The sequence below is a fragment of the Vidua chalybeata genome, chromosome 21, assembly GCF_026979565.1.
Source record: "Vidua chalybeata isolate OUT-0048 chromosome 21, bVidCha1 merged haplotype, whole genome shotgun sequence".
Lineage (NCBI taxonomy): Eukaryota > Metazoa > Chordata > Aves > Passeriformes > Viduidae > Vidua > Vidua chalybeata.
The window spans coordinates 2,781,649-2,832,472 of record NC_071550.1 but is presented as its reverse complement, the minus strand read 5'-3'; the positions used below and the strand labels follow the sequence as shown (position 1 = coordinate 2,832,472).

Below are 50,824 nucleotides of genomic sequence, written 5' to 3'. Positions count from 1 at the left end.
TGGCCCTGAACTATGAGGTGGAAGAGCGGGAAGCTCAAGGGCTCTGCAGGCAGTGCTGGGGTTAAAGGCAAAGGGTGGTGGCTGTGGCTGGGAGCCCTGCGGTGCTGGCTCTGGAAGGGGAGCTTCTCTCATTGGGATTTCCATCATGTGCCAACCGTGGGCGCTTCCCAGCCAAGGAGGAAAGGGAGCTTGCAAAGGAGCTCAGAGAAGGGGGTTGAGCAAGCAGATCCCTGCACTGGCTTAGATTATGGAGTTATTCTTCATCAGGTCGTGCTCTGGGAGGCACAGCCCAGGGGATTCCTCCCTCACCAGTGCCCATGGACAGCCCCTGCCAGCCCCCAGCCGCTCCACACGAGGGCCAGGGCACGGCTTGCACCCTGGGCATTTGGCTCCCAAAGTCAGGCTTGGCCAAGGAGACATTCCTTGGAGCAGGCATGGGGCTCAGCTGGCCTCAGAAGAGACAGAGATGCACAGGTGGGATGAGCAGTTCTGGACACAGTTTTTAAGTCAACATTCATCTTCCAGGAGCTCCCTGTGTATCAGTTTCAGTGAGGAGAGAGGCTGCAGTTTGGAGGGTTGATGTGCAGAAGGTTTTCAAGAAGGCAGTGGCTCTGTGAGCAAAGGAAACCCCCCCCTCACCTCCTCTGTCCCATGCTTCACCTGGGACACCCCTGCTCACTGCAGCATCTCCCAGTGTGTGAATCAACAAAGGGCTCTCCCTCCTCAACACAATTTCTCCCTGGAGAAAGGGTAATAAGAAAAACAAGGAGGAATCACAAAGAGAGCATGGGAGGGACAGGGCATGGTGGCTTCAATGACGATGCACTTGTGAAAAGGCACCAGCAGCACAAGCAACTGACTGGGAAAGCTCTGGGGGAGAAGTCAGATTGGATTTGTCATGACTAATTGACTCCCTCCAGCACTGTAGTCCAGCCTTCACGCATGGCATGAGCAGGGTCCCAAGCATCCAGGAACTAATGAGGGTCTGACCCTGTCTGCTCAGCCACTTGAGTTTTGCCAGTGCAGACAGCTGGCTTAAGAGGCCCTTTTATCCTTTACAGATCAGATCAATTTGGATAGTTATAATCTAGTCCTGGTGAAAGCTCAGAGCAGACTTTATTGCCCAACCAGCTCAAGGAGAAAAAAAGCAAGCAAGAGGGAGAGGTCATGCTGAACTATTGATTGTGCTGCTTCCAGATTGGCCTCAGCAGAGAGCTCACCTGGGACAGTTTGCCTCTATCTCCTGCTAATGCCGCTCCATTGATCTTCTGTGACAGGCGGCAACTACAAGATTTTTTTGAGGTCAGAGTCATTAAGAGGCATTAATCAATAACAGAGGAAACAGAGAGAGAGCAACTGTTTGTTTCATGCAGACATATTCCCCGTGTGGATTTTAGCCCACTGAGGTGTGCATGGCTTATTTCCAGGGAGGAAAAGAATTCACTTTGTGGTGACTCTGGCACCTGGAGGAGCCAGTTGCAACACAGTGGTAGCTCCAGCAGGGCTCTGCAATGAGAGGGCAGCACCTGGGGAGTTTGTGGCATCCAATTCCAGGTACCTTACCAAACTACCCAGCAATTGCCCAGACACTCTGTTCCCACACAGGCACCCCTGGAAGAGATGGGTACTGATTTCACACGCCCAAAGACCTGGGTGCTGGTTTCACATTGTGCTTCTACTAAACAAAGCTGCTGCCTGGCCGTGGTGCAGCCAATCCCAGCAGCCTGTTTCGGGATCCAGCCCTGTGTGAGCTCAGCCCCAGCCCAGATTCATTCCTGTGGCAAGACTGGAGTTGTTCACAAGAAAAACGGTCTTTGTGCTGAAAGCACCCCGGGCTGCTCCGCTCCCTCCCACCCTGCCCAATGGTGTCAGTACATTTCCACTGCTCCATGGTGGTAACACACCTTTTTCCTTCTCCAGCAACTCCTGTGCTCAGCCCCAGCAAGTGTCTGTGCAGGTGCTGGAGCCCATTTTCCCTTGGAGAAGCAGAGAAGGGGGCAGGAGACCTGCTCAGAGGAGCAAGGAGGATGGGATCATCTTCAAAGGTGGTGGTTCTGGCACCAGCAGAGCAACCAGCAGCCTCGGGGTGATCTGGGGCTGGGGAGGTGCTGCTGCTGCCCATGGCTGAGCTCAGCTCCAGAAACAGCCCCGTGACGCACACCAGTGGCACACCTGGACTTCACCCAAAGGCCCTTTAGTCCTGCTGGGTGCCACAGAGCTGGCACACCATGCGGCACAGTGCTGCCAGGTCTGGCAACCCAGGAACGCCACACTCAGCCTGGGGAGAGAGCATGGCTCAGCAAACAGGGCCTGCACCCAGAAGGTGCCGTGGGATGCTGCAGAGTAAGGGAAATGTCCTTTGGCAGGCAGGGATGGAGATCAGCGTCCCTCTCTGGGCACACCTTGCCTCGACTCCCAGAGCCCCAGTGTCCCACTTTGCAGTGGTCAGTACTGCAGATCCCCAGGGAAACAGGATCTTCCTCGTTCCTGTAATTACAGCCACACAGCCGCAGCACTGGGATCAAGGGCTGCAGGAGAGGAGGGGATGAGATTGCTGGCTCCGGTTGCACAGGTGGGGCACACACAGCCCATAAACACCTGGCAGTCCAACCCTGGAGACACACCCAGAGCTCAGCACCACCAGCTGAATCCAGACCAGGTGTGCCTTGTTATGGGAATCCAGGCCAGGTGGACTCTTTATGGGAATCCAACCCACTGGACTCCTCATAGGACTCCAGCCTAGGTGGACTCCTCATGGGAATCCAACTCAGGTGTGCCTCGTTATGGGAATCCAGACCAGGTGGGACACATTATGCTGATGATGAGCAGGGGCTCCCTGATCTGAGAACCTCTGACATGAGAGATGCAACAAACCTCTCTCCAGTCCCAGGTTGTACACCAAGAGAAGCCCTTGGCTCGCAGCTCTGCCTTCCCTGCTCAGTCCATCCGTCTCCAGGTCAACCACCCAGTCCCTTCCACCAGCACAAAATCCATCAGAAACAATTTAATTTCCTTTATTTACACATGACATTTGGGAGAAAGCCTAATCGTATTGCAACTTAGAAAAAAAAAAAAAAGTGATTCCAATTTTACATCCTTGTGCCTGAAAGAGCTCGAGAGCCAGACAAAATGTCCTGTACTGGGCACACCCTCATTTACGAGCATAGTGCAGAGACCATGAGGTGCAGGGGGATTTCCAGCCTGTGGTTTCAAATGTAAATGCAACAGTAAGATCTGGAAGTCGTGTGCTTTTGCTACCTCCTGTTTTTGGCAAAGTCTACCAGGAGCAAAAGAATAAAAGCCAGTGCTGGGGGGCTTGGTGGTGCTGCAATCCTTGCCTGATGCGCACTGGCTCTGCAAACACCAATCTTCAGCCTCAATGATAGCCCTGGCACCCTGTGGGGTGCTGGTGTGGCATTCCTCTGTGGATCAGCATCCTGCCTTGTGTCTTGCATGGATTTAAATCCACACCTGGCTGGTGTGAACATCCCAGCAGATTATGTCTTACTTTTCCAATAGAGTTACTCGTAGGTGAGTAAAGGTTACAGGAAGGAAGGAAGGTTCAGATTATTTAATAGCCTTTAAAACACATTTCTCTCTCAATTGCATGTTCCCAGAGTCAAAGTCCTTTGGGCTCTTTGCCTTTCCAGAGGCCAGTGGAGGCTGTGCCTGCCGGGCCGTTTAACAATCTCATGCTTCTGGTTCTTGTGCGAGGCTCTGTTGTGAGCAGGGAACTGCAGCGCTCACGTTGAAACCACGCTGAGTCACCAGCCGGTTCCTCCCCAGTGTTTACTCTGTTGTCACCAGAGCGCTGACGTGTGATTACCGAGGAGCCCAGCAACCACAGGGAGTGTGGCCATGGAGCAACAGGAGCCAGCGTGGAGGCTGAGGGTCAGGCTGAAGCTCTGCCCCTGCGACTGTGGGCTCACCGTGAGCTTCCCTGGTGCCCACACAAGAAGCAGCAGGAAAATTTCACCTCCCGTGTGCCCTTTTAGGTGACAGGGAAATGAGATTCACCCACATGCTTTGCAAAAACTGCTCTTAGCACCGTCCTCACCAAGCAGACTCTGGTGTTCCCAACCAGGGTAAACCTCTTCTGTGTCTTTGCCAGGGCAACACTTCCAGGAAAATTGATGCCAGCCAGTGATGTCAGCCCTTGGGGCAACCTTGCTTATGGATGCAAACAAGGTCCAGGTTCCCAGCCTGCAGCCCTGCCCGTGTGGGAGTGTTACACAGGGTAAACACATCAGTGCTGTGATGCTGGACTGTCCTGTGTACCCTGAGCTACACAGAGGTGACACACAGTGACACCAGGCTCTGACACATCTCCCAAAGTCAGACGCTAATTCAGACAGGTGAAGAGGGAAGAGGATAGATCAGTGCACGCATGGATGGACAGGCTGAGAGAGGTCTGGAAGGAGTTCTGGCAGATGTGCGGATCACCTCACTGTCCCCAACCCCCTGGCAATGGAGGCTGCTGTGCAGCACCCAGCACGAGGTGCCAAGGACTTTGCACAGCCCATGGCTTCGTGCTGTCAGCCCTTCCTGTGAGGGCTCCCAGCCTCACACATGCGTGCCACGAAAAGGCCACGAATGAGGATGTTTGGCTGGTTGCTGCCTCCTCCCCCCCACTTTAATGTCACCAAACCCAGCTGCTGCTTTCAACACACGGCCCTTGGCAGGAGGCAAAGGGAAGCAGGCCGATGGGTAGAGCTGCCAGAGGCGCTGTGGGAAGCCAAGAGCAGAGGCAGGGCGAGGCAGCATGAGTGAGATTCTCCACAAATCCAGCCTTCCTTCGGCACAGCCGGCATCTCCAGAGGGTCCTGCCGAGCACCCACCCAGCCCCAAGCCTCCTGCTGCTCTACAACCTGCTCAGCCAGGAGATGGACACATCCCTCCTTCCTTCCTACTCCTCCAAGTGCTTTCCCTCTCTTCCCTTCTCCGTATGTGGGAGATGTTCTCCCTGGCTCTGTTTCTTTTCCAGTCAGAAGCTAGTCATCCACAGGGAGGTCACATGTTGTTGCCAAGGGAAGCAATAAATTTAGGCAAATAAAAGATAAAAGAACACAGCCAGATTATTGTAAGACAAGGGTAATGCTTTGAGCTTCATGGCTCTTCATGGACCCAGGCACATGGACATCACTGCTGGTGGACCCTTCTGCTTGGCACGTGATGTGTTCTTGCTCCTGCCAAGGATTCTGGGCTCTGCTCAGCTACACTACCTGCAGGGTACCCTTCTACCACATTTAAATAATCCAGTCAGTAGTTTAAATACGCAAAACACACTACACAATCTAGCAAACCGAGATTTTTTGAGAATTTGGAACTGCTTCATCCTGGCTGCTGCAGCTTGGGAGGACAGGGATGGGGTCACCCTTGCCTCTACCCCAAAATGGCCATGTCTCAGGGTGATGAGGTGATCCTTGTGTTGCACAGCAGGCCGCGGCTCTCAGGCCTTTTCCATCAGGCAGTTTGTTATGAAAATGTTAACGCACAGGCTGTCGTCATCTGGCAGCACCACCGCCTGCCTTATGAAATAACTCAGTGTGACAGTTCTGCTTGCTCGCAGGCAGGCCCATGTCTGGCTTCTAATCTGGCATCAGAAAGCGCTCCCCTTCCTTGAGCTGCAGACTAATACTAAATGTTTCATTTGCATTACTCCAGATAACGCGCTGGAGAGCGTGGGGAGAAGGGGATGGCAGCCAAGCTCCTCCAGGAACCCACACGTGGAGCATTGCAGCAACCCCGCCACACCGGATCTGTTCACTGCGCTTGCCGCCGGCACCGCGGCCCTGCCGGAATTTAGATTTCATTCCCAACGTCAGCCAGCGTTTATGAGCTCCGCGGATCGGCCTGCACGACGCCCCAGTGACAGATCACCAGGGACTTTCTTCCCGTGGCATCAAAAGCAAAAAGTCACGAGGATAACACAGAATTGCTCCGGGCCCAGCATCTGCTCAGCTGCAAAGGTCTTGGTGACTTCCCAGGCATATGTTGGCTGGCATGGAACTGGAGCAAGGCTCCCTGAACAGCCCACAGGACGCAGGCAGCAGGGATTAAGCTAATGCTGTGTGGAGATGCTAATACAATAAGGGTTCTTTGATGCATTAGCTGGAATCATGAGACCAGCTCTGAGATGTCATTGCCTGGCAGCCGTAGGGAGTGCCAGCCGGGAGCTCTCGGTAGAGAAGGAGCCTGTCTCCTGCTGCCAGCCCCAAAGCTGCTGTGGGGTAGGGAAAGTGCAGTGAGCCCTCCCTATTCTGGTGAGAGCTTGTTTGGGAACAGCACGCAACCTCTGTTGGTGAATCCAAGGACAGCTGAGGGAACAACGGTTATTTTAACAGGGCTAACACTTCTCCTTGATTTTTCCAGAAGCTGCAAAGCTGTGGATGCCAAGGGGATGCTCAGAACCACAGGGTCACATCTTACCCCAGTGGAGTCTCCGTGGAGACTTGTAGGACTTGGGTTTTGCTATAAAAAGTGTTGCAAAACCAGATGAGGTCAATGACAACGGTTTGTGTCGGTTCCAGCAGACACTTTCATCTCCCGTATCAGCTTTGTACCCACAGAGCTGCAGGGCCTGATCCTATCCTAACCCCAGCGCCAGCAGGGAAAGCTCCATCCTGCTCAGCACATTTGTGTCACTGAAAAACCAGCATCAAGCACCAGCGGAAGAGGTGGGCGAGGGTCCATGAGTGTTCCCAAACCTCACACAGTGCCCTGAGGGACACAAACTCCCTCACAGCATGGAGGAGGACCCCAAAGCCTTTCCATGGCACCTCACAGGCAGGGAAAACCCCCCACATGGCACCATGAGGGTCCCAAAGGCCCACAGGGCTCCATGGGGGGATCAAACGTCCACAGGGCTTCATGAGGGGACAAAATGTCCCCAGGAATCCATGGCGGTCTCAAAACTCCACATGGTTCCATGAAGGTCCCAAACTTCCACAAGCCTCGATGCAAGGACCAAACCCCCACCAGGGCTCCATGAGGGGACCAAACCCCCCACCAGGGCTTCATAAGGGGACAAAACGCCCCCAGGAATCCATGGTGGGGATGGGGGGGGGTCTCAAAACTCCACATGGTTCCACGAGGGTCCCAAACTTCCACAGCCCTCGATGCGGGGACCAAACCCCCAAACTGCTCCGTGAGGGGACCAAAGCCCCACAGTGCTCCGTGACGGGACCAAATCCCCATAAGGGGTCCGTGAGGGGACCAAACCCCCACAGTACTCTGTGAGGGGACCAAACCCCCACACTGCTCTGTGAGGGGACCAAAGCCCCATAAGGGGTCCGTGAGGGGACCAAAACCCACAGTGCTCCATGAAGGGACAAAATCCCCATAAGGGTCCGTGAGGGGACCAAAGCCCCACGCTGCTCCATGAGGGGACCAAAGCCCCATAAGGGTCCCAAAGCCCCACAGGGTTCCGTGAGGAAACCAACCGCCCTCCTCCCCTCGCCATGGCCACCGCGGCCCGCCCAGCAGCCTGAGGAATGCCCGCTCCACAGCGAACATTCCCCGCTCGCCCGTCCCGCCCCGCCGAGGGAGCGGCGGGGCGGGCCGGGCCGCCCACATAAGGCGGGCTCAGCACGGCCTGCCCGGGGAGGAGGTAGCGGTGGCGGCTGATCCGGGTGGAGCCGTCATGGAGATGGGGTGGCTGCTATGGGGCACGGCCGTGCTGCTGCTGCTCCACGTCCTCATGGAGCTCAGCCCCACCGTCAACTTCGCGCTGCGCATCGGCTTCTACTGCGTGCTGTGCCTGGTGGTCTCGGCGCTGGCGGCCGTAGCCTGCCTGCTGGTCAACGGCGGCCGCACCGTCAAGAACATGAGGTGAGGGGGGAACGGGCGCTGGGGACAGCGGTGTCACCCCCCCGCCGCTGCCCGGAGCCCCTGGGGTGGTGGCGGCCTCTGTCACATCGGTGTCAGCGCAGCCCCGGAGGTCCCCTCTTGGCTCAGAGGTGGCTGTCCTGGCAGAGCCCTCGGCAAGGCACGTCTGGGGATGAAGCGCCTGGAAGGTGGCGGTGGTGGCTCTTTTAGGGAAAGCTGCATGAGAGCAGTGTTTGTTGAGAGTTGGCAGGGCACTGGAGCAGGCTGTCCGGGGAGCGTGAGGAATCTACCTGTCTGGAGACATTCCAAACACACCCGTGTCACTGGGTGACCCTGCCGTGGCAGATGGAGCTGATCTCTAGAAGGTTCCTTTTGCTTCTAATAGTTGGGTGGTTGTGTTTGGGGTGTTTCCTACCCCAGGAGCAGAGGCTGGCAGGCTGTGTGCCATGTGCTGCCAGGGCACAGCTCTCCTGCAGCTGCTGTCCTGCCCTGTGTCCCCTGACAGGACACCTGTGGCAAGGGCTGCTGTCATCCAGCACCTCCTCTCCATGCCAAGGTACATTCTAAGGGCAGAGCTGGCACTTCTGCTGGCAGCACAGGACAGCTCATTTCCTGGTTTTGCTCTCCCCTAGGCAGCTTTTTACCTCTGCTGAGCATGTCATATGGATGCAAGGGAAAGCGGAGCCTTAACATCCTTTAGGGTTAAAGGTTGGCAGCATCTGAGCAGGTGGAGCTGGACTTTGCTTTGCAGTGTGGCTTTCACACGTAGCACTCAGGGCGGAGGGAGCAGGCACAGGGCACTGATGTGCTGCCTTGAGGGCTGTGCCCTGCTGGTCCCAGCTGGTGCCGTGGCCCCAGGCAGTCTGCTCTGCCACTTCCAGCCTGGCTCTCTCTCCAGCTTTGGTCGCCTTTGCTCACTCAGGAGCAGCTTTCCAATGCTCAGCCAGCTCTGCAGCTGGGAGAATTTATTATGTCAGTGATGGAGACACTATCCTTTTATTTCCCCCCAAAATAAACCCTCTAAATTTTCTGTAAACTTCAAGGAATTATTTGGGAACAAGAACTTACATTGGATAACTCCTCATGCTGAAACCCAGGGCTGAATTTTGGCCAGAACCACCCTTTTCCTGTAACTTAAGCCTGTTGTTTTCTTGTAGTGGCACTGGCTGAAGATCCTGGTGATGTATCCCAGCCCCTGGGAGGTCCATGGCTGAGGTGGTCCAGTGAATTCCTTATTTCTCCAACATCCCAGGCTGCTTATTCCAGCTTGGGAAAGGGGGCTGGAGCAGAGCATGTGCTGGTGGACAGACAGAGATAATGGTGTTGTTGCCTGGTGCAGAACACCCCGTTCTTGCAGTGCTGCTGGCTCCAGTGTCAAGCTGGTGTGATTTGGAAGAGGTTACCCGGGCTGTCTGATAGAGATAGAACTGTTTATCTGTGGTAAAACATCTTGCACGAGCTTCCAATCTGGTAAGCAGATTTCAGTAGTCCTTGAAAATCAGAGTATCCTAAACAAGCCTCTGTGACTGGCTGTGGAGCAGAGCACGTGAATCTGGGGGCTGCTGGCTTTCATACTCAGACTGTTAGGGATCCACTGAAAAGTCCTATTCCCTGTCATTTTTGTGCTCCTTGTGTCTGGCAATAAGTGCTCTGGTTTTAGAGCTCTCTGCAGCTGTGGCTGCACCACGTCTGGGTCGTTGATTCTGGCAGAGAAGCCGCTTGTGTGGTCGGAGGGGACTCAGATCCATCCTTTAACCCTGTGCGTGACGTGGCCAGCCCAGCAGGTCACCCCTGCTCTTTGCCTGCTCTGAGCTCTGCCCCTTTGCCTCTTTCAGTGGCTCACGCCACATCTTGTGCAAGGAAAGTCTGTCCCCGGGCTGGCAGGAGGAAGCTGGATGGTTGCTCTTGAGTAATGTGTAACCAGCCTCTCCCAGCAGCCACTGAGCTCTGTGACTTCCAGAGCGGTGACCTCTTTTTCGGTTGGCAGTCAGAAGGGAGGAGAAGTGTGATTTAGGTCACCCTGGTGGCCTGGCATCTCCCATGACCTCTCTGGTTCGTGTCACCCTGCCTCTTCTCACCTGTAACCCCATCTCTTCACCTGGACTGCACCCCTGTAACCTTGGAGTGGGCTGTGGAGCTCGGGAGCTCTGTATTCCTGTGTCCTTTCCCTGGCTGTGGCTCTTTGCAGCAAGTTGAAATGAGGACTGATAGCAGTGTCACCTCGGGCCATTGGCCTGGCCTGAACTCCAGTGTCACAGCCAGCTCGGGTGGTCTGCATGGGAGGATACCCCACAGAGATGTGAACACTGCTGTGGGTAGGAGCAAGCTGAGGGAAGTACTGTGGCTCAAGAGTTTATGGAGACTTTTGGAGAGCAGCAGCTGGGAGCTGCTGCCAAGCCAGGATGAGATGCTGTCCAGGTGCTCACCTCCCACCTGAGTGACAAGGATGCTTCCCAGCAGGATGATGCTGCACAGTTCCCAAGCTGGACCCTGTGGTGGGGACAAAGCTGGCTGTCCCTCAATCTCCTGCTGCAGGAAGGAAAGCTCCATCCCCTGGCTGCCTGGCCCTGAGGCAGGACATCCAGGTGCTTGCTGGAGGTCAGGTCAGCTTGAATCAGCTCTAGGGGAGAGCAGAGCCACGCTGGTGGCTGTTCCTGGGAGCCTTGTTCACGTGCAGGCTCCTCTGCCACCTGTCCTGGTAAATGGCTGTTCCCTTGCCCAAAATAGCCCCTGTGTTCTGCCAACTTCTGCCCATGTCCTTTGGCCTAGCTGGAAAGTCCCCAAGTCCCCAGGTCAGGGGGTGGCATAGATGGGCCCTGCTTCCGTGGGCTGACAAGGGCATGGAAATGTGCTCCAGTGCTGGCATGGCTGAGTGGAGCTGCTGGAGTGTCCCAGCTGGGAAAAGCTGGGAGCTCTGTCAGACCTGTAGATCCACTGGGGAAGGGCAAAAGCTTGAGCATGGGCTTGCTTGGGGGCACCCATCCTCTGCCAAGCCACGTGGGGAGCATCCTGTATGCTGCCTGCATCCTTGCCTTGTGCAGGGAAGTGTTTCTCACCTTCATTCCCCTCCTTCCTTGGGCACCCCAGGTTTGTTCATGTCACTGAGCACCATCTTCCAGCACTGCAAGGAGCAGACCTGGCAGAGCCTTCCTTGGGTGTCGGGTGTGCTGGGGAGTGGCAGCTCCTGGGAGAATTGTTTGAACAACTTGTGGGGCCCTGCTGCTTGCAGGAGGAAGAGCCTGGTAGCACCAGGGCAGCCATGGCACTGAACAGAGCATGTGGGACCATGCAGGGCAGACACCTAGGTGGACCACAGCACAAATAAGACTGGAGGTTCTCTGTCCTACAGCTCTTCTTGTCTCCTTCCACCCCCACTGGGTACAGCAGCCCCTGCCCTCTCTGCTCTGCTGCTGACTGCATTTTTTCTTCTGCAGAATCATCAAAGCTTTTGTCAGGACCTTCAAGTATTTCTTCGGCCTGAGGTTTGAGGTGAAAGGACTGGAGAACTTCAAGGTGGAGGGCCCTGCTCTCATTGTGTCCAACCATCAGAGCGTCCTCGACATGATGGGTGAGGAGCTGGTGGAAGGGAGGAGAACATTTCTCCTGCTCTCCATTGGGAGGAGTCCTGCTTCTACCTCCTGGACAAGCAGCCCCGGTGCTGGCTGTGGGAAGGGTCTCCTGTCACTCTGAGCAATCCCACACCTGTGCAGCACCCCAGGTTCTGCTGTCCTTGAGGTGCTGGCCCAGCACATGTGCCAGTGGCCCTGCTGGACTCCCTGGGGCTGGGGAATCAGCTGCCTCTGGGGGTGTCCTGCTGTCACCTGCAGCCACCCTGCCCTACTAATTCTGCTGTGTGCCAAGCCTCCTGCTCTCAGAAGCCAGGAGAGAAGCCAGGCACCAGCCCCTGGTGCCCCTGTCCTTGTCCTGTCCTTGTCCCAGGGGTGACTGCTGGGTCTTGCCCTCTGCCATCCCATTAGGGCTGATGGAGGTCCTGCCCGACAACTGTGTCCAGGTGGGCAAGAAGGAGCTGATGTACATGGGCAGCGTGGGGCTCATCATGTACCTTGGTGGCGTCATCTTCATCAACAGGAAGAGCACCAGCAGTGCCAAGATGGTGATGTCAGAGGTGGCCAAGACTATGGTGGCTGAGAATGTGAGTGTCACTGTGGAGCTGGGTGGGGTGGCATGGGGGCATTGTGGCACTCCTGGTGCTGGCTCAGCTTGGCAGAGCTGGCTGGTGTCTCCCACCACTGCAAGTGGATTTCTGGAGCAGAGCCTTGTCTCTCCATGTGCAGATGAAGGTGTGGATATATCCAGAGGGCACAAGGAACTGCACTGGGGATTTGCTGCCATTCAAGAAAGGAGCATTTCACCTCGCTGTCCAGGCACAGGTAACAGTGCTTTGCCCTTGCATGGGAACCCTGAGTGCTTTTGCAGTGGCACTGCACACTGATCATGCAGTATGTGGTTCGTTTGCTCTCAGATGAGCTGTGTTCCCAGGTAACACCTACTCAGGTAAACCACTGGTGTCAGAAGTGCTGCCCTGCAGCAGCCAAGAGCCTTTTCCATCCCCTCTGGGAATGAGCTGACCCTGGGCATGAGTGGCTGTAGACAGTGGAGAATTGCCCTGTCCTCTCTCCTGCCTGCCTCAGTCCTGCTGTCCCCTCTGGAAGGAGGAGTGTGAGGGACAGGCACCCTTGATCCCTATCTCCAGGCTTTCCTGGCAGCATGGCAGGGCAATGCCTGTGCCCAAGGGTTTCTGGGGTCATGGCTGCAGCCCAGAGCTCGCTCCTGGCAGGGAGCCCAGTGAGTCCTTTCCTGGGGAAGCCCAAAGCTGTTGATTCAGTTCTCAATCCCCCAGGTTGCAATAGTGTAGAGATGATTCAGGATTGTTAATTCTTGTGCTTTAGAGCAACATCTGGGCTTGCTCTGTGTGAAAATAGCTGCTGCCTCCCTGGCAGCCATATGGCAGTTCTTGGTATGTCTTTTCTCTCCAAAATGACAGCATCCACGAGCAGTTAGTGGGGGAGCAGGCAAACAGCTTCAGCCAGCCAGAGCTGTCTCAGGAGCAGGGTGTTTGCCTGGGCACAGTGCTGGGGCAGTGTGCCAGAGACTGGGATGACTCGAAGCCTCAGGGGAAACTCGTTTCCCCAGGAGAGGTGTTACAGCAGGGATTTTGGGAAAGATATGCCAGCTCTCTCACTGGGTTCATTTGGCCAAGCCCAGGGCGTAGGCTCTGTGATACCATCCTCATTCCTGCCTGGATGATGCAGCCAAGGCAGAGCCTGGCAGCTGCTGGGAGGAAAGGATGACAAGGAACTGGTCCCTGCCTCTGCTACACCCCCCTGAGTCACCGACTGTAGATCCTGGCTGTATTATCAGCACTGGAACAACAGCTCTGCCTGCCCTCCTGGCCCTGTGTCTGTCTGAAGCTGCCCCGGGAGCAATTGATGATTGGTGACTCCTTTTCTTAGAAACTGAAAGCAGAGCAGCCACCCTGCCCCAGACACGTGCCTGTACAGCAGGCAAGGCCTTTCAGAACAGCTAGCCTGCAGTGTTTGATTGCAGGACAGAAAATACCTGGGGTTTGAAGCCTCACTTGGGTCGAGGAGCCCTAAAAGCCGGTGCAGAGCAGAGGCTGGAGTGGAACTTGGCCCTGGTTTCTTGAGTATCCCTGTGCCTTGAGTTTTTGGGGAGTGGTTTTGATTCCATTTGACTGCTGATTGTTCCAGCCTTTGGAAGTGGGTGTTGTTTGTGGGGCTGTGTGTGCCCTGTGTGTCTGAGAGCCAGGCCAGGTCAGCTTTGCTGTGTGGGATTTGCTGCCTGTCTCCGGCCTGCCCTGAGCTGCTGAAGTGCCAGTAACTCCTCTTTTTCTTCCCTTCCCCTAGGTCCCAGTGATCCCTGTGGTGTATTCCTCCTTCACCTCCTTCTATAACCCAAAGACAAAGCTGTTTACATCAGGTAACAAAGAGTCACTTGGAGACAGGGTTGCTGTTGTCCCGTGTGGAGATCTGGCTCACAAGGGTGTGGGAGGGAAGCAGAGCTGGGGTGAACAGGAGGAGCCCTGCTGGGAGATGTTTGGAGGCAGTTCAAAGCACTTGGCACCAGAGCCTGGGCTGGGTTAGCTCAGGAAGGGCTTTAATTAAATACATTGAGGGATGTTTTCATTAAAAATTGGTTACCACCTCCTGCTCTGGGCAGGCTCTGGCTGGGATGGCAGTTTGGGTCACAGGGGGATTATTCTGGGTGGCACAGCTGTTGGAGCTGGGATCTAACTCTGCCTGTGCTCCAGGGGTGGATGCCTGAAGCCCTGGAAGAGGTTGAGGGCTGTGCTGGGGCTGTCCAAGGTGGGGAACAGGGTAGGGAACAGAGCCCCTGTGGTGTGTGGGTTTCTCACAGGCTCCTCTCTCGTCCCCAGGTAAAATCAAGGTTGAGGTTCTGCCTCCAATAGAGACCAAAGGGCTGACGTCAGACGATGTCACCGACCTCTCTGACAGATGCTTCAGCACCATGAGGGAGACCCTCTTCAGGCTGTCAGGCCATCCAGGCCAGGCAAAGGACTCATCCTAGAGGCTTCTCCAGTGGTGTCACCGTGTGGTGGTGGCTGAAGGGACCTGTCTGTTCTTGCCAAATACTGAAGGATTTTCTTCTCCTCTGCAGTGATTTCTAACTCTTGGGAGCACCACAGACTGGCACACACAGGGTGTCAAGCCAGCACTAAGGTTCCCCTCTGAGTGGATTTCTCTTATGGGTTCATTTTCTCACTTTGAAATATCTCCTTTTTCTGAATTTCTCAGGCATCAAACTTGTGCTACCAAAGGGCTCAATGACTAGAGAGGGGAGTTCCCCGAGCTCTTGCAGCTAGCTTGGGGTGACAGCAAAAACCTGCCTGGAGCCTGAGCTCTGCCTCATGTGACTGTCCCTGCACCTGTGCTCCTGCAGGCTCAGCTCGCGAGGTGGCCCTGTGATGTCCCAGGTGGAAACCACCAGGCAGCAGTTTGTATCAGCACAACCTTGATGCTCAAACAGGGCTGAGAACTGGCTGAAAATCCAGATTTTGGCTTTTCAGCAGTGCCAGGAGTGTGGTGTCCTCCCTGGACAGCCCAGAGCACTCCCACCCACCAGTGGGACACACAGGCCTGTCCCCTTGAGATGCCCTTGTGTCACAACAGCATCACGTTGGGAAACTGCTGCCAGCTCCCCGCCGTGGTGGTGGCTCAGCCTGGTCACATCCCGGTGCCTGCAATGCCCCTTATGGAGGCAAAGGGCTCTGTCGTGCTCGTTTTGTCACTTGTCATGGTCAGCACTGGCCGAAAGATGGTGCCTGTCCCGCGTCTCTGCTGATCTGCGGGGCGGAGCTGCTGCTCTCCGAGGCCTGTGAAACCCCTGCAGAGCCACAGGGTGGGTGAGCTGCAGCTGGAACGGGGCTGGGAAGGCTTGGAAGGCTTGAGCTCCCCCTTTGTGGGGCATAAACCCCTTTCCCAGTCAGATAAAAGGGGTTCCTCTGTGCCTTGGGGTGATGGACCAACAGAGCTCCTGGATCCCTCACCGGGAGCTGTGGAATGTTGATGCCCTTGGAGGCTGGGTCAGGTCCATGGTTCCTGTAGCTTTAGCTCTTCTGTTCATGGCACAGGGGACCTTGGGATAAGCCAGCTGGGGCTACTCAGGTAAGCAGCACACGCAGCTCCTGCAGCCTGCATTGGTGGAGTTGTGTTTATCTGGCATTTTGGGGCTAAAGGCTCAGCTGGGAAAGGCAGGGAGCTCCATGGAAGGAGCCCTTGGGCTGAGCTGGTGCTGCCAGGGGCTTCATCAGAGGGGCCTTACAGTACAGACTCAGGGGATGGGAAAGGTCAGGGTGGGAGGATGGGAACCAAACCAGCACTTTGTGAGAGTGGCAGATAAAGGGCTGCCATGGAGGGTCAACCCAGGAGGGCCCTGGGAGGGCTCCTGGGGAGGGGAACCATGTCTGACTCCTCCTGAGAGGAGGGAGCAGTGCCTCTATGTGCAGTTGTCTGCTGTTCGCTTTTAATTGGTCTGAGAACGTTGTGTGCTTTACAAAAAATCAACAACAAAAAAGAAATTATACCTTTGGTTATTTAAATAAAGGAGCCTCCTTGTCTTGTGTGGGTGCTGAGGGAGGAGGATGTGGGGTGCTGAGCCCTGAGCTCTTGCAGGAGGTGGGTTTGGTGATGGAGGGGCAGGGGAGGTCCTTGTCCCCACCCTGTGCCCCCCAGGCAGGAGGGCTGTGCTTCACCCAGCCTCACTGGTGAGGCATCATCCTGACTCCAGGGGTCCTGGAGAGCAGAACAGGAGCTGCAGGGATGGGCACCCACTCCTGTACCTGGCTCTGCAGTACCAGGGTACCTGTCCCCTGCTGTGACACCTGGCTTGGGGCTGCAGGGACTTGTCCTCCTTCTCCCTGTGACAGTAAGCACAGGGAGCATGGGGAAGCAGCAGCCCTGCCTGGGCCAGGTCTGTGCTCCACAGCCAGCCCTGTGCCCGCTGCTCCCTGGGAGCTGTTATCCCAGGATGATGCTGAGGAGAAGCCAGGGGAAGCGAAACACCCCCCAGGACACACACAGCCAGTCTGGCACAGCCAGGCACTCATGGCACGAGGTAAGGCATTTATTTGCTGCCTCTCCAGCAGGGAGAGGGCTCAGAGTCCAGTTTGGAAGGAACTGCATGACCTTTGGTGAGGTGAGCTGGAAGAGAGAGCGATGGAGATGCTGATGGGAGCCCAGCCTTCTCCTGCCACCCTGTGCCTTCCTATGGTGGTGTGGCTTCATCCCCAGCCTGGGGCTGGAGAGGGAGATAAGAGCTGTGGATGCACTCGGCTAGCTCCAGGTCCCCAGGCAATCTGCTAGAGTTCATTCTTGCAGGAACCTGGAAAGATTAGGAAAAAAAAAAAAAAAAAAACATAAATTCAGCCAGATAAACTCAGTCATTAGCCTGGCTTTGGTTTGTGACTTTCCCAGGCAGAATGAGACTGATCTGAACCTCTGGGAATGTCACCCACACTTGCTGCTTTCCTTTTGGCAAACAACCCAGGCTGGCTTCATCCCCCCACACTCGGGAGTGTCACTGTCACCTCCCTGGCATGTCACAGTCCTTGTATGGGCCCTGTGCACAATGTCCCCAAATCCAGTGACAGTAACAGTCTGTGCTGGATCGGGGGCCAAAATCGTTATGGCTTACAGAGCTCTGACCTGGTGCCTCTGCTGGTGGTTTGAAGAAGAGAAAAGTTGTTTTGGTCATTGCACACATCCCCACTGAGCAGTTAATTGGGGAGTGCAGTTGTAGGATAGCATTCAGTTGGGAAATGCTCCACCAGGCACAGAACAGGGATGGCTGAGTAACTCCACAGGATGCCCTGCGAGCCCCAGAGCTTGCTGGGGTATGACAGGACAGCTTTGTGTCCTACAGGGACCATGAAAAGAGACCAAAAACAGGTTTTGCTTGCTGAGACAGACTTGGCAGAAATTAATTTCAGGACTTTGGAGTCATCCCTTGGAATGAATCCATGTTACCTTGTGATACTGCTCACATTCCTCTGTGCTGTCACTAATAATATGTGCAGGGCACTACTAGAAAACTCAGCCTGCTGGAACCCTCAGTGCTTATGGTAATTACCCCTTTCTGAGATGATTTTTAAGTGTCTATTTGCAGCTACTTTGTTTTCAGACAAGTTCTTTGAATTCTTTTTCTCTCTCAGCCATTACTGCAAGCACTGAACTGGGACTGAATATGCCCTGAACCAGTTCCTCCTGAGTCTTTCCAAGACTCAGCAAGCTGCTGTTGCACACCCCAGCCATGCCTAGTTTCTGGAATTATTTAATGGGAAAATGAGCTCCAAAGAGCTGCCTATCAAAATAAAAGAGTTCAGCTGGTTGTGTTCTGCTTGGAGCCCAGGTGAGCACCACAGGGACACGAGGGGATGCTGTCCCTCTGCGTGGTGGGGACACCAGGCAGGACCCCCCACCTCCAGCCATTTCACACATGACAGCTCTCACTGGGGTCCCTTCCTCAGTTTGCTACTTCGGAGACCCTCTCTGGTGCCCTTACTGATCTGTAAACTTCCAAAAGAAATGCCTAAAACTTCCCAGGCTCATAAATCTGCCAACTTCTGCATGCTCCCTAAACCTCCCTGATTGACTTTTTGGACTGTTAATTTCCTAAGAGCTGGGGGTTCTTTCCTAAGGACTGAGTTATCAGGAAGGGACTGCAGTTGTGAGGTGCTGCCTGCCACAGGTGCCCCACTGCTCCCAGTGCCTCCTCAGCTCTGCCCCACAGCCACGTTTCCATGTGCCAATCGTACAGTTTTTGGCTGCTAAAAGTGCAGCCATAGAAACAGCTTTGGAATGAAGCTAATGGGCTGTTTGTGTTCATCCTTTATTAATTACAGGCTGCTGAGCTTGAGGCAGATCCAGATTAGCAGTGGCATATGTGTTACTGATCTCGCTGGCCCACATCTGCTCCCCGTGGCCAGCATGGCTGGAGGGAGATCCTTCCCCACTGCTTTTTCCAGGCACTTACAGGTCTCCAGCCGCTCCTCCAGGAAAGAGATCTGCTCGCTCAGGGAGTCAATCCTGTCCAGCTGCTGGAGGGAGTGGGACAGGCGGCTGATGGGGTCTGCACCGACATCCTCTGGTGGCATCAGGTTGTGGAAGGGGGCCAGCACCAGCTGGAGCTTCTGCAGGGAGAAGAGGAGCCATGAGTGCATCCCCCCCGGCCAGCAGGACCACCCGGGGGGACGCAGCACCCACCAGGGAGGGCTCAAGGGGCTGTGGGTGTGTTCAAAGGGCTGGAAAAGCCGTGGCGTGGGCGCTGCCGGCGGCTGCGGGGAGCACAGCTGGGATTGCTGCTGGGATGTTAAAAATAGAGCCAGGGAGGAGGGAAACCCTGGCTGCAAACAGCCCCGGGTGGGAGCTGGCTGAGCAGGAACGGGGCAGGGGCATGTGCTGCAACTCGCCTCCTCCAGCGCTTCCACTCTGCTCCTCAGGTCCTCCATTTCTTCCTTCATTTCACTGGAGGGACCTGAAAAAGTGACCGAGGGAATGTCAGCGAGTAAAAAGCCCACTGCCGAGGTGAGGTGGAAGCTGCTGGGGAGAAAGACATGGCTGCAGGGCTCTGGCCAAGCTCTGCTGCTTTCCCCCCCGCCCAGGGTGAGGATCATCCCCCAGAGCATCAGCTGGACCTTCTGGCATCTGCTAAAGGCACAGGCTGCTCCTGCTGCTGCAGCACCTGCAACAAAGTGGGGACGGTTTCATGCAGTGGGGCGATACTTGAAGGACAAAAGATCTGGGGGATCCTGGCCTTTTGTGGCCGTGTTGCCAAAAAACACCCAGCTCTGCCCTGTGCTGTGGTGGGCACAAGGGATTGTCCCTGCCGAGGGCCCTGCACAGGGGTAGAGGCAGGTGGGGCACGTGCAGGCCGTCCCAGATGTTTGCTGCGTGATGCCCGTGCTGGCCACAGCGCATTATTACTCACGGTACGAGTTTGAAGTGTCACAGCGCGTACCAAAAGTAATAATGGGCCGTCACCAGCGGCGCCCGCCGCTCCTCGTGGCTCCGGACCTGCCCTGCAGGAACGAGGATGATGAGGGAGAGAACAGACACATCCCCGACACCTCCAGCCACAGCCAGGCCCTGTCACCCTCACAGACGGATTTGTGCTCAGGAGAAGTGGTTTGAGTGGAAGAAGCGCTCCTGGGTCAGTGAGAATAAAGCAGAGGGGCTCTGGCTGTTGTCCCCTCTCCCATCTCCTGCCACTCCTGCGATGCTGAGTGTTCCCTCAGCTCTCACTGCAGGCCCCCAGCAGCTGGGGCTCAGTGTGGGGACAGGATACCTGCTTGGCTGGAGGTGTCTGGCGCAGGCGCTGGCACCAGGGGCTGGCAGCCCTTCTCATCGGCAGCAAGGCTGAAGCCGTCCCGGCAGGCGCAGTGGAAGCTCCCGGCTGTGTTGATGCAGAGCTGGCTGCACCCGTGGCTCTGGCTGGCACATTCATCCACGTCTGGAACACAGGGACAGCATGGGGGCACAGGGTGAGGGGCACAGGTGGCTTAGGCACAGGGGGGATGCCATGGAACCCCAGTGAGTGCCCCCCAAGTGAGCTGGTGTTTGGGCCGGGCACAGCTCTGCGTGTCTCAGCACCAGCAGTGCCTGGGACAGCCCTGGCTAAACCTGGGCTAAGCTGGAGCGGGTCTGGCCTCCTCCCCTCCTCCTGCTCCCCCCACAGCACAGCCAGAAGGAGAAGCTGTGGTCAGAAATGTCCCAGCTCTGGCCAGGCGGGCGCAGGCAGTGCTCGGCTCTCATCCCAGATTTACGGTTTTGGTTCCAGCCAGCTGTGGCGAGGAGCTATCAGCCTTTCAAGTGTGTACAAAACCCAGTAACCTCTCCTCACACGGGGGAGTTATTAAAGCTGTTCCCACAAAGCAGAAAGAGCTGAAGCTCTTCCCACGCCCGGGCAAATCTGTTTTAGGCAGTGGGAAAATCCTTTCCCCTGGAGCCGGAGCTGTCAGCAACGGGCTCAGCCCTGCCTGGCCCAGCATGGGTCAATGCCACACGCTCCTCCTCTGCCTTACGGGAGGCTGGAAAGCTGGGAAAAGCTGGGAAATGCTGTGGCAGGGGTTTGCAGCACTGGTGTGCACCACACTGCCTGATTTCTCCATGCTGTGAGGAGCACCGGCCTGTTCCTGTGCTGGAGAGGAGCCTGGACATCACCAGACTTCTCCTCCACCCCCAGATATTTTTGGTTTATGGATTTTTAGTCTCTGCAGTAAAAGGGCATTTTAGTTTACAGAAAGAGTTTACAAAGCCTGGGAGGGATGATCACGAACACACGATCCCAGGCCGGGCCCACAAGGGCTCTGTGCTGCAGAGAGGCTCACAGCTCTGCTCCCACTGACCCAGCTCAGAGCAGCAGGCAGAGAAAATGGGGGTGCCAGAGCTGCACAGGAGGGAGCACTGAGGCAGCCAAAGGGAGGCCAGGCCTCCCCTGGGAGCCACACTTCCCATCATTTCCCGGAGCAGGTGTTCCTGTGTGTGCACAGGGACACAATCAGACATGGCCCAAGGTCTGATAATAAGGGATAAGGTCTGACAAGGTCCCTGTCCCCCCTGAGGGGTTGGTGTAGGGCAAAGGACACCCAGAGCCCCGTGGCAGCTGGCATGCTCCCAGGAGAAGCTCTCCCAGCAGCAGCAGCAGTGGGGCAGGTATGACACAGGGAGCAGGGACAGGGGGGACATGGCCAGTACCTGTCTGGCAGGCTCGCCCCGTCCAGCCCGGGGGGCAGGAGCATCTCCCGGGGAAGGCGCAGCTCCCGCCGTTCTGGCACGGCTCCCAGCAGAGAGCTGTGAGAGGAACAGCGGCATGGCATCACCCGGCAGCTCTGGGGCTCCCCAGCTCCCTCCCGCCCACCCTGCATGTGTGCACGCCCCAAAACACACCAGCACCACACAGCAGGGCTGAGCTGCCCAGAGGGAACAGGACTTAGGGTGGGGGGAAGGAAGGGGAGCTGGAAAGAAGCTGAGGGGTCTGCAGGCAGCAAAGATGGGAAGGAGGAGGGCAACAGGCAGCAGCAGCCCCCAGTGCCACGCTCTGAGCTCACTGAGGACAGACTGGCTGCTGCTGTGGTTTGTATTTTTTGCGTCCTGAAAGCGTTTCTCATCCATTTCTGCTGATTTAGATGGGAAGGACTTGTTTTATTTATCCTCTGGTAACTATAAAGGTAATAAGTGATCCCAAAGGAGGAAGGCCCAAGAGGCAGCAGAGAAAAGCTGGGAATTAATCACATATTGAACCGCATTTGACTGTGATGCTGAAAATTTAATTCAGGGAGAATGCACCTGACAGGCAGAGGGTTGGTAAATGAGAGATGTGGTCCCAGGGCCCCCTCCAGGGACACGAGGGGTCTGGGGACGGGCAGTGGCACCGGGGTGACCCAGCAGCTCCTTACCTCTGTTACAGCCGAGCGTGTGGCTGTTTGCTCTGCTCCAGCCAGGACAGCACGAGCCCGTGGGCTGGGGCAGCTGCCTGTACCTCTGCCTGTAGGCAACCCTGTAGATGGTCCTGCAAGGCAAGGATGGGCTGAGCCGGGCGCCCCAAACCCGCGTCCTGCTGCCACAGCAGCTCAGGGCGCTCCCAGGCGCTGGGATCCCCATCCCCGTGGGTCGAGCAGGATCTCTGCTGCCCGTGGCACAGGCAGGTGGGCTCACCTGTAGGTGCTGCAGAGGCGGTGGCCCTGGCAGGTGGTGAGGTAGGGCTGGTACACGGGCTGCACGTGGGACTCGGCGTGGGCGCTCAGGCGGCTCGGCGGCCCCGCGGCTGAGCACACCCTGCGGCTGGGCACAGAGGGCTCGGTCAGTCCCGCAGCCAGGACACGGCCTGAGCTCCCCTCTCTGCACTGGGCTAGTGGACAGCAGTGGCTGGTTGCCCCAGTGACCTGGGAAGCCACTTCAAGCTGTTTCGGGTCAGTGACACAACTCTGGAGCACTGTGAGCGGCGCGGGCGCTTCCTCCCCGTCCCGTGGGAGCAGTTGGGACCCAGATTTTAGGGATGATTTACTCATTGCATTCATTGTCTTCCTTCCCCTAAAATCACTCACTTTCTGGGTGGATTTTTCCTTTCTGAGACTTTTGCATTCCTGAAACGGATACCCCTGTGGTCACCAAGAAATTAATGATTTCACAGGAAGGGTCAGGCTCACCGCAAAAAAATTAGAGGTTGGATAAAAAGCACTCCCCAGCCTTCTAAGATAAGTGTTGTCCAGTAAAAAACTTTCCCAAGGTTAACAGCCAAAGTGGTCTTGGTTAAACATCCTTTTTTTCCAACAATTTCCAGCCCAAGCAGGTCAGTCCCACTGAGGAACCCATCTACTTGTGTCAGCCTCCCAGTTCAATTAGAAACCAAAATAAAAAGTCTGGGAATTAGCATGGACATCAGATGGTTTCCATTAACTCCAGAAAACTCCTCTCAGCCTCATGATTTATGTTATAGAAGATGCAATTTTTAAATGGCAATTGTTTGCTTTGTAAAATTCAGAACAAAGTTTTAGCTGCAGCCTGTGCGTGTGAGCGAGGAATTCAGCTGTGGTTTCAGTCCTGGACAGAATGTGAAAGGTTTGACGCTGGAGGAGCATTTCAGTGTAAAAACAAACTTTGTAGAAAATGTGAGCTGTGTCTGGGGGAGGGTTTTGAGCTCCAGCTCCTCTCGGCTGGGGAAGAAACTGGGGCACTGAGCTCTGGACTTCCTCAGACCCAGCAGGAGCTGAGCTGTGCCTGCCCAGGCTGTGCTGGGATCCAGGGAGTTCTCCCAGACCCATTTCCCAGAAAGGGAAGGGGAATTGCTGGAGCTGCCACTGCTGGGCTGGCAGGACCATGGGCCCCAGCAGCATCCTGGGGGCACAAAGCACAGCCCGGGGCTTTCCACACCTGTGTCCCTGGCTGTCCATCAGAGCTGGGAGCTGTGTCCTCCTCTGATGGGAGCTGCATCCTTCAGTGACAGTGTCTTCACAAGGCTTGATTTGCGTGCTAGCAGGATTTCACACGTATTTTAATGAAGGATGTGCTTGAAAGAGACTGTAATAATTCCTGAACAGCTCAGGGCCTGATGAGCTTTTGACTCTCCTGGACAAAAAGCCCAGAGCGCCTTTGTGTCCCTGCATGGAGTTCAACAGAGCTGAGACATTTCCTCTGAGAGATGTTTTAGCTTCAGTGAGAAAGCAAACAACCAGCAACGGGCTGCTGAGCCCTGGGAGAGCTTTTTCCACCTCCTCACCAGCCCAGAGAGCCACACAGGGCTGTCCCCCCCCAGAGAGGATGTGCCTCACCCTGACGGGTGGAGAACACACCTGAGAGGTGCAGACAAAACTGGGCCTTACCCTGCCTGGGCAAATCCCTCCATGCTGGTGGTGCTGAGGATGAGGAGGAGTCCCCAGAGGAGGCAGCTGAGGCTCCACATGTCCCGTCCCTCCTGCAGCACTGGGTCCTGCTCTTCCGTGGGATGTGCTGGCTCCTACTGCATGGCTCGTCCTTCAGTGGGGATCCCTGCAAGCAGGAGAGCAGCACTGTGAGTGAGGGAGGACATTTCAGGAGAAAATCCTTCACTGAAAGAGTGATTGGGTGCTGGAATGGTCTGCCCAGGGAGGCAGCAGAGTCACCGTCCCTGTGTTTAAAAAAAGACTGGACGTGGCACTCAGTGCCATGGTTTAGTAGATAAGGAGGTGTTATCCTTATCAAAGGACTCCAAGGACTTGATCTCAAAGGTCTTTTCCAACCTAGGTCATTCTGTGGTTCTATGAGGTGTCCCTGCCCAGCTGGTGACACCGACAGAGCCGTGGGGACAAACCCCTGGCAAGGTGGGAGCTGCTCCAGGCACAAACCCACCTTGCCCCGCTCGTCTCATCAGCGTGGCACAATGTTAATTCAGGAATTATCCTTGATTTACGCCGGGGGATGCCTGGAGATGCTCTCAGGGCACCAGGAGCTGTGCAGTTGTGTGTTGAGGGGCAGGGAAGGGACGTGTTTTGCCTCCAACTCGCAGCCAGTTCCAAGCAGTGAGGGCAAAACAATGGCCTGTCATTTCTTAATGCACACAGCATTGTAAAGCTGTGTTTTCCCACCACATTAAACACTGAAATCTGATCTTCTCCTCTTTAAAATACAAACTCGTGACAGAGAAAAGTGCTGTAAGGGCCATATGTACCATCTGCAGAGTTGGCTCTGAGGCACTAACTGAGAGGTTTTGGTTTTCTAGCAGAGGACAAATACAAAACAAGGCTGAAGAGGGTCAGTAACAATTTCCAGTTGAAACAATATCTCATTTAAACAAACCACTTGGCCTCCGGATGGCAGCAGCTGAAGGAGGAAGAAATAAAGAAACCCACCTTAAATATGCACCAATTAAAGAAAGAACCTTCTGCTTAAACTTTCTGAAAGGGGAGGCTACACAAAAAACCTTCTAAGACTGCAGATATGGTGATCTGCAAATTAACTTTCTAAAATTCCCACATGCTGTAGGGCAGGATTGGACTGGAAAATTGAAGTTTGAGCCCCACATTCCACTGGGAAATCCCAACTCTGAGACAGGTTGTTACAAATAACCATGGCAAATCTGCAGACCCTGCAGGTCCCCAAGCCCTTCTCCAAGGCACTCAGGATCGTCCTTTCCTTGGTGCAGGAGAAGAATCTGAGGCAGGGAGAAATGGAGATTCACATCTGGAGGGAGACCAGCCTGGTGCCTTCCTTCCCCTTAATATCAAATGTCAAATATCAAATATCCCAGCAGATTTCCATGCAAGCCCAGCCCTGAGCATGGAAGGAGGATTTTGGTGCTTTAAAGCTTGTAGTCCTCCATTCTTCTTCAAACACAGCAATTCGTTTAATTTCCTAATGAAGAATGTATGGTGCCTCCACCATCAGGAAAGCAAATCTTGCTTGTCCTGCAGGATTTTTAAAAATAGTGAAGGAGTTTTCCCTCTCCCCAGTCCTCCTGGAGACATTCCAAGGACACTGGTGCACAGACACACACCAACTCCCCTTTGCTCTGTCAGCCAGCTTTTCCCAGGGCTATACTGGGACACAAAACTTCCCTACAATCCCAGATCCCGGGTTCTCAGTGCTGCTCCTCAAGTCTGGAAGTCAAACTCTGCCAACCGTCTCCATCCTCCCACAGGATTCCCGTGGCTGCCATGGGAGCTTTCCTTGTGGGGAAGGCAAGAAACACAGGGCACGAGCCTAAAATACAGAGTTTGTTTTTTCACTTTGAACTGGAGCAGCACTGCCCTACCTCGAGGATCCCTCTGGGCCATAAAATTATGGTTGCTGTGTTCCAGAGAAAGCTGTAAAAGTAGAAAATACGATAGTCTAGACTTGTCTTTTCTATGGGTTTACAAAAATCAACCTCTTTAAAGCTGCTGAAGATCCTCCAACCTGTTGCCACCATCTATCCCATGCTTTTTTAAAGCACCAAACTTAAGGAAGAAAAAAATTATGCTCAAGAAAAAATAAATACTTTTTTTTTCCTCTGCCTTTTAAGCCTCTCAGATGAAGAGGTGAAGCCCCGTGGTCTGACAAGTGAAATTATGTCTTAGGGGTCAGCCAACCTTCCTTGGCTGACCACGTGCTCCTGCAAGTCTGGGGGTCCTTGTCCCACCAGCCAGAACCATTCCCAAAATTCTCCTAAATTCCCAAAATTCTGCTCTTGCCTCACCTGCCACAGCAAGCGAGGGGACACACAACCCACGGCAGAGGTGAGCAGCACTTTGTCCAGCTCTGCCCACAGAACCATGACTAAAACTCCAGCTGATGGCAGCAGGAGGAATCGTGCTCTGGCTGCAGAAGGAAGAAAAAAATCCAGCTCCTGGCGAGGATGCGATGGATCTCCCGGGAGCACCACGGCTGCACTCCTCCAGACAGCCCGGCCTGGTTCTGCAGGTGAAACCGCGGCTCCAAACCTGGCCTGTGCCCTCAGAGCCAAACCCTGCCCGAGGGGGTCAGCGCCAGCCGCAGGGGATGGATTCTCCCTCGCAGACACCTCCAGCTGCTCCCCGCGCGGGCTGGGATGCGGTGCCGCGGGATGGAGCGGGACACGGGCATGGTGACACCGCCGAGGGGGCTGTGCCACTGTCCGGCGGGGCACGGGGACACGGGGACAGCGTCACCATGCAGAGAGCCGGTACCGCCGGGGGCTGCGGGGCTGCGGATGTCCCGGGCGGCTGCAGGTTCTGCAGAGTCCCGGGTACCGCGGGGGCTGCGGGGACGCGGGTGTCCCGGGGGGTTGTAGGCACACGGGTGTCCCGGGGGGTTGTAGGGACACGGATGTCCCCGGGAGGCCGTAGGGACACGGGTGTCCCGTGGGGAGGCGGGGACGCGGATGTCCCGGGGATGCTCCCGCGGCCGCAGCAGCCCGAGCCCTGAGCCCTCCCGCCGGCCCAGGCCCCCTCCGGCCGCCCCCCGCGCTGCGGTACCGAGCCCCGCTCCGCCGGCACCCCCGTCCCCCGCCCGTCCCCGCCGGGGATGCGGCCGTGCCCCTCCCCGGCCGTGCCGAGCTCCGGGCGGCGCCCGCCGGGACTCACCGGTGCCGGTGGCGGAGCCGCGGAGTCGCCGCCGCGCCGCGGCCCCCCGCGCATTTCCTCCCCCGGCCCGAGCCGGTCCCTCCGCCCCGGCCCAATGAGCTCCCGGCGGGGAGGAAAGCGGAGCCTCCCGGCCTGGGGGAAGCGCCGGGGCCCGGGGATCTCCGCTTGCCCCCGCCCCGCCGGCCCCCGCCGGCCGCCACCTGCCCCCGGCTCTCCGGGACGCGTGCGGGGACAGGGCAGCACCGGCGGAGCCGCGGGGACCCGCGGGGAGTCCCGTGGGGACAGCGCGGGAGCCCCCAGACGCCCCGGTGAGGGCTGAGGGGACACGCTGCTGGAGTGTCCCAAATGTTGTCGCTGATGGGGACAGGATTGCGGGGGGCTCCTGCCCTGGGTGGATGGGGAGCCTTACCTGTGAGCCCAGGGCAGGAGGAGCCCCCGGCCCCACGGGGGACACGCGGTCTCTGGGCCCCCCCAAGGGCCCAGCCCGGCTGGGTGGGCAGGGATTAACAGCGAGACATCGCGGCTCAGCCCCGGCCCCTCGCCCAGGGCTGTTCGGAGTCCCCGCGGGGATGCTCCATCACCAGCGCGGTGGCCAGGGCAAACTGAATTCTCTTTACTAAAAATGTCTGTCCTGGTCCGCACTCCCCACCACGAGCAGAGCGGATTTGAAGAGGAGACATCACCTCTCCCTGGGTTAGAGACCTGCTCCAGACCCTCCCGCCGTGCCCGTTAATCCCCCTGAGCTCCTTCCAAAGTCCTGCAGGAGCTGGTGATCAACCGCCAGGTTTCCCGAAAATCATAAAGGATGCTTAGAGAATTCCTTGGAAGCCCCCCAGCTGCAGAGGGACCCTCCGGGGTGACACCCAGGGCTCAGCCCCGGCTGCCCAACACCTGCCCCGGGACAGCTCGGGCAGGCCGAGCCCAGCTGCCTACAGACTTCTCCTCTTAAATGCCCAGTTATTTATCAAAGCGGCTCGGGTTGTGCCAAATTGCCACTTGTTTTGTCTACATTTTTGTCTGGAAAGTTAGAGCACAGTGGGTTATTGTTTCTCAAATGACTTAGGCGCCTGCCCATGCACAGAGCCATTCTTAAAGATAGCAGGGATCTGATGTGCAAATGAATGGCAGGATACAGCCCCCTGGGAATATTTGTTCCCATTAAGCCCTGTAAATTTTTTGAAAGCGTGTAAGCATTTAAAGGAAATATTTACCAGTTCAACAATAATGGCTCCAAGAGAACAACTGAGATCACTGGCCCATCCCCTCTGTTTCCTCAGGGATACGCTGGGGCTGCTGATGGGACTGGAACTGCCTCGGGCCGTGCTGCACCCTCCGGGGAAGCTGATGGGTGCTTGGGGCTCTCCGTGTAAAAGGGGCTTTGGTGGGATCCTCCCTGAGAGGGGAACAGAGGGGAATCCTCTCTGGAAGTGCTGGTGGAGATGGAGATCCCTCCCAGCAGCAGGGAAAGGTTTGCTGGTGCTGGTGGAAGTGCAGCTCGGTGTTGTAAAGCAGCTCACACGGGTTTGTTCACCCTCTGGAGCCATCCTACCTCTGGGGAATGATTTCAGCTCCCTTAATTTCATCAGCACAGGCAACTTCTCCCGGGAGCCTTGGAAGCACAGTAATTATCTTGTCATGCAGAGAGCATTATTGAGTTTTTTTCTGGTGTACGGGGGAGATGAACAGAGCCTGAATTATTGTCTAATAATTGCAAAGTGCGTGTGGAAGCCAGAGCTTCTCTGTGTGGCCATACTGAAAACACGGGATCTCATTTTGCAGCTGAGACAACTCACCTCATCCACGGTGCCCCATCAGGTGTCCTGAGCAGGGATCCTTTGTTTAAGGAGCATCTTGGTTTCTTTCTGTGAGGACAGAAAAAGCCCAGTGTTACACTCCCCTTGTCAGGCAGCCAGCCAGCCAGCAGTGACCCAGCCCTCACCCACGATGGACCTGGTGCTCCCTGGACACTCCCAAAGATCCCTGCAGGGTGGTGGCCACAGAGCCCCTGTGGCACTGAGCTCACACCGCTGCTGTGCCAGAGCGGCACAGACACTGTCACACCCGTGGCAGGGCACGAGGAAACCCATCCCCATCCCACAGAGGGTGTTTTAGGAGCATCCCATGGCCCTGATTCTCCTTCACCTTGCTGTGATCCCAGTGGGAATCCAGGCAGAGCCACGGTGCCTTTGCACCTTTTAGGGCTGAGCAGGCCGGGGGATGAGCAGGGGCTGATGAGCAGAAGGGATTTGCTGAGCAGGATCCATCCCCTCCAGCAGCTTTGCCAGTGCTCAAGGCTGGCATTTTCCAAGAACCCAGGAGAATAGGAGTGCACGTGGCACACTCTCCCAGCTCACCTCCCTGATTTGTGATCCCATCTGCTGTTCCCCAGCACTCTCTTTTACCATTACACTCTCTTTCACCATTACACTCTACCATTTACCCTCATTTAAGGACAAGCAATCCCTCACTGCCCAGGAAACTTTTGCATGAATCCCTGGGATTCCAAGTGCAAAGTTGATGGTGAGGAAGAGGATGGACTCGTCCTTCAGCTCCTCACAGGACACCACCACACAGCACAGGACCGAGCACACTCCTTCCAGGGACCCCACTGGAGCCTTCTCAGCCACAGACAGCCACTCCCTAAGTGCGCTGAGCATTTTTAAATTCTGCCAGTATTTTAACTGCAGAAAGTTTCCTTTCCAGTTGCATTTATTGGGTCAAATTTTTGCTCGAGCAAGTGCCCGTGTCAGCTGCTAAAGAGCTGCACACAGCCCATTAAAAGAGCATTTAATCCTCTGCTCTCAGGGAGGGTTCTGTGTCTTCTGTGCTAATATTCATTATGCTGGGAGGGAAATCCCCCAGGACGAGGCCTGGCAAAGCTCCCTTGGAAGCAGAGGAGTTATGCCAGTTCAGAGTGGGGGAAAATCAGATCTCTTGGCACTGTTAATGTCAGTGTGATGAGCTCCTGACAAAGGCAGCAGGGGATTTTGGCTCCTGCCTGAATCCAAAGTCCTCCCTTGCCCCATGTTTTACATTTTTCCCCCACAGCTTTCTCCCTTGCTCACCAGCAGTGTACTCCCACGACATCTAATATTAATGCTTGTCTCCAGGCCAGCAAAGAAATGTTTCTGCCCAGCCTCCCTCTTGGATTCAGCAATGTCAAAACTTCCTTGTCTCCCACTGGTTTTACCACCAGCGTGAGCTGGGAGGGACGGCGAGTGCTGGCCCCGAGCAGATCCCAGGCTGAGCACCAGGCTGGCTGTGCAGGTGAGATTTTCACCCACCTCCCAATTTCCTAGAGCCTGCCAAGCCCACTGCACCTGCCTGGGCACCCAACATCCCCCTGAGAGCATCTGTGGGGGATTGAGGGCTGGAGCTGAGGGCTGGAAGCTCTTCCCTGTTTGGTAGGAGAGCCTGGAGGGTGGGAGGTATTTGGGGCATGAAGAAGGAAGGATTAACAGTGGAGAATTGAAGTCCCACATCAGGAACCTGCTCTTTAGAGAGGAGCCCCTCACAGAAAATGGGACGTGCCCAGGCACACGAGCTCTCCCCAAGCTGGAGTGCTGGAGTGACAGATGGATGGGGACACAGGCAGGAGGGTGACACACATACAGATGCAAAAACCTTTCAGCCCCCACAAGCCGTGGCTGACCCCATACCTGCGGTGCACAATGGGCTCTCACTGGTCTCCACGGGGGTCTGCCACAGAACTGGAGGCACTTGCTAAAGCAAAAGGGAATTTTTGGTGCTTCTCAAAAATAGTAAAAGGAGGAATGGCGCTTTTTTGGCTGTTCTAGGACAAACTCTTCTGCTCAGGACTTCATGAGGCTGTTTGTAAACTTTACACTTCAGTTTAAGCTTTGGAGCAGCCCCTGCTCTGCAGGGCTCTGTGAGGAAAATGACCTCCCACTATTCTGTTCTGGCCCACATTGTTCTCAGCTGCGTCAGCTGCGCACCAGCTATCTCAGTGGAAATCTAGAGGAGTCCACTGATGGCAGTGGGATAAAACCAGGCCAAACCAAGAAAAGAGCTTGACCCATAACTCTCACTCTTGTTGCCACCAGTGGCTCAGGACTCTGCATATTAAAACTGAGACCTGAGCCCCACAAAGTGATTTTTTTTCTTTTTTTTTTTTTTTTTTTTGGCCTGAGTAAGGATTCACAAGCATTAGTTGTCTCAGGACCAGTGTGTTATAACTTAAAGTGCCCATGGAGACGTCCAGCAGCTGAGCTGGAGCTGTGCAAAAACAAATGCAGGAACAGGGCACCATCCCATAGCCAGCTTTATTTTCCCTCACGTGCACACTTTAATTTTTACTTACATTTAGAGGACAGAGCAATGGCTGCAATGTAAAAAGTGGGAAATGATTCATCCCACCAAGAATAAACTGAATTTTGTGGCTTTCTATAAAATTTCCCTGGCAAAACCTGGCAGTGGTCCCCTGCCCCACTTTCCCAGTGAATCAGCACATGGGAGGTGTGGTGGGATAGCTGGGAGCTGCAGGATGGCTCAGCCCCTTCACCATCCCAGGGAACAGCTCAGCAGAGAGCCTTCCACACAAGAAATTCTTGCTCTGATTATCTTTCCCTTGCAGGGGAGAGTTTCCAGCTGCAGGATCCTGCCCTAGGTTGTGGGCAGGACAGGGATCCCGGCGCTCACTTTGGGAGAGAGGAAAGAACAGTTCTGATCCCCACTTTTCATTCCAGAGACACTTTTGTTTCCCTGCCTGGTCTGGGACCTCTTCCCCGGTGTTTCTCCCAGCCCTCCTGCTGCTGCTGGGACGGTGGGGAGGGCTCGTTGACCCCAATTTGCTGCAGTTTGTAAATCTGCCTCCCCGGGGCCAGCCCCACCTGCAGCAGCAGAGCCTGGGAAAAGGCTCGAATGAGCCTCCGGACCGGATTCAATTTCTCATCCTTACCTCCAGGGAAACTTGGGAGAGCTGGTAGTGGAACAGCAGAGAGGGGGAGTAGCTCCATCAGCAGATCCCAGGGAAGAGCAGTGAGAATCTGCCGGAGGAGATCCGTGTTTCTCACTGCTGCCCAGAGGTGAGGTGGATTTTTGAGGATGCTCCAGCTCCAGCCACAAACGGCCTTCCACATCCTCCCAAGCACTGCCAGACCTTCCCAATCCAGCTTGAAATTAATTTAACCACTGGCAAAGCCTTGTTGTTTCTTTCTGCGTTTGATTCTCTGCTCAGGGGGTTGGTTCCATGAATGCTGGACCCTGGGAAAAAATATGCTGGGTTATTTCTACCAAGAGCCCTTCACTGGCGTGGTTCTGCTCCATATTCCTGCACAGCCAGACAGTGCCTGGGTATCCCAGCAGTTCCTTTATCCCAAAATACCCCGGGTGCCTCACTGGAATCCTCCTGCCTGCACCGTGCAATGTCACGGATGAGGACAGCAGGACCCACAGGTAGCTGCAGACAGCATGAAAACCACCCAGCTCCGTGGTCATAAATCTGGGAGGCTTTGCTGAGCTCCTGGTGTGCACACCCAGCATGATCCAGGCTCGGCTGTTAGTCAGGACAAGCCTTGGTGGGAGAGCCAGGACAGCCCCTGCCCACATCCCTGTCCTGCCCCACATCCCACCCGGGTCTGGGGTGAATTCAGCAGCACACAGAGGAGAGCAGAGGGCAGGGGGCAGAGCGGGGAGGATGGACAGCCTGGTGATGTACCAGAGGTATGCAGAGAGCAGACAGAGGGAAAAGGGAGGGAGTTACAGAAAGAAGAGATTAGCTAAGAATTCCCAGCTATCTCACAGGAATTTGTGCAAGTGTTTGCAGCCTCTACATGCACAGGAGGTAAAATCTACCCACTGGCTTCTCCTCCCCGTGAAAACAGCCTGAATGCCAGCGGGGTGACTTAAAAATAACAGTGCTGGAGGCTGGGCTGTGCTCAGAGCAAAGCCGTGCTCAGCACGTGGCTGACAGCAGATCCAGCCTCGCCGGGAGCAGGTGGAGGCTGCCTCACACACCTGTGTGCTCCAAGGGATGCTTTGCACACCTGTGTGCTCCAAGGGATGCTTTGCACACCTGCTCACTCCGAGCTGGGTGTTCAACCATCCCCCAAGGCTCCCAGCATCACAAGCAGGGCCAAAACGCACTCAGAGCTCACAGGGACGCGCTCCCGCTGCCCGCAGTGCCAGCTCCCCATCCCATCCCATCCCATCCCATCCCATCCCATCCCATCCCATCCCATCCCATCCCATCCCATCCCATCCCATCCCATCCATCCCCGCTGTGGCTCTGTGGTACCTTGGGTGCCCCCCTGTCCCCCGCCGTGCTCCCCGGTGGCTCCTGGTGGCCACCCCTGCCCGGCCACGCCGGATCCAGCGGCCCCGGGCGCCGTCCCGGTGGTCCCGGTGGTCCCGGTGGTCCCGGTGTCCCCGGCATGGCCGGCTGCGCACAGGCAGGAGGTGGCTGCTGAGGTGGAAGGGCGGCTTTTTATGCTTTTCTTCCTGTATAAATCAGGCCGGGGATGGACAATCCCAGACAGGACTTCCTGTGTGTGTTGTGAGCTGATAACGGGCGCCGCGAGGAGAACAAACACGGCCGCCCCGAGGGGGAGAGGGGCCACGGGGCGGGACCCCCACGCCGAGCCCACCACGGCGAGGAGGCAGCCACGAGTCCCTGGGGACAGGGGCAGGGACAGAACTGCTGGCCCAGGCTCCCTCCTGAGCCTCACACCAGGCCTGAGATGGGTGGGACCCATCCCGCCCCACTGGGGCACATTTTGGCAGTTCCCACTCCTATTCCCCCTCAAAGGGGGACACTGGGGACCCCCACGTCACCAGGGACCTGTGGCAAGCATGTCAGGGTTGGTGGCCACCTCCTCGAGAGGGGCCATGTCAATGCTGACCGCCATTGGAGCACCTTCTGGGGTATTTGCAGCCCCCCGAAATTTGGGGTACAAGGCTGTGCTGAGGTTATTGTCACCCTGTCACACTGTGCTGGGTTGGGAAAGAGAGAGGTGCGTGGTTTGGGCCACTAAACCTGCAGGGCATCACCTGACAAAGGCGTTCTCTTCAGGGCCAGGCAGCAGAGAAGTGTGGAAACATCTGCCCTGATGCCCTCCCTAATTTTCAAGCCCATTCAGGTGCAAAACTGATTGTATTCCAAATTTAATCTGTGTGAGCGTGTGTGTGTGACCTCAGTTCTGGGCAACCAAAGGGGGAACAATACAGTTTGTAAGGGGATTTTGGAACTTCAATCCAGGCTAAAAATCAGAGGCATTTTGGAGCGTGAGGACTGTGGCAGTGGCAATTATTTCTCGACTCTCCAGACCCGTGGGTTCTGCTCCTGTCCCAGCAGAGTGCCTGGCATGGATTTAGGGCCACGTGCCACCTGGGGTCCCCTGTGTCCCCAGCTCATGCCGGCAGCTCCTGCGCAGGCTCACGGGGAGCACGGAATTTCTCCCACCCTGATTCAGCAGAGCAGTGCTCCGGGCAAATCCCCCGGGAGCTGCAAAATATTCCTGTGTTTATTTATATAAATGCACGGCTAAAGAAAGCCCCCTCTTGTTTTCCTTGGCAGAAAGGGTTTTAGAGGCTGCCCATCACCCTCCCCAGCACCAGGTGATTGTGTGCCCCATGTGTGAGTGCTGCCAGTGCGCAGCATTCCCAGCTGAGGGAATTTTTGGGAGCACAGCTGTCCCCGAGGCAAAAATGAGTGCCCGGGTGCTCAAATTAACGGCAGGGAGGCTCAGTCTCCCTCTTTTCCTCTCAGTGATGGGTTTTAAGCAGCAGCCCCCCGTGGAAAGGCTCAGGGGTCACGTGGATGGCTTGTGCCACCTGTGGGATGAGGGATCTCGGATCCAGGGCTGAGACCTCTCCCCACCATCAGCGCACACAGGCTCAGCCCTGCAATGCTGAACACCTCCAGAACTCTCCCTAAAACTCTCCAGCCCAATTTTATCACCTGCAAGCAGCCCTACCTGGCGCTGTGCCATCTGTCCTGGGGTGAATGCAGGTCACAGGGCACCACGGGGACATCATCACCCACCCCTCTGAGCACACCCGGAGCGCAGGAGTGAAATGGGATGTGTGGAAAACCCTTCCTGTTTACCCGGGGTTTGGAGCCCTGAGCAGTGGCTGCTGCAGTCAGCAGGAGCCACAAGAATGGAGGGGCTTAAATCTGGAACTGGGACTCTTCATCTTGTCCTCCCAGGGACGTCGGTGCTGGGGGGAAAACCTGGGAGGCAGCCAAGGCTCAGTTATGGTGTGAGGGAGGGAAGGAGGGAGCCAGAGGGGGGTTGGTGCCACACACCTGGCCATGCCAGCCGTGCCCACACCTCTGCCTGCACCTCCCGTTGTCCCCAAATCCTCCTGCTGGCATCTCCAGCGCCCTGGCAGCTCCCAGCCCACCCCAAGGTGACCTCCTGTGCAGCCCACAGGGGCAGGGGGTAGTGGGACCCCCCCGAGCAGAACAGCCACTCTCCTTGTGCAGGTCTCTCGTTCCTCCTGGAAGTCTCCACTTCTGCAATAAAGACATTTTCCCAAGTCTCTGACACCCATAAGGCCTCCTCTCCAAGTAGCTGCTCATTAACACCAGAAGCTAATTGCTAGCAAATTATTAATTAGAAATTTGACATCACATTGCACAAGGAGCTGGTCCTACTCCCATTTTCCAGCTGGGGGTACAGGTGTGGGTGCTTCAGCCGTGTCTTGGCACAGCTCTGGTGGCACCCAGAGGGGGCAGTTCCTGTAGGACCAGGGTGGGCAGCCCCTGTGCAGGTGGGCAGAGTGACCCACACAACCTTTGCAATGCCCCAGCTGCACTCTGAGGGCTCAGCCACCCCTCTCTCCTGACACACAGCTCAAGGGAAGCCTGGGAAGAGAAGGGGACAAAGTCAGGGAGCAGAGATTTACTAATCTGCAAGTCTTGAACACGGGCAGCAAAGGCTGGGGGAGAAACTCCCCTGCTCTGCAGCGCTGGGAGCCCAGGGTAGCCAGGGTGGGGACACGGCCGTGTCCCACTGCTGTGACTGCAGGGAGCACGCAGGGGAAGAGCCCCGAGCCTGCCTTGGCCCAGCCAGCGTGGTGAAGGGCTCTGTTATCTGCCTCTGGTGGGAGATAAGCTGTCAGGGCTCTCCTGGGGGAGCTTGTATGGCTCCCAGACACTGCCCTGGCTGCAGAGAGCATTGAGGCACTCAGAGCACATTTGAGCAAGGCCCTGTCTTGGAGGAAGCTGTGTGCAGTGGAAGGACACACAGGATGGATCGGCTCTGCCCTGCAGGGGTGCAGGGTCTGCTCTCCCGAGCACGTTCCCTCAGCCTGTAAAACTGCAGGGAGTCTCCTCTTGCAAATCCCCGGGGAGGAAAATTATCGCAGACCAAAAAAAGGGTGCCTGGGCTTAGTGCTGGGCTGGGAATCCTGCCCATTCCCCCCAAATTCCCCAAGGTATGAGGTGATGTGGTCCTTGCACACCCCTGGTGTCTGCCTTGCAGCCAGCTCCCACCGCCAGAGAAAGATGGGAAAACGTTTTCCACTGCAAAAATTACACTCAATTAATCCAGCTGCTCCTTTCTTGCACCAGAAACACCCCTGTGGATGCATTAACAATCATTAATTGATTTTTGCTGTTATTTGACAGCAGAGTCCAAATGCTAAATGCAGAGCCTTGCTTTCAGCAAAGATCCAAAACACACATTTTGAATTCTCTGCCAAAAGTAACACCAAATTATGGATCAGGTAAGGACTCCCACAGACCTGCCATTTATTTTATGGAATCTCAGACTGATTTGCATTGGAAAGGAACTTAAAACTCATCCCATTCCACCCCTACCATGGGCAGGGACACCTTCCACTGTTGCAGGCTGCTCCAAGCCCTGTCCAGCCTGGCCTTGGGCACTTCCAGGGATCCAGGGGCAGCCACAGCTGCTCTGGGCACCCTGTGCCAGGGTGTGCCCACCCTCACAGGGAAGAATTTCTCCCTAATACCTAATAAAAATCTAAGTTTCTTCAGTTTAAAGCGATGCCTCCTTATCCTATCACTCCATGTCCTTGGAAAGGTGATTTCTGGGCTATTCCATCCTCAGCAGAGTCCTGAAGGCTGAGCCCTCCTCTTCCTCTTCCCCGCCTGCAGCCAACCATCTCTTTCCCAGCAACTCTTGCTGGTCACCGTAGGCGACAAAAAGCGACATTTTAAATCTTCCCAGTCGCAGAACAAAACACCTGCAGCTGGTTACAAAGTTTTGCACCTCGACAAAACTCCGTGCGTGGGAAAAACGCACTCCAAGGGCTGGTTCTGATGTGGTTGTGTGGGACAAAGTCCAGAGCAGGTCTCCATGGAGAAGACCTGAAGAACGGACAGGACGTCACACTTAATGGTGCTGCACAGAAATGATCCAGCCAAATAACCCCCAGCTGAATAGAGCTCCACGGCCTTTTTAGAAAATTAATAATGCGTGTGAGAGATAAGTGTCTCCCATTAGTGGATTTAATACCTTGGCTTGAAAGTCCTGCCCAGGAAACTTCCATGGCTTTTCTGCTGACTTCGCTGGATTTCAGCAGCGTAAGAGAGAAGTGGAATTCAGCCTAAAAGTCAGACAGTGAATGCAGAAGTCAGGACTTAGGAAAAAGATTAAAAAAAAAAAAAAAAAGAACTGTTGATGTTTCTCCTCTCTGACACGTCGCAGTCTGTCAAAATGGCCACTGCCTTTATTTTGTTTAATCACTTATCTCCATGGAGGGAAGAGGAAATTCCCAAGAACGCACGGTCGTTAAAAATATTAGCCAGGGCCTGCTGATTATTTTTGGTAGCTAAAAACTTCCTGGCTGAGGGGTCTGGGTTTGCATTGGACTCCAGTAAATGTTTTAGGATAACTTTCATAAATACCCATTATACTCAAACCAGTGGGCAGTTTACAATTCAGCTGGGAAGGGCGGGGACATGTTTCTCTTTCTTTTGTTCTGCCTGGCCGCATGCTAAAGTGCATAGATCCACACTGAATTAGCATTTAGCTATTTTCTTGTATCCTTAAATAAAGGACCAGTTCACACAGTGAGAAATCTCTGTTTCCTTTTGGGCAGGAAAGAGGAAGTGAATGCGAGGGGCAGATTTGGAGTTTGCTTGCAAGAACAATTGAACTCCCATCCAGAGGGGAAGGGGATCTGCGTCAAGAGGAATTCACATTTTTTTCTCTCTCTCTCTTTTTTTTTTTTTTTTCCTCCCTCCCCCCCCGCCCCATTACTCTGGAAGGGAAGAGAAAAATGACCTTTAGTTTAAAAGCCTGAAAGAATAAAGGTCTGAGCCCTTCAGAGCTGCCTGCACAAATATAGCTTTAAAGGCTTTTTCCCACTCGCGTCGTCCTTCAGCGACTGCGGACGCGGCTCCGGCTGCTCCCCTCGTCTTATCCCAGGTGAAGGGCGGCACCCAAACCTGTCAGCAGTTCCTGCCCACCAGGGACAGGCCCTGGGTGTTTCTGACAAATATCTGCCCTTTTTCTCCCTGTCCCTCCCCAGCGCTGCCCGTGCTGGCGGGGCAGATGAGACTTGGTGGGTGGGATTTAGAGCACCCCCTTGCCTTGCTCCCCCAAAATCTTATTTATAGATGTGTGTGCAAGCAGGCAGGGCGTTGATTCAAGCTGTTGTGTGGCCAGCACCTCACACTGGCCCCATTTGGGTCCTTTTCCTGTACACCACACACCCTCTCCCAGCTTCTCTGCGCAGGGGATGTGCTCTGAGCTCTCAGGGGCTTGACTAAGTGTCAAACCATTATCTGTGTGGCCTCACCTCCATGGTCTCACCCAAACCATTTCAGTCCTCAGCACTACTCTCCATTTAGTGAGCCTTAAATATCCACAGAGTATTTTTCTCTGTATTTCCTCCCCCCACCGCCGCCATGCAAGCCAGACTTCCAAAACAAGATTCCAAGGAAGCCCCAGAGCTGGAGAACACTGAGGTTGAACCTTGTTAGGATGCTTGAGCATCTCCAAGGGCATTAAGGAGTTCAGGACGAAGGCGAGTGCCACAGCCCAGGGTGCCCCGTGGTTCCCAGCTCTTGCCAGGGCAATCCTGGGAAAAGAGGGACTCGTCACCCTTCCCTCCTCTCCACACATCAGCCAGAGCTGTTCCAAACCCCAGGCACAAACCTGCCTGAGGGGTTCCTGCCCCAAAGCAGAGCCGGGCCAGCCGCTCCCATCCCGCATCCTGCGGAGCATCGCTTCCCCAGGCCTGCTGCCCTGCAGGCACTGACAGGGCCCCGAGGGAGCACGGGGGATCCAGCTCCACTCTGGCTTCCCACACGCTCACAAAAGCTGCTGGGAGCAGTTTTCCTCCCATCCAAGGAAAATATTTGCTGTGAGCGTGGAGCTGTGGCTGGGCAGCGTCAGCAGCAAATGTCAGCGAGCGCCGGCAGGAGAGAAACTCGTGAGGCAAAATGGCCACATTTCTCCTGGCAGGAGCTGCTCTGTGATCACTGCAGGAAGGATGGACGTGCCCTAATGGTTAAATGGATCATTTTGTGCTCTCTCGTCACCTCTCTCCTGGTTTTATCTCAGCCCAAGGGCTCAGGGAGCTGGTGACCCTCCTGACAGCACATCACGGACACCTCCAGCTGAGCTGGGCTGAAATCACCTCTCAGTGCTAAAGCTGTGGGTCTCCAAACACATTTTGGCAGGTTTCCACTTTTCTTCTCCGGGGCTGTCCATCCTCAGGGAGTGCAGCTGCAGGGATGCCCCCAGCAGCACTGGGAGGCACAAACCAGAGCCAAGAGAGACCCAGAGGGACAAACACAACCGGTCCCAAAGCAGCCAGGCATCACCTCTGCTAAGGTCAGATGTCTGCAGAGCCTGGCACGAGGCAAAGGTGCATCTGGGAATGCTGGGATGACTCAGTCCATGAGGAAATGGTGTCACCTCCAGCCCTGTGCAGCAGCTCCGCTCCCTTACTCTGTTTCCAGCTCCACACACGGTTTTACCCTTTACTACCAAAACTTCCTGACCAAACCCCCCCCCCCAGCTGAAGCTTGAGTGAGGTTTCAGGTCCTACTTGTGGGTCTGTTCCATCGAGGGAGCCCAGCTGGGAGCCCATCCCCACGTCCAGCCCGGGATGGGAACAGGACAGCAGCGGGAGAAAGGGAGGATTCCCACTGAACACGTGGAAATTTGCCAGCCCCATGGATTTCTGATCTTATTATTCCTGCTCCTCTCGAGCTCCCAGCATGGAGCGTGCATGGCCTGCACCTCCTACCTTGGTGCACAAAGGTAATTCATTAACCTGCAGGAATGAGGAGCCTCAACTTTCCCCCAGTGCCTGTGACAGCAGCAGCTCCCCGGGGTGCTGCCAGGGTGGGGACAGTGCCCTGGGGTGGGGACAGGCAGGATATGTGTACCCAGCTGCTCAGGAGTGCACCCTCCCAGCAGGAGCTGCAGAGCAGCAAGGGGGAGGCACCAAGTCCAGGAGAGCCCAGCTGGGCGTGTGGGGCTGGCTGCAGGAGGGGGTTTGTTCCCCTCATGGGAAGGTCAGGTTTAGCAGGGTCACAGCACTGATTTGGGGATTCCAAGCCAGACTCGGGGACCGGGCAGGTTCTTCCCGAGGTAGAGCAGATTGTGACAGGGTTCTGAGTGCTTGTGCAAGGCCAGGGACAGTGGCAGAGCTGGAACTGTGACCCCACAGCACCTGCAGGGCTGCCAAGTCCCCTGTGGGGCTGGAATAAGCTCATTGCCTCCCCAGCCCTTGATTTGCCCACCAGAAGCAGCAGAACCAGTTCCAAAAAGGGCTGAGCAGACACTGGGATTGCTGCCCCAAACGTCACCTGAGCGCCCCAACAAAGAGGATAAACTTGTCTAGAAGAAACACTGGGAACGACCCAACTTTAATTTACAGCAAAAGAGCATTTTCCTTCTGCTCCTGGAGGCCCCAGGGCTCAGGGACGCTGCTGGAGGCTGTGCCAGCCCAGTGGGGAGCCTTCAGCTGTTTTATTCATAGAAATCCAGAGCAGCCCTGGAGCTGCTGCTTCCCTGGCAGCAGCCCAGAGAGGGTCTGTGCTCCGAGGAAACGGGCAGGGCAGCCCAGGGCCAGTGTCCCAGCAGGAGAGATAACATCTGGATCAGCCATGAGTGGAGCCAGGCCAGTGTCCCAGCAGGAGAGATAACATCTGGATCAGCCATGAGTGGAACCAGGCCAGTGTCCCAGCAGGAGAGATAACATCTGGATCAGCCACGAGTGGAGCCATTGGAGCAGGACCCCGTCACGTGCCCAGTTCCTCCTGCTGCACACATGAGCAGTTCAGGTTGGATCATCTTATTTTCCATAAACACACCAGGTTTTTAATCCTGGATTTGCAGGACAGCGCTGCTGGGATGGAGCTTTGAGCTCAAGTGTCAGCCTTAAACCTGGGCTTTGCTGAGATTAGTCCCAGGTACAAAGCCAGCAGCACTCAGCAGGGTCTATATGAGCACAAGAAGTGGTTGGATCAGGATTCCTGTGGCACACAGTGAGCGAAATCACTGGCCTGTTACTTCTGAATTCCTTTTATTTCCTTGCTCTGTTTAAATGTTGATTTATTTTTCTCTCGTAGGAAGCAGCTCAGAGATTGGTTGTGACATACCCCAGGTCACAAAAGCCTGTTTTCCAAAGGAAACATTTGCCATCTCACTCCCAGCTTTGATTTGCCTGTCCCTGCTCACTTGCCAGGGCTTGTTCTGCAACGTTAATGGGGAAGTTTCTTTGCACAGAGCCAAGTGTGCCCGAGTGATTTTGTTCAAGGGATGAAAAAAGCACATTCCCTTGGTGTTTGAGATGGCATTTATTTGGTGGGTGAGTTGGAGAGCTCGGTGGGCAGAGAGAAGAACCACCCTTGTCAGGAGCTCTTTCAAAAGCAAAAGAAACAAGAGCCCAGGAGAGATAAGAAAATGAGAGTTTGCAGAATCTGGGAAAGCCTCGTGCAGAGGGAGGGAGACAAAGCACGAGAATGCACTTTATTTGTGACAAGCTTTCCATCCTAGGCAGCCAAACAGGACATCCTGCCTCAGTTCTCCTTCCTCTCTTTAATTAGAGTTGCGTTCGGGACACTGCCATTAATGTCATCTCAGCATTTCCATGACAAAGCCCTGTTTTTGCTGGACTTTAGGAACTTGGCCCTAGAAAAGGCTGTTATTAGCGTAGAACTGTTCAGCACAGAGGCTGGAGCAGGTTTGCAGCCAGCTGCTGTGACATTTCCATGGCAGGGAGCTGCCACCAAGCTCGGAGAGAGGCGTTTCCATGCAGGATGTGGGGGCAGTGAAGGAAATCAGAGCCCCTCTCTGGCCACGGAGGGATTAGGGGTGTTTGTGCTCCAGGAATGTCTCCATTTCAGGAATTGTGGCACCTCTCTGACATCTAAGAGTCACTGAAAACACACCACCCACATTTTCCAATCTGTGAGTCACTGTGGAAGCCTCTGTGGCTGCAAACAATTAAAGAAGAATCTGAAAAGAAAAGCGGATTCTCCAGCAGTGGCGTTTTCACTACCTGAGAACAGGGCCTGGCTACAGCCCCCCAAAAAGGAGCTCCCTGAAATCCCTGTCAGCTGGAAAACACCCATGTTTGAGAGAAGCTGAAATGCACCTCAAACACCAGGACAGCCTGGCAGAGCTCTGCTGATAAACCAGATTCCTGTCGTGCTTGTTGTGCTGTATAAACGCCTTCCTTTGGGTCTCCAGGGCAGGACCTGGGGTCTGTGCACAGCTCAGGAGAAATCCTCATTCCCATCCCACTGAGAGCCCTGTTACACCAGACTGTGCATCCCTGAGCAGGAGAAGCCAGAGCTCAGTCCAGCCAACTCCTCTGGGGCTGGTTTTGGCTTGAGAAGTGCTAAATATTATTAGCAAAAAAGAAAACCACTTTTTATTTTTTTTTTCCCCCACAGTGGGAAAACTAGTAAAACCCAAAATATTAGTGAGATTCTTCCACTCCTAAAGGGAGGGCAAACAGATTCCTTTGTTCCTGCTGCAGTCCCAGGTGCAATGCTGGCATCCAGAGCAGGGCAGGCTCTGGAAGAAGCTGTAAAGCAACATTTCATCACAGGATACTCCAAAGCAGACAGGGTTAAGCCAAACATCCTTTTACTGCTCCTCTTTCACTTCCCATTTGAGAGGAGAACACACAATAGCCCTGCACCCTGAGCTAGGGCTGTGCTGGGGGATCCCCTCCCTGGGATGAAGGAGTGGAGTTGCATTTTCTCCTGGTTTCCTGCACGGCCAGGCTGCTGTGTTCCCTGCCCCGGGCTCCCACGAGGAATTCCCTGCCTTTCCCACCCGTGCTGCCACCCCACAGCTTTGCTGAGGAGCCAAATCAGAGAAATTATCTGATTCAAACGGGCTAACAGGGTGAGAAAATGGTGGAAAGGGGCTGTTTTGGGGCTCTCCAAGCTGTTTGGAGCTGTTTCCCCAGCTTCCCACCCTCTGGAACAAACTGGTTTGGGTAGAGGGCACTGATGCTCCGATGCCACCACATGGCAGAATCCCAGTGGCTTCGGGGCTTTGGCTGAGGAGATTCAGGATGTGCTGGCACAGGGTTCCTCAGCAGTGCCCCCCGATGCTGGGCACCCCCGGGGAGGGCTCGGGGCTCTGTCCCCCTGCCCTGGCCCGCAGCAGAGCAGGGCAGGGCAGGAAGGGAGCAGCGGAGATGAGGAGATGAGTGTTTCCTGCCCCTCCGCAGCCACACACAACAGCGCTGTCACTCAGCGGCCCCCGCAAGTGCGGCAGCAAGATAACTCCAGACGCAGCCACCATCACTTCCCCCCTTTGTCCCTGGCTTTTTTCAGGCCTTCCTGAGCACAAACGTCCCATCTCCAAAGGAATGTCACCGCTGCTGGCCGCCCCCGGGGGATGCCGAGCGGCCGCGCCGCCCGCGGACCCGTGGGGATGTGGGTGCTGCAGCACCCCGGGGTGCGGAGCAGCTTGGGAGCTGCCACGGGAGGGCATGGAAGGCATCCTGACATGGAAGTGAGCGGCCACACGCCCCGGTTTCCTGGCCTGAGTCACTCCCGAGTGCAGGAGGTGAAGGAGCTCACGGAAAACAACGCGCTCAGGAGCTCAGGGCAGCCCGAGAGCCAGCAGAGCAGTGTGCCACGCATTCCTCAGGCTCCTGGGATGGCACAATTCCCCTCCAGCCCCACTAGACACTCTAAGAAGATGCTCACAGGACGTTTCATGGCTGTGACAGTCCCTGCTCCTTGCCTGTCCCTATGTGGTGCCCACTGAGCCAGCCTGGGGTAACACCCAGGCACTGCTGGCACAAACCCCACAAGAACCCTTCTGATCTGAAAGCAGGGAGCACTTCCAGCCCTTCAGTTAGGCTGTATTTTCCCCCCAGATTCCTTCCCAAAAGAGGGCTCTGGGTTTGGCTTTTCGGGTGCCCTCACCCCGCAGAGTTCACCCTGGGGCTCTGCTCGGCACAGACCCTTTCAGTGCACACAGCTGCAGAGAACCAGCCCCACAGGAGATGTTTGCACTCCCACAGCACTGTGGGGCTTGACAGGGGCAAGGGGGAGACGTGGCACCCCCAGAGAGGGCCCGTGGCCAGCACAGCACCAGCGTCCCCAAAAAGCCAAGGCTGGAATGCAGCGAGGCTGTTTCGTTATCTCCTCCCCTGCCTCTCAAGGACAAAATTATCTAACGGTTGTAGAAACACATTTTTCACCACGGGATTCTTCATTAGTGCTTGTTTCCTCCCCCAGCCGTTTCCTGGAAGCAGTTTGTGCTGCAGGAGCTGCACGAGTGCGTGAGGGAGCGCACACATTCCTGCCACGCTCCGTGGGCCAGGGTTACACCTGGACACGCTGCCACGCCACTGCCACCAGCATTCCCTGCCTGGAAACACAGCCAGGCAGCGACAGGGCAAGGGGGATGGTGTTAAACTGAAACAGGAGAGATTCAATCCAATATTAGGAAGAAATTCTTCCCTGGGAGGGCGGGGAGGCCCTGCACAGGGTGCTCAGAGAAGCTGGGGCTGCCCCTGGATCCCTGGGAGTGTCCAAGGCCAGGCTGGATGGGGCTTGGAGACACCAGGGATAGTGGGAGGTGTCCCTGCCCATGGCAGGGGTGGAATGGATGATCTTGAAGACCCTTCCAACCCAAACCAGTCCGTGATTCTATAACTGTAAGCACCTTGCTGGTCCTGGTGTTCCCAGCCCAGACCCTTGTGGGTTCAGCAGGACATGGGTGGCCCTGCTATAAAACCTCCTGCACGGCTGTTTGTGGATCAACCATAAATATTTGCTCCTGGCCGCAGCTTTCCCAGGAAAGACTTCAATCCACGAGCGATTCCACCCCGAGCCAGCTCTTCCCTGGCTGTTTACTTTTGGAGTTCCTCTGAGTTAAACACGGCTTTATTTCTGGAACAACTGGAATGCCACATCCATCATCTCCATCGATTACAACAAACCAATTACTGATCGTGCAGCAACCAAACAACAAAGAACCATCATGTAACAAAAAGAAAAAAATTAAAAAAAAAAAAAAATCATCAGCCACCAAACTGCAGCCCCAGGGAGGGAGGGAGCTGGCAGGGGGAGGAAAAGGATATGGTGCTTCTGGGAGCCGCGGCCGTTTGAAGGCTGCGAAGGGAAGCAGGCCAGAGGGTTATCCAATCTCTCGGAGCAGACATTTCCGCCTGGCACGCCCCAGCAGCGCCGTCCCTGGGTCATTAATCAATCACCCATCCCGCCCGCTGCGGCTGCCCCGCGGAGGAAACGGGAGCCGGGGCCGGCAGCGGGTGCCCCCCGTGCCCGTGTGGGCACTGGGGAGGGGGCAGCTCACAAGCAGGAGGTCCTGCACGGCCCTTTCCAGCTCACCTGCATCTGGCAAAAGAAGCTGCAGTGCCCATGGCCCAGCACAAGCTGCTGCTGTCCCCTCCAGAGCTCGTCCCTCTGCCAGCTGTCCCTTCCCCCTTCCCAGCTGTGGCAGCAGCTCTCTGGCCCGCAGGGATCAGTGGAGAACTTCCCCAGGCATCGTTCTGTGAGAAGATCAGAGAAAACAATTCTTATCTTAACTTGCTGCACCTGGTATTGCGGAATGTGTTGTGGAGATTTTTTTATCAAAGGGTGGTTTCTTAATTAGCCACTGGTGATGGTGTTTGGACTGGAGGACCAATTAGGTCCACCTGGATCGTAACTGTCTATAAAAGAGCAATGGGTTTCTTAATAAAGATTATTATTGATTAACCTTCTGTGAACCATGGAGTCAATGCTGATTATTACCCGGCCAGGGGCCCGTTCCAAGGACACCCAGCTGCCTCTGTGTGTTTGTAGAAATCCTGAGCTTTCCAAGGGCTCCCAGGCTCTCCAGGACGCTCTTTCAGCCCCAAACCATGCAAGCAGCGTTGTTTCCCCGGGAACACGGTTTACACTTGGCATTTTTTGGCGGGTGATTTTGAGCAGATTTTGGCAGAGGTTTGAGCACAGGTAACACGGGCTGTCCTGCTGGATCCAGCCACGGCAGCGCCCTCACCCACTCCCTGGTGGCACCCACAGTGGCCTGACCCCCGTGGGGATGGGTGCAGGGATGCCAGGGGGGTTGGCACACCTCGTGTCCTTGCAAAGACAGCCTGGCTAAAGCAGGAGGGACAGGGACACCCAGCGTGTGGTGATGCAACCACCGCCGGCCCCACACCTCCCTGGGACTGCTAAATGACACAAATCCCCGCCACCAGCGCTTCCTGTTTTCCTGCTACAGCGGCTCACGCTTCCCCGCAGTCCTTAACCCCTGGGACTGAGCTAGAGAGGATGTGAAATCCCTCTCCTGCAGCCCGAGGCTGGGCTTGGGGCTGCCCCTGGAGCCCTGAGCCCGCGGCTGCTCCGTCTGTCTGTCTGTCTGTCTGTCTGTGTGTGTTTGCAGACACAATGGTCACACGGTGCCTCCGGGGCTGGCACAGCTGCCAGCAGCATCGGGGGACAGGGTCTGATAGCTCGGCGGGGGAAAGCAGAGCCACAGGACAAAGCAAAGCCCACCAAAGCTGAGTCTTTGGTTACAAACCTTTTTCCCCCCCCTCTCTGAGCAAGGGAATACAGAATACAGTTGTTTTCTCACTTGCACTTCCCCCAGATTTCAGGTTGATCAAAGCTCAAGGGTTTTGCTTTCCCTGCACAGCTGGAAAGAAATTCTCAAAATGCCTTCCTGGCGCATGTTCCCTCGTGGCACAGGCCGGGCTAACCAAAGTGTCAAGCAGGGGAAGGTGGGGTCTCTGTGGGAGCAGAAACTGTGCAGACCACCATGGACACACGTTCAAGGAAATGGCCCAGCCAGGGCCATTGTTGCCTTTCAGGGAGTCACCACCTCTCATCCCTGCTGGGAAATTCCAACGTTTCGTGATTTCAAAGCGTAAAGTAAACGTTGATCAAGCCAGGATGATGGGTGTTTCACTCTGCTTTTCTTGGGGTGACATGGTAGTTCAGCTCAGGTTTTGTTTCATTTTTTCTGTTGTGGGAGTTTTTCCCTCCGCAAACAATCCCAGGTCTCCCGCAGCAGCTTCACCACAGGAAACTCCAGGCACAGACATGACTGCAGTGGGGACAAGAAACATGAGCAGGGCTTCGGGGAGGGGGGAAGGACAAGGGCAGTGGGCACCAGTTGGGCCAGTATCAGGCAGAGCCAACATTTGCCATCTTTCTTGCCAAAAGGAGCTGTGATAACCATTTATTTTGAGGCTTTGCTAGTGGAGATCTTCTCATCTACCACTGCTAGGCCAGACCACCCAGCAGCACCTCGGGGACACCATCAAAAAGCTCTGCAAAAGGGCTCAGCTCCCAGAAAACAGGCGCGAGGACGCGGTGCCACACAACTGCTCATCCCCCTTGGCCACACATGGGCCAGGTCAGGGAGCTCATCCCAGCCCTGCTCCCACCGTGCAATCACAGCCAGATCAAGTGTCCCCCTCCCAGCTCAGGGCTCCAGTTACAACACACTTAATCCTGGAGCCAGTTTGACACGGCAGCTCCGGGGCTGGCTGCGTGACCCACTTGTGAGGCAGCGAGGCCCCGCTGAGCTCAGAAATGTTAAATACATTGTAATTGGACCCCCCGGTGCCTCCACTTTCCTTCCGATGGAGAGGCCCAGCTAAGTGAATTTTCCAGAGCGTTCCCGGCGTGGCAGCCCCGGAGAGCAGCTGATTCCCAGCCCAGCAGGGACACACTGGGATCTTCCCCACCTGTGGGGTGGCCTGGGCTGGCCACATCAACGGCAAAGCGAAGGAAACCCGATCCACCCGTTCCTGGTTTATCCCAGAAGGAAACGGGAGTGGGGCTAGATAAGGAGTGAGCTCCCTGGGGAAGGCAGCTGTGCACTCCCTGTTCCAGCTTTTGCTCTTTGCCGCGCCTTTAATGTCAAATCTTGCCCATGATGCTGCCAGCAGGCAGGGCCTGGAGAAGGGATGTGGCATCCCAGCCTCCAGTGACACCCAGCTCTGCCCTGCTGCAGTCAGCTGGCTGCTGTCACCTGTCCCCACTCCTCGTCCATCCTGGGGCACTGGGGACAGCATCAAACTGGGAACAAATCAGCCCCGATGTGCTGGAGGGGCAGCACGGACACTTGTCCCCACTGTCACCTCCCTCTTTGCTATTGCCAGGTGAGACTGGAGGCTCCTTGGGGCAGGGCTGTCTCCATGGCCACGGGGCAATGCTCCCGGGTGCTATTTTGATGTAAAAAGCAGCATTTCCCCCAGCTTTAAAACACTTTTCCTCCCTTCAATGCAGGTGAGTGCTCCTCTCGCAGCTGCTGTCCTCTCCAGAGGGAATTTGAAGGCCATGGTCACAAAATCAGCAAACTGGGGCAAAAAAACTCTGCCAGACATACAGGCAAAGGAAACAGATGCGAGGGGAGCCCTGTGACAGCCTCACTTTGCTACCAAACACTCCAAAACCTCGTGAGGACAAACCCAGCAGGAGTGTGAAACTTCTTCTCCACCCCTTGGGGACTTTAAAAAAAAAAAGCCACTTTGTTCTCCTGGAGTTTCCAGACTCACAGGTCACAGCCAGGGGAGAAAGTGCCAGACAGAAGCTGCTCCCTGGGGTGTTGGGGCACAGAAAGTCCGGTGGGCAATGGGGAGCACCCACATGGGAGGCAGGCAAGCTGCAATCCTGTTCCCACGGCTGTTGTGGGCTAGACCTGAGATTTGATCCTAGGAAGAGTTTTGCTGCTCCCAGAAATCCTTGACATGGCACACAGAGGCGTTCCAGGCAGGGAGATGCTCTCCCTTTGAAGTGAAAGCCCTGGGAAAGGCAGGAATGCCTCCAAAAGCACTTAATTAATCCAACTTGTCACATTAACGACATCAAACCACAGCAACTGCAGCAGAGCCTGGGCCTCATCTCACACCCAGCGAGACAAGAGGGCTCTGCAGAGCCCACTCAGAGCACAGCCCGAGCCCCCCGAGTGTTCTCTGCTGTCCTGCACCCTCCAGCTGGGAGCTTTTGAAAACAGTGTTGGGTTATTAATTCATTTAATAACAGAGCCACTAGGGTTGGAAAGCCCTGAAGGATCATGGCTAACCCAGCCCCAACCTGTTCACCATGTCCCAAACATCCCACTCACCTTCTGGACCCTTCCCAAGCTGCCTGTCCCCCCCTGGACACCACCCTAGTGCAGCAGGGAGATCCCAACCCTTTGGATGCCCACCATGTGGGGCTCAGCCCTGTCCCAGGAGCCACTGGCAGTGACAACCAAACCTTGCCATGGCAGTCTGAAGCCTCCCCACCTCAAGCTGCTCCTTCAGCACATTCAGGCCCCTCATCATATCTTTAAACCCCCCACACCGTCCTCTTTCTGCCTCAAAAACCAAACAAAGGCAGTGGCCGTCCCGTCTCTTGTCCCTCTTCCATTTTCCTCCCGTGGATTCAGCCGTGCCCACTGCTTGTGAAAAGCCCCCCTCAGTGTTTCCGTGCCCGTGGGGGTGTGTGTGCCCTTTCCCAGGACAGGATGAGGATGTCTGTCATGGTGACTGTCCCCACGGCCCCACTGGCTGTCCCTGAGCAGGGCTGAGCCCCCCTGTCCTGGCACCCCAGCCCCCAGCCTCTCACGGCCTTCCCCCAGCGCCTGACCCCAGGTGATAACCTTGGGAAGCTCCCTCTGACCTGGAGGAGCTGGGAAAGGGGAAAGATGTTGACTTTTAACCTCCTGCTGTGCTTCATCCTCTCCTAAATGGGCTGAGCTCCCCTCCTGCTGCTCCTCTCCACCCTGAGCCCATCCATCTCCCTGCTGCCACAGCCAGAGGCCTCCAGGTCTTCCCACGAGGAAGGAGCTTCCCTTCCAGCCTCAAACTCACCTGGAGCCACAGTTCCCTGCTGTCCCTCCACCCCTCGCCCCAGGGCAGCTGGACCCCAGCAGCAGCTCCCAGGCCAGCCTCAGGGAGACCTGAGGGGCAGAGAAATTTTGACAGGGCTGCTCAGTGCCCAGATTTTGGCTGAAAGTCACCGAGTGAGCCAGAGCTGACCCCGTCCCCTCCCAGCCTGGCTGAAAGGAGCCCCAGAGCCCGGCAGGACCTGGCGATAAACCCGGGGCTTTGATGTGGAGGGGAAAGGGCGAAAGGGAGACATCCCATGCAAGCCCTTATCTCCCTTTCCCTCTGTGCCTGCTGTGAACGAGAGGTGTGGGAAACCCTTCCCCAGAGGCATCCCTGGAAGGCAAGGCAGACCTGGAGGGGCTGGGCAGAGCCTGGCTACCCCGAGAGCCTCGGGGCGAGTGGGCTGTGAGGATGTGACAGCCAGAGCCACCCGCCTGTCGCTGCAGGCCGGGCAGGAGCTCAGTCACAGAGCTGGGACAGCAGGCTGAGCACAGGAGCGACGCTGTGTCCTGTCCCTCTGCCTCCTTCTGCCCTCCTCTGGCGTCCCTGGGAGGTTTCCCTTGCATCTTCCTCTTCGTCTGCTCCGGCTAAATCCCGTTTGGAGGCAGAGCTGTAAGGAAGCCGCCAGCGTGGCAGGGAAAATTATCATTATTGGTTATTAATTCC

At 55.7% G+C, this 50,824-nt stretch overlaps 2 protein-coding genes across 2 annotated transcripts; one reads left to right on the top strand and one right to left on the bottom strand.

Moving 5' to 3' along the window:
- The first annotated feature begins 5,168 nt into the window (after window positions 1–5,168).
- Window positions 5,169–15,945, top strand: AGPAT2 (1-acylglycerol-3-phosphate O-acyltransferase 2). Its single transcript, XM_053962119.1, has 6 exons — window positions 5,169–7,830; window positions 11,262–11,395; window positions 11,805–11,980; window positions 12,123–12,218; window positions 13,716–13,788; window positions 14,246–15,945. The coding sequence occupies exons 1-6, from the start codon at window positions 7,643–7,645 to the stop codon at window positions 14,395–14,397; spliced, it is 819 nt and encodes a 272-aa protein (XP_053818094.1). The 5' UTR covers window positions 5,169–7,642; the 3' UTR covers window positions 14,398–15,945.
- A 489-nt stretch (window positions 15,946–16,434) lies between these two features.
- On the bottom strand, window positions 16,435–33,315 carry EGFL7 (EGF like domain multiple 7). Its single transcript, XM_053962118.1, has 11 exons — window positions 33,156–33,315; window positions 31,818–32,122; window positions 28,693–28,761; window positions 23,705–23,870; window positions 22,041–22,166; window positions 21,782–21,894; window positions 21,081–21,176; window positions 19,672–19,836; window positions 18,797–18,861; window positions 18,361–18,517; window positions 16,435–16,710 (listed from the first exon to the last, which is right to left on the bottom strand). The coding sequence occupies exons 4-11, from the start codon at window positions 23,782–23,784 to the stop codon at window positions 16,688–16,690; spliced, it is 825 nt and encodes a 274-aa protein (XP_053818093.1). The 5' UTR covers window positions 23,785–23,870; window positions 28,693–28,761; window positions 31,818–32,122; window positions 33,156–33,315; the 3' UTR covers window positions 16,435–16,687.
- Between the last annotated feature and the right edge of the window lie 17,509 nt (window positions 33,316–50,824).

Bases quoted from the DNA above. Each gene is read 5' to 3' on its own strand.
- EGFL7 (XM_053962118.1), bottom strand. From the start codon at position 23,784: ATGTGGAGCCTCAGCTGCCTCCTCTGGGGACTCCTCCTCATCCTCAGC. The intron at 19,837-21,080 runs GTACTGGCCATG...CCTGTGTTCCAG, and splicing joins GGGGCGAGCCTGCCAGACAG to ACGTGGATGAATGTGCCAGC. The intron at 18,862-19,671 runs GTATCCTGTCCC...TCACTTTTTCAG, and splicing joins AGACACCTCCAGCCAAGCAG to GTCCCTCCAGTGAAATGAAG.
- AGPAT2 (XM_053962119.1), top strand. From the start codon at position 7,643: ATGGAGATGGGGTGGCTGCTATGGGGCACGGCCGTGCTGCTGCTGCTC. The intron at 11,396-11,804 runs GTGAGGAGCTGG...CCATCCCATTAG, and splicing joins GAGCGTCCTCGACATGATGG to GGCTGATGGAGGTCCTGCCC. The intron at 12,219-13,715 runs GTAACAGTGCTT...CCCTTCCCCTAG, and splicing joins ACCTCGCTGTCCAGGCACAG to GTCCCAGTGATCCCTGTGGT.